At 42.6% G+C, this 72089-nt stretch overlaps 2 protein-coding genes across 2 annotated transcripts; one reads left to right on the forward strand and one right to left on the reverse strand.

Annotated features, from left to right (window-relative positions):
- The first annotated feature begins 21117 nt into the window (after positions 1-21117).
- Positions 21118-59187, forward strand: NOS2 (nitric oxide synthase 2). The gene is made up of 24 exons (XM_032216329.1): positions 21118-21242; positions 24870-25032; positions 26024-26115; positions 26592-26733; positions 28452-28591; positions 29996-30170; positions 30890-30991; positions 32185-32379; positions 34068-34150; positions 34232-34376; positions 37306-37410; positions 37498-37547; positions 38577-38751; positions 40705-40837; positions 41425-41503; positions 43049-43227; positions 44524-44687; positions 46630-46635; positions 46813-47014; positions 49560-49647; positions 51254-51375; positions 52113-52261; positions 56470-56664; positions 58975-59187. The coding sequence occupies exons 1-24, from the start codon at positions 21133-21135 to the stop codon at positions 59101-59103; spliced, it is 3123 nt and encodes a 1040-aa protein (XP_032072220.1). The 5' UTR covers positions 21118-21132; the 3' UTR covers positions 59104-59187.
- A 3606-nt stretch (positions 59188-62793) lies between these two features.
- Positions 62794-71549, reverse strand: LOC116507793 (galectin-5-like). The gene is made up of 7 exons (XM_032216123.1): positions 71520-71549; positions 70192-70236; positions 69552-69596; positions 69017-69061; positions 65944-66032; positions 63977-64139; positions 62794-63079 (listed from the first exon to the last, which is right to left on the reverse strand). Exons 1-7 carry the CDS (start codon positions 71547-71549, stop codon positions 62933-62935), a joined length of 564 nt encoding a protein of 187 aa, XP_032072014.1. The 3' UTR covers positions 62794-62932.
- Positions 71550-72089: the final 540 nt, after the last annotated feature.

A 72089-nucleotide genomic window follows, 5' to 3' on the forward strand; every position in this document is an offset into this window, starting at 1 on the left:
ATCTACCATTGCAGAGTCCACCACACAGGGCCTACAACGTCTGTTTGCAACCCATGGGTTGCCGGACACTGTCATGACCGACAATGGGCCACAATTCACCTCCTTGACCTTCCAGGAATTTCTGGCCAAACAGGGGAGCTGCCATGCACCAACAGCCCCTTACCACCCTGCTTGTAATGGTCGGGCAAAAGGTGCTGTCCGCTCGACCAAGGAGGCATTGGGCAGAATGGACTGAGGAGATTAGCCGGATAAGGTGGCAGTTTAACTTCTCAGTCAGCACTACACTCCATGTCCAACAAAAGCTCCGTGGAGCTAGCAATAGCAGTTAGACTTATATACCACTTCATTGGGCTTTCAGCCCTCTCTAAGCGGTTTACAGAGTCAGCATATTGCCCCCAACAACAATCCGGGTCCTCATTTTATCCACCTCGGAAGGATGGAAGGCTGAGTCAACCCTGAGCCAGTGATGGGTCACCACCGCCGGACCACCCTGGACAAGCTGCACCCCCACTACAACATACAGCAGCCTCACAACCTGAGGGCACCACCCCGCCACTTTGGGGAGGGTGACCTGGTCTACGCCAGGAATTTCTCAGGGGGTCCGAGGTGAGTGCATGCCACTATTTCTGCAGTAACCGGCCCCTGTTCTTACAGGGTCGGACTCCCTGATAGAAGCGAGTGGCAGCGCCATATGGATCAACTGAGGTGCCGCCTTCCACCTGAGGTCTTCTGCCAATCAGCCTTCTCCTACATGGCCGCCATTGCCCAGCAGCCTGACCAGGAACCTCCTCCGTCTGACACGTCACCGTTTTGCCATTTTCCAAATGAGGCCTTCCCCCAGTCAGGCCTCTCCTGCCCGGCCACTGCCTTCTGCCACGTAGCTACTGTTCCACTTACCTGGTTCCACTTACCTACCTCATTCCGCCTCTGAGGGTAGGCCCCGATGACATCACCCGGAGCTCCACTCCCATTGTGGAGGAGCTACCACAGGGACATGTTACCTCGGCGAATGCTCCACCGCAATTGAGGCGTTCTGGGCGGGTCCGGTGCCGCCCCGCCTATTTGAACGATTACGCATGTGCCACTGCCGCGCATGCGTCCTCTCTGGGGGGGGAGAAGTGTTGAGTCCTCGACTTGCGACCATTCCTAAGTCCTCAACTTACAACTGGCCGCAAGTCCTCGACTTATGATTGACAGCCGCCAATAGCTCAGCTGTGCCTGATTGGCTAAGGCACGGCTGGCTAAGCGGGGGCTGTCTGCTTCGTTCCCATTGGTCGCCCTGCTTGACAGCTCCAGTATAAATAGCTGTCAAGCAGGGCAAAGTGCTGAATCTTGTATATAGTTATCTATTGTTGAGTTCTATTAAATAAACGCTGTTCAACTTACCTCAGCCGTCTCACATCTCCTCAATCAGTCCAGAATTCAATAGGGGAAGCCTTGTGTTGGAAGAAAAATCCAGTCCGGTTCCAATCAGGGAGAAAAACGCTGGAAATAAAATGGAGGCTGGCTATAACAAAAGAAGGTCTCTGCTTATTTGATTTCCAGAAACTTCAGTGACGGCAGCAATGTTTCAGGGATGGCTGACAAAATGACCGGGTGAGTGGATGGATTTTTATAGGGTTCTGGGGTTTTGTAATTGAGATGCTCCAGGGGTTTTTCCAATAGTGTGAGCCTTGTGTCTTTTGTGTTCTAAAGGTCATATCCGGTCCTTAGAATTTGGGTGGATGAATGTAAATTTTTAATCCCATCAGCTCCAGCTTTCTGTGGGAGCTGGGGCTGAAGGCGTTTTTTTTTTTTTTAATGAATAGGATAGCCTGGCTTTCTTAATAGGTACAAAATATCCATCTTAGAATATAATAGAATAGAATAGAATAACAGAGTTGGAAGGGACCTTCGAGGTCTTCTAGTCCAACTCTCTGCTTAGACAGGAAACCCTCTACCACTTCACACAAATGGTTGTCCAATATCTTCTTTAAACTTCCAGTGTTGGAGCATTTATAACTTCTGGAGGCAAGTCGTTCCACTGATTAATTGTTCTAATTGTCAGGAAATTTCCACCCATTGCTTCTTGTCCTGCCCTAAAGACTTGAGGCTTCTGCTTGAGGCTATGGCATGAAGACTGGGGCTGCTTTCTGCCTTTATTAGGATTTTTCTACATTCTCCTTTGGGGAAATACAACATTCTGCCTCTTTTAATGTTTCCCAAAACATTTCATTGTAGGGAGGCCCATGGCAACACCTGTGATAGGCCTCCTAGTTCCTCCCCCATCCTCTGCTTAATGACCCACAAGTTTGTTTAACAACTGCATCGGAAACAGCAGGGATAGAGCGTCACAAGCGTGAGGGAGTCACCTGGATGCTTCACTTAACAGCCAGCATGACTTTTAACTGTAATGGAGAGACTCCATTGTGGTCGTGAGTCCAGGACTACCTGTATTTGTTAGTCGCATCTTTGCTCATTTGATGTAGATTCTTTACACTCTAGAAAAACAGCAAGAATCTGCAAGAAGTCAAAATTGCTTGGACTGATCCCAGCTTCCCTCTGTTTTTGCCATTGCAGTGACGATATCTATGGCTTTGGGTATGGAAAAAAAAGCTGGGCTGAGAAAATGTCAACATGTTACTTTTCAATTTTACAGCTCATGGTGGTTTTTCGACAGTATCTGATAGCAAATTGCAGCAGGATAGCTTCCTCTCATACCACTAAATTGCTTTTCAAATATCCAACAAAGGCACACCGTATATACTGAGAAAAAACAGAAAGGAAAGGGACAAAATTTCTGTTCCTTTTTCGTTTGGTTGTCATCATGAGGTCAGCTAGATTTGGTCACCACGATGTAGAAAAGATGTGGAGACTCTAGAAAGAGTGCAGAGAAGAGCAACAAAGATGATTAGGGGACTGGAGACGAAAACATATGAAGAACGGTTGTAGGAACTGGGTATGTCTAGTTTAATGAAAAGAAGGACTAGGGGAGACATGATAGCAGTGTTCCAATATCTCAGGGGTTGCCACAAAGAAGAGGGAGTCAAACTATTCTCCTGTGGGTAGGACAAGAAGCAATGGGTGGCAACTAATCAAGGAGAGAAGCAACTTAGAGTTAAGGAGAAATTTCCCGACAGTGAGAACAATTAATCAGTGGAACAGCTTGCCTCCAGAAGTTGTAAATGCCCCAACACTGGAAGTCTTTAAGAAGATGTTGGATAGCCATTTGTCTGAAACAGTATAGGGTTTCCTGCCTAGGAAGGGGATTGGACTAGAAGACCTCCAAGGTCCCTTCCAACTCTGCTATTGTATTGTATTGCCTTCTGGACCAAATTCACAAACAGAAGTAATACGAGGGGGTGAGGATGGGACAATGAGGATACAGTACTAAACACTATAAAGTTCCAGAGTTTTCTGCAAATTGATTGATTTTTAGTTTGGGGTGGAATTGCATAATACAGAATCTTAACAAGTAAAAGATCAGAAATGGATTTCTGAATAAATCATTGCAATCAGTACAGGGAATCCTCGACTTACGACCATTGCTTTAACAAACAGTTTGTCAGTTGCCTAGGATGACTGGGAAATTCAAGCAATTGACTTGAGGTTGTCTGTTTCTTGTTTTGAAAATCGACTCAATTCCCCTTTCCCCTTTCCTGGCATGTGTTTTCACTTAGTTATTTTTACTTATTTTTTCCACCATGAAGTTGGTTGGGCCAGGTTTTCATTCATTTGTTCATTCATTTTGGGATGGGCAGAAGATGGACTGATTCATTTCTCTCTTCAACCTGATTTCCCAGCAAATTACATAGGTCAGTTGAAAATTTCTGGGCAAGCGTCTTAATTCAGCTGAGAAACTGAAATGAATGGAAAACTTTCCTAGCAGAATCTGGTTTGGGACATCCCCTGATACTTTAGATGTGCCTTCAGTAGCTTTTCTTCTCTAGGAATTATTTATTCCAATTTTTTTGTTGCAGTACAAATATTTTTTTTAAAAAAAATCATCAGCAGGCCTTTATCTCAAGGCTGTCCACTTAGCTGGGTTCTCCAATGCCATTTCTTTTTAAACATTTCAGAGCTGCCCTTTTTCTGCCATCTCAGGATATTCAGAAAATGTGCAGATTATTTGCAGGCAGCCTGTGGCAAACCACCAACATTTTAATTTGAAGAAACAAAAGAAAAATGCTGCCAAATGAATTGGTGAAGTATGGAAGGTGATCAAACGATGAATCCATAAAAACAAGGTTTTTCCTTCAGAAGCCCTACATATTTTCATGGAAGTAATTTCATAAAATTGGAGTTTTAGTCTCAAGCATTTTTCTGGGGTGGGGTGGGGAGGGGTAGCCCTTAAGCCATTTTTCTCCCTCAAATCCTCAATCAATCTCAGTTGCAGAATTGTGAAAATCAGAAGGATCTTTTCTCAACCAGAAATGCAAGCATATAGAAGCCTCAACCTAAGTGTTAATTCGATTTCTTATAAAAAGCAAAAATCACTAGGTATCAGCTAGCAACTTTTCAGACTTCTAATAAAATTTGTTAGTTTGAAAAGGTGCTAGCAGATTCCTTCTAATTTTTGGCTACCAAAACCAAAAACAAATGCCGTTCTCCTTAAAAATTTAAATTTGATTCCAATCCAGATTGTGAGAGGAATTTAAGTAAGTATGTAACTATGGAAATGATTAAATTCAGGTTTAGCAGACATTTGGATTGAATGGACAATCTTCATGAATGGTCCCATTGAATTGAGATGTTATTACATGATCATGATTATGAGATTTAACGAAGACCATTGTCGGATAAGGCTGTAATGACATCAGTTTGTTAACACCCTTGGGTATTGTCCTAAAGGTGCTTTTCAAAAGGCAACTAACTAACTTGGAAAGTTAGTTCTTGAAAATGTTTCGTTTCTCATCCTAAAGGTTTCTTTCAAACTTGAATGAGAAGTGAAACATTTTCAGTGAAAAAATCCCCAAGAAACTCCAATTGCCTCTTGAAAAAAAAGTACCGTATTTTTTGGAGTATAAAACACACCGGAGTATAAGACGCACCAAGGTTTTGAAGAGGCAAATTAGAAGAATAAAATAGGTAGGTAGATAGAAGGAGAGAGAGAGAGAGGGAGAGAGAGAGAGAAATACAGTAGGTAGGTAGGGAGAGAGAGTAATTAGGTAGGTACGTAGGTAGATAGATAAAGCGGGGGAGAGTAAGGTGACCAGATTTTCAGATTGGTAAAGAGGGACACCTTTGACCGGGGCGGGGTGGGTGGGGCTTGATTAAAAAATTTATACGGAGCAACAAAAATTTTCATATAACGCAAAAATAGTATTGTAATTTTTTTTAATTTCAACATAACTACAATTTACAAATATAAATTGTAACTCTTGCCAAACATCAACATTTTGATCACGTGACCATGAGGATGCTGCAATGGTCACTAAGTGTGAAAATGGTCGCTAAGTGTGAAAAATGGTCATCAGTCACTTTTTTCAATGCCATTGTAACTTTGGTCACTATACCACCTTTCTTGCCACAGTTCTTAAGTGAATAACTGCAGCTGGTATTTTGTATTTTGGATAGAATCTTTTTTTAAAATAGTCTAAGACAATTTAAAAAAAGAATCCACACAGAATAAATTGAAGTAAAACATTTCAAAGTATTGTGCATAGAATTTTTAAAAATTGTTTCACTTCAATTTATTTTGGATAGCAAATCCACTGGGCTTTCAACATGAAGCCAGAAAATCGGGACATTTTTAAAACGCCCCAGGACACGGGACAAATTGTTATAAATCGTGACTGTCCCACTGAAATCGGGACGTCTGGTCACCTTAGGGGAGAGAGAGAAATACAGTAGGTAGTTAGGGAGAGAAAGAGAGAGAGTAGGTAGGTAGAGGGAGAGAGAGAGAAAGAGAGAGAAATACAATAGGTAGGGAGGGGGAGAGAGAGTAGGTAGGTAGGTAAATGTTTCCAGGTGTATTTATCCATGTGTTGGAGAAGAAAATTGCTGACAATCTGCAGCACCTAAGACTTTGTTTTTGCTGGCACAGCACTTGATCAATCTAATTCTCATCAATCACTCTAACTAAAGAGCTTTCTGAAAGGAAAGAAAAAAGTCTCTTACAAGCTATGCACGACCATTTTGGTGAAGGGGTGGGGCTTCAGGAGGCAAAAAATACTGTATTCAATGTATAAGATGCACCCAGATTTTCAGCCTCTTTTTTGAGGGAAAAAGGTGTATCTTATACTTCGAAAAATGACTGAGAATCACCATGGAATAAATAGATACTCTCTGGTCTTATTCTTTGTTGAACTCTAGAAAAATGCCAATCTATGCCACCACCACACAGTTTTTTTTTATTACTCTCTAGCTTTGCTTTATCTGAATAAAGTTTTTGGCTATTTATAAAATCATGTTCATAAAATCTACTCGGAACGACCCTCTTCCAGATTTCTAGAACCAGGCACGTACGAAAACAAATCAAAATTTCACTTAAAACACCAAATGATCAGACAGAAAAGAAAAGGCATAGCCACTTTAAAAATAATCCCTGACTATTCTCTGGGAGATTTTCCTCCATATCTGAGATAAGGAGCCAAGGTGGCGCAGTGGTTAAATGCAGCACTGCAGGCTACTGCTAGATCAGCAGTTCAGCGGTTCAAATCCCACCGGCTCAGGGTTGACTCAGCCTTCCATCCTTCCGAGGTGGGTAAAATGAGGACCCGGATTGTTGTTGGGGGCAATATGCTGACTCTCTGTAAACCGCTTAGAGAGGGCTGAAAGCCCTATGAAGCGGTATATAAGTCTACTGCTATTGCTATTGCTATTGCTATAATCAGTGATATACAATTCTATGAAGATGCAATCCACTTGTCTAGCAGTCTCTGGTTGGACTCCCAAGCAGACGGCTGTGATTCTAACATTAATAACTTTTTTCTCCCTTCTTGCTTTTTTTTTAGCCTGCTAATTTGTTGCCTGCCTGAATTTGTATTGCAGCACCTTCATCAGACAGCTTGGATCCTTCCCCAAAAGGAGCCTCTGTGCCAAATCAGCTTGGTTCCTCTTAGGATCAGGAATTGCAGCAGAGGATGGTCCCAAAGCGAAAGGGGGGAAAAATTGAATATGTTCAACAGGCTTGAGCAGCTTGGTTCAAGATCAAATGATTTTATTTTGGTTCGGTCCTTTGAGTCAGTGTTAAGTCCTGGCCACTGCGGGTTTCTTGGCAAGATTCCAGAAGTGCTTTGCTATTGCTGGCATCCCAGGGCTGAAAGAGAGTGACTGGCCCAAAGTCTCCTAGCTGGCTTTGTGTCTGAAGTGGGACTAGAACTTTCTGGCCTGGTGGTTTAACCACTGTACTAAACTCTTCCATTATCCTTCCTCTTCACTCCTACCCCAAAAAGTCCCTGCAGTTTTCTTGGCAAGTGTCCATGGAGATTCTCGGTTATCCAGGTCTTGGTTGTCCCAAAGATTCTTTTTTTTTTCAAGAGGCAACTGGACTTTCTGGTTGTTCTTTGAAGATGTTTCGCTTCACATCCAAGAAGCTTCTTCAGCTCTGAATAAGCTTCTTGGATGCGAAGCAAAATGTCTTCAAAGAAAAACCAGAAAATCCAGTTGCCTCTTGGGGGGAAAAAAAAGCACCTTTGGGATTTTCTTGGCAAGGTTTTTCAGAATTGGTTTGCCATTGACTTTGCTCCTAAGGCAGGAGTAGAATTCATGATCTCCCAGTTTGCCTTAACAACTACGCCAGGTTGGCTCTCCCGAAGTTAGGTTTCCATGTGGAATTAATCTCCTATGCCAAATTGGCTCTCTATTACTTCACATAGTATACAAGAATATGAACCACCATATTTTTCAGAGTATAAGAAACACCCTCCCAAAAAAGAGGGTGAAAATTTGGGTGTGTCTTATACACCAAATGTAGTCCTGCCTCCTCGCCGCCCCCCCACCCCATCCTTTGGCCTCTGCCTCCCAGCAATTTATCTCCTAACAGCAAACAGCCTGTTTCAGTTTCAGCTTCAGCACAGCCTGATTAGCACAAGCAGCTGATTATTGGTTGGATCAGCCAACCGACCATCAGCTGTTTCAGGTTGTAGGGATTGCCATTGCCTATTGCTGCCTCCGTGTGCCCCATTTCCAGCCTCCGTGTGCCCCATTTTCCACCCAGTCCGATCTCCATCGCCCAGAACAGGCGGAAAATGGGGCGCACAGAGGCTGAAAACAGGGCACACGGAGGCAGCAATAGGCTATGGCAATCTGGTTCACCGACAAATGCATGATAGACATATGCGCGATGGACAAAACCGTGACGGACAAATGAGCACCGTCAAAATCGCTAATTGATTTTTGACAATAGCGCAATGACAAATGTGCGACCACAAAATCGCGTCAATTTTAAATGGTGTGTGGTCACATTGAACTAATTCGCTAATCAAACAGTAACAGTAATTTTTTTGACCCTAACCCTAACCCTAACCCTAACCCTAACCCTAACCGTAACAGTAATTTTTTCAATTTTATTGTGCTTGTCATCGCGTTTTTGTCGTCGCGTTTTTGTCGTCCCGATTTTGTCATCGCGATTTTGACGTCGCATTTTAATCGGTGCTATTTTGTCGGCACACATATGTCTATCACGCAATTGTCGGGTCACGTGGCAATCCCTACAGCCTGAAACAGCTGATGGTCGGGAGGCCGATCCAACCGACAATCAGCTGATTGTGCTAATCAGACTGTGCTGAAATTGAAACAGAAGCATGCTGTTTGCTGCAAGAAGGCAAATTGCTGGGATGCAGAGGCAGATTTTTTTTTATTTTTTTTCCTCCCCAAAAGCTAGGTGCGTCTTATACTTCAGAGCGTCTTACACTACAATATGTATATGTATATGTATATGTATATGTATATGTATATGTATATGTATATATATTAGTGTCACAACCCCTGGTAAGCCCCAATTATGGGAGGAAGCTAACCTGTGGCTTGATGGCTAAGACGTTTGCCTAAGATGCAATACAGCACAGGTTCGAATCCCAGTAAGGGTATGGCTAGCTGATGAGAGCCAAGGTGGCGCAGTGGTTAAATGCAGCACTGCAGGCTACTGCTAGATCAGCAGGTCAGCGGTTCAAATCTCACCGGCTCAGGGTTGACTCAGCCTTCCATCCTTCCGAGGTGGGTAAAATGAGGACCCAGATTGTTGGGGGCAATATGCTGACTCTCTGTAAACCGCTTAGAGAGGCCTGAAAGGCCTATGAAGCGGTATATAAGTCCACTGCTATATACATATACATATACATATACATATACATATACATATACATACATACATACATACATACATACATACATACATACATATATATATATATATATGTTGTATTTGTGCTGATAAATAAATAAAGGGAGACTAGTATAGATCTATTTCAAGCTATTTAGCTCTCATCAGCTAGCCATATCCTTACTGGGATTCGAGATATTTATCAGCACAAATACAACACAAATGTGTAACAAAGGCAACAGTAAAAATATTGGGTTTCTGTCGTGATGGTCTCTTGTGACGAGCCGATGGACAGAGAGTGGAAGCGGTTGGCTTCCTCCCATGATTGGGGCATACCAGGGGTTGTGACACTATATACATATACATATACATATACATATACATATACATATACATATACATATACATATACATATACATATACATATACATATACATATACATATACATATACATATACATATACATATACATATACATATACATATACATATACATATACATATATATATATATATATATATATATATATAGTGTAGTATATATATATATAGCAGATATAAAATTGAGAACTTGCAACATTCAATAAAAAGTGAAAGGGGCTGTGTGTCCAAGCCAATAGCTTAAGCAGAGGTTGTTAAATTAGAGTTAAACCAGAAATGGGGTACCATTGCCCCTCTAAATATTAGATTTCATTACTTAACAGCTCCTGACCCAGTTGGCCAAGGATAATTGGAAGCAGAGTCCAATAACCTCTGGAAAGTCACAAATTGTCTAGTCGCATGTCAGATTAACTGGTCACTATGGGATAACCAGACATATCATGGTTTGAGGGGCAGCAATTTTGTGGACAGTGTGGGTGCTCAGTCTTTCAACAAAAGGGCCACACTCTAAAAAGTGAATGAGGCCAGGAGAAAAAAATAAGTAGGGAAAAAAATGCTTCAAACTGAATTAAAAATGTCACTGCAATACAACGATAGTACTGCAATTATATTCAGACATTTATTTTCTTCTTTATGTTATTTTCGGTTAAAAAGTATTTCTTCATCGTTACATCATCACTCCTGTCTGCAGGATCTGATTTGGAGGAAGAGAAAACTCATCAGTCTTGGAAATTCCCTCATTAGCAAGCCCCACAAGATACCGGTGAGTTTTATATATAAAAAAATACATAAACAAACAAACTTAACTATTTTGTGCTGGCTAATATAATAGCAATATAACTGTGTTGTTAAACATCCTGCCCATTTGTGTAGGAAAGCCAAAGATGACTCATCTGCCCACTTAAAATAAGGGACTCCCCACCTACCTTTGCTTGCCTTTAAAGAGGGTATAAAATGCAATTGACTTTGTTTTATGTTCCAATGAGTGGGTGAATATTCAGAGAGAGGAACCTTCTGGCTACAAAGGCCTTGCAAAAGACAGGTTAAAAAAGAAAGAAAGAAAGAAAAAGTTCAAGGTAAGATCGTTTTCTCCTGCCAGCTGTGTGAAAAGGAATGTTGAAATAGTTGCCTCTGTGGGGCAGCAGAGGTTTCTCAAGTTGGATCAGTGTAGTAGATATTTTGGCTGAGAGAAGACATTGGCCAATATTGTCTCCGGCTAACATGCAAGAGAAAGAAGACTGATGCTTGCTTAAGAAACATGCACATTCCTGGCACGGTTTTTGTCTGTCAGGTTTTCTATGGCAACAGTAAACTCCAGAAGGTTCTAGGAACCCAGCCAGGTAGAGACTCCAAAGTGATTTTTAAAAATCTGATCCCGGGCAGCAGCAGGGACTGATTCAAGAGCTCTGAATCTGAAATCTGCAGCAGGGGAATGATGCTGAGGTGTGTGTCCCGTTGAGTTTCTTGGTCTGGTAAGTTCATGGGAAATTGCAACTTTCCTAGGACTTCCCTTGCTCTTGGCACCATCTTCGAATTGATTGGAATTTTGTACAAGTTGAGTGCGGGCAATTTTAATGCATGGGGATGAGGGGAATGTCTTACAAGCTGGTCTAAAGTTGGAGTAAGCTCTTTAAAGAAATGATTGCAATGCCTTTTACAAATTTAGAAATACCGGATTCCTTTCTACGAGTCCCTCAAAAAGCAAACTACTCCACTTTTGTCAAATGCGATGGAACAATGACCATTATCTTGTGATTCATAAATATAGCATGGCATTTAATGTTACCTTTCAAGAGATTTTTTTTTTAATAAACGCATTTTGGATTCAGCCCTGCTCAAATCCATTTACTTCTGGATTAAATTAAAAAAACAACAACCAAAGGATGGTAGATTTTATATATTTGTTTTATTTTATGTATTTCATTTATATACTGCCCATCTTGTTATTTGGGATAAAGGTGGGAGGCTATAGATTTGCGTTATAACTCCACTGGCTGCATTAAAGAAAAGATTGTTCAATATGTTACACTTACAACTGGCAATTGGTGGTATTTAGGATGAGTATTTAATGCATTAAGATGGAAAGTCTCTGCGAAGATCTGTAGCCCTCTCTATTTAGGGAGGTTTATTCACTTATAAATATGAGATTTGGAGTTGCAACTTAAATTTTGTCCATTAGTAGCAAAATGGCTTAAAAATGCTTCCTTGTGCTCTGAATGGGTGTGTGTACATATACATATAAGCTACGAATCCCCTAGAGACAGTTGTGACGTATGGTTTAGAAAGATGGGTGAGTGGTTTTGGAGCAGTGTTTCCCTCTTAGCCCAATCAACCTCACAGGATTGTTGTGGGAAAAATAGGAGGAGGAAGGGAATATTAGCTATATTTGTTACCTTGAGTTATGGTGGGATAAAAATAAATAAAATTAATATAGATACATGGATAAAAGGCAGACAGATAACTTTGCCCATTTAAAATTTATTTAAATATTACCTAATTATCATTCATGTCCATGTTGCATGTTCCCCAGTTTTTCCATGACATTGCAAAATAATGGCGTTTCTTAATTCTTTTTTAATGGAAGGAAGCCAAGAATGAAAGTTTTATCCCATTTGTCAGAGAATGAGAGCCAACTGCTTAAAGGTTAAAAGTATAGTAATGCTCCTTTGAGTTTATTTATCAAATTTGCATGAATTTAGTTAGTGCCATAGATATGTCTGTGTGCTTTTTTTTTTTTTTTTTTTTGCACTTGTACGGAAATAATTTAGCACTGTCTTCTTTAAGGATGGTTTCGGGTCAGCCTATTGCCCTGAGATTATTATTATTATTATTGGTCTCCCAAGCCATCTTAGTGTTCAGAGATCAACCAAGAGTGCAGAGAAAAGCAACAAAGATGATTAGGGGACTGGAGGCTAAAAGATATGAAGAACGGCTGCAGGAACTGGGTATGTCTAGTTCAATGAAAAGAAGGACTGGGGGAGACATGATAGCAGTCTTCCAATATCTCAGGGGTTGCCACAAAGAAGAGGGAGTCAAGCTATTCTCCAAAACACTTGAGGGCAGGACAAGAAACAATGGGTGGAAATTAATCAAGGAGGGAAGCAACTTAGAACTGAGGAGAAATTTCCTGACAGTGAGAACACTTAATCAGTGGAACAGAAGTTGCCTCCAGAGATTGTGGATGCTCCAACCCTGGAAGTTTTTAAGAAGATGTTGGATAACAATTTGTCTGAAGTGGTGTAGGGTTTCCTGCCTAAGCAGAGGGGTTGAACTAGAAGACCTCCAAGGTCCTTTCCAACTCTGTTATTCTATTCTATTCTAACATCACCTCTTTCGTCACCTCTCCCTACTTGTGTTGATCAGGAAGTAATAAGGACAGAATTAACGGAAAGATGCTTCTAATAAAAACAGGAAGGGACTTTTTCTTAATGGGACCTGATTGTGAAAAACATCGGAAGAGGTTCTTGGGTACGTTAAGCACTGTGTAGAATCTTTATTTAACCCCGTTACCTTCCTGGGAATCAACACCAAAGACTCTGGTGTCAAAATAGCCTTGGAGAAGAGCAAAAGGGCTTGCTTATGGGATATATCTGTTTTCTACATACAGGTGTCCTCAACCTATGACCAATTGTTGAGCGACCAAAGTTATGATTTACCTGAAAAAAAGGGAGTTACAGTCTGGAAGTTCCCATAGTGGTTGTGAGTCTTCCCTGAAGTCACGTGATCACACAATTGGGCACTTAGCAACATGGCTGCATTTGTGGTTCCTGCGGTCATGTGATCACGTATGATGGCGGCTTTGCCAAATACTAGAAACCATGAATAGAGAACCATGGGTTTGCTTAATGACTATGCCACTCATTTAATGACAGCAGCATTCATTTTTATGACTGCGGCATTTGCTTAACAAGCTGGTTGTGTTATGGTCATAAGTTGAGGACTACCTGTATTAATCTGAAAAATATGGAAGCATTATATGGTTATTTTGAAGCAACTGCCAAGGGACTTGTATACAGTCTGGGGTGGAATGTAATCGCACAATGGAAGCCTTGCTCTCCTTTTATGCGAAGGCGGCCATCTTGACTTTTTGGCCCCACCCAAACACCCCTGGCCTTCCCTTGCTGTTAAAACAAAAAGAATCTTCTTTCTCTCTTCATGCCTCCCATTTATTTCCTTTGCAGACATGGAATTTTTGATCTTGCTTGGCTAGGATCTGAACGGCACCCAAACCGCCTTGGTCTAGATTATGCAGAGAATGAAGTATCCGTGGGCATTGCTTTGTGTGCCACCATCCAGTCACTCCGAGTTGTGGGAAGAGATGGATCTCAACAATAATCTGGAAAAAGCAACTGAGAATGTCCACAGGTAAGGCTGCTTCCCATTTCTCCTTGGCTCAAATCTGGGCATTTCAGGAGAAAAGACATTCTATCGGCACCTCTGGTCCACAGTCTGAGAGTTGGGGAGGAAATCTATTTGTGTGGGGATGGCATCTTAAGTTTAGGAAAATCTCAGCCATGGTATTGATGGTGAGCCCTGGGTCCAATCCTCTTTCTTAGTACAGCCTACCTCACAGGACCGTCATCTGAACAGAACAGCAAAAGGAAAGCTCAGCTGGGAACGGCTTAAAGGAAAAGTGGGAAAGCATGATAAGTTGTTTTTTTTTAAAAAAACAAAACAAAACCCTTTTTCCTTTGCCCAGCATGGAAACGAAAAGGAAGGGAGACAAGTTCAAAAATCTTTATTATTACATTCTACAGGAAAGCAATGAAATTTACAACTATTTTCTTAACAAGGGCGCATCTGGAATTCTTTGAAGTACCCACCCAGTTAATTCCCCAAAGCCATCCATTCTGTGAATTGCTTTCCCTGTCTTTGTTTTGTTCCTATAACCAACTTGTTCCCCATTGATCCCTGAAGCAGCTTGACGTGATTCTTTGTTCAGCTCAATGGGTGGTACCCTGGCTTGGCACTCCCTCTACCAGTGGTGGGTTTCAAAAATTTTTTGAACCTACTCTGTGGGTGTGGCCTCCTTTGTGGGAGTGGCTTGCCGGGCATGTGACCTGGTGGGAGTGGCTTGCCGGCCATGTGTTCTCTCTCTCTCTCTCTGTCTCTCTCTCTCTCTCCTTCCTTTTGTCTCTCTGTCCCTTTTTCTTTTTTTTCTTTCATCTCTCACTTTTTCTTTATTTTTTTTCTTTTTTTATTTCTTTCTTTCTTTCTTCCTTCCTTTCTTTCTCTTTCTCTTTCTCTCTCTGTGTGAGTGTGTGTGTGTGTGTGTGTGTGTGTGTGTGTGTGTGGTGGGTTTCAAAAATTTGACGAACCCGTTCTACCGAACTGGTGCGAACTGGTAGGAACCCACCTCTGCCCTCTACCCACCACCAGCACCCCAGGAAGCCTCTTAGATTTATCAAAGCAATGGGACCATCACTAGGTCTTTCACACCTGCTTCTCCCCTCTCTGTCTCTGTCTCTCTTTGTGTCTGTGTGTGTGTGTGTGTGTATATCTCTCTCTCTGTCTCTCTCCCCACCCCCCAGTGTTCAAGCAGTTGTCCTGTTGGCTTAATTTTCTCTGGGGTGAGACCTTAGTTTTTCTTTCTGCTGGAACGATATTACAGAAAAATATTTTCATCCCATCACCTTTATTTACAAGCAGTTCTCGACTTACCACCGTGTGTTTAGTAACCGTTTTAAGTTACAATGGCACTGAAAAAAGTGATTTACGATGGGTCCTTGCACTTATGACTGTGGCAGCATCCCCACAGCCGTATCATTAAAATTAGGGCATTTAGCAACTGGTTGCAGAGTCTCAGAATCATAGCAATAGCAATAGGAGTTAGACTTATATACCGCTTCATAGGGCTTTCAGCCCTCTCTAAGCGGTTTACAGAGTCAGCATATTGCCCCCAACAACAATCCGGGTCCTCATTTTACCCACCTCGGAAGGATGGAAGGCTGAGTCAACCCTGAGCCGGTGAGATTTGAACAGCCGAACTGCAGAACTGCAGTCAGCTGAAGTAGCCTGCAGTGCTGCATTTAACCACTGCGCCACCTCGGCTCATATGCAACCTTCTCATCCGAACTTCCAATAAGAAAGGTTAGTAAGGGAAGCTGGATTCACTTTACAATAGGGTGATTCACTTAACAACTATTGTGATTTGCTTAACAACCTTGGCAAAAAAAATATTGTAAAATCAAGTACAACTCACTTAACAACCACCTTGTTTTACAATGGAAATTCTGGTCCCAATTGTGGTCTTAAATGGAGGACTGCCTGTACTAATACACCATCATAGAACTTCTCAGTTTTGCTGCATTATTTAAGGGCATCCATGGAAGGGAGTAGGTCAAAAAAGACAAGATGGTGGCTACACAACCACACAGTCAAAGTGTCACTCTTTTTTGGCAAGTGTGGCATATGAAAAAAAGGCAGGCATTGAACCCACAGCCACAGTCCCTATCTTGACAGTTTTAACTCCTCTATGGTAGATTCTCCTGACAACAGGCATTTATTATCTAATGGGATTTAAGTAATTGCATTACCTTTGAGTAGTGCTTCATGAATGGTCCTTCTTCTCCATAATTCGGATTTAACCCAAAACTGAATTCCCTGGATATTTAGGAATGATTCAATTATATTAATTGAAGTGTAGTTTAATTAAGTGTAGTTTAACCACGTTGATACATTGCTAACCTTTTTTCTTACTCATATGTTGTATATATCACTGCGCAGACAGTGAAAATACCTTTCTGGATTCCTGGGATATTTTATTTTATTATTTAATTTAATTCGTCAAATATGAATTAGATAACACATATAAGTATAAACATGATTATGAATACATGAAATGAATACGAATACAAGGGAAAATTAGGACAGGGACAGTAGGCACACTGGTGCGCTTATGCACGCCCCTTAAAGACCTCTTAGGAATGGGGTGAGGTCAACAGTAGACAGTCTAAGGTTAAAGTTTTGGGGGTTTGGGGAAGAAACGACAGTATCAGGTAGTCCATTCCAGGCATTGACAATTCTGTTACTGAAGTTCGTATTTTCTGCAATCAAGTTTGGAGCAGTTTACCATAAGTTTGTATCTATTGTGAGCTGGTGTGTTGTTGTGGTTGAAGCTGAAGTATTCATTGACAGGTAGGACATTGTAGCAGATAATTTTATATACTACACTTAGGTCAGATCGAAGATGGCGAAGTTCTAAGTTGTCTAAGCCCAAAATTTCTAGTCTGCTGGCCAGTGGTGGGTTTCAAAAAAGTTTGGAACCTCTTCTGTAGGTGTGGCCTGCTTTCCAGGTCCACTGGTGGAACCTCTTCTAACCGGTTCAGTAGATTTGATGAACCAGTTCTACCGAATAGGTGCGAACTGGTAGCAACCCACCTCTGCTGCTGGCATAAAGTATTCTGTTGCGAGCAGAGGAGTGATATCATCCTATCTTATTCACACATTGACATTACAGCTGTTTATTTATAGTTGCTCATCAATGTTTTTTCCTGCTCTGGAAAATCCACTTTTTAATACATTAAGCAGTGATACCAAATATAATTTCTAGTTTTAAAAAAATCCTCAACTATGATGTTTGTTTTCAGGTGGCGTTTCCTCCCACATGTTTTTTTCAGTAGTCATTTGCTTTTTCAACTTTAAGAAAGTATAAAAATAAATCTGGGGACTTATGACTTCAGATCTCCATCTTAGCCAGAAAATTATCTCGGTATCCTTGGATCAGTCTCTTTCAGCCTGCTTTATCGCTTAACTTTCTAGCAAGAATGGCAACAGTGGAGAACACATATGCCACCTTAAGAAAATATGATACAAATGAAAAGGATATAGCATATAATTCACCAATTGGTTTTTATGGAAACACCCCCCACTTCCCTGGGTAATTTATTATACATTATCTACATCTGTTTGGATATTTGGGATGCCATAGAAGGATGGCTTCCAAAGAAGATAACATTACTAGTTGATATCCCTCTTTTTAAAAAAAAAAAAAAAGTTCCATCCAGGTCAGCGCAATCATAAATGTCATCCTTGACTTACGCCCATATCTGGGATTGAACTTCTGTTTCTTAGTGAGGTGGTTGTTAAGTGAGACACGCCCAATTTTATGATCTCTTTTTGGCGCAGTTGTTAAGTAAATCTGGCATCATCTATTGACTTTGCTTGTTGGACAATGACTGGGAAGGATATAGTGATCACGTGACTCAGGACACTGCAACTCTCCTAAATACACACCAGTTGTCACTTGTCAGCATCTTGATCACATAACTGTGGCGATGCTACAACAGTCATAAACTGCCATAACTATGAATGAAGTCAAGGATACCTGTATAGCCATTCTTCTCTAATAGGGTCATCATAAAGGACAGGAAAAACCGACCAGTTTTTGGATGTCTTAGGGCATGATGACTCAGTGGTTAAAGACACACCTTGTCGGTTGGAAAGTCGAGAACCCGGGTTTGAGACCTGAGTGTTGCGCAAGAGCTCCCGTTCTTGCCCCAGCTCCTGCCCACCTAGCAGTTCAAAAGTATGCAAATGCAAGTAGATTAATAGGTACCACTTTGGTGGGAAGGTAACAGCATTCGGTGCACCTTTAGTGTAGGAGTCGTGGGTAGCACAGTGGTTAGAATGCAGTATTGCAGGCTAACTTTGCCCACAGCCAGGAGTTTGATCCTGACTGGCTCAAGGTTGACTCATCCTTTCATCCTTCTGAGGTCAGTAAAATGAGGACCCAAATTGTTGGAAGCAATATGCTGATTTTGCAAACGTCTTAGAGAGGGCTATATGAAGCATTATATAAGTCTATAGCCATGCTGGCTACCTGACCATGGAAAATGTCTTAGGACAACACTGGCTCCCTCAGCCAAGAAACGCAGATGAGCACCACATCCTAAAGTCGGGCACAACAGGACATAGAAGCCTTTACCTTCACCTTTTCTGTGGAAGCATGTGATCATATCCACTTATTTATCATAGACTGAATGCTTTACCATCATGAATTGTTATTTCTCCTTTCTTCTAGTGTGGCAAAGCAGGAAAATGCTCTTGTTAAGAGCCTGAGCAGGAAACCCAATGGCATCACATTGCTTGGGAAGGCAAAAGAGGTGAGTTTGGGGCTCCCTCGATCCAAAGTTAAGACTATGAAATACAGGGGATAAGCAAAGGTGGGGATTAGATGACCTTCCATGGAGCCAGGGATGATTTTGTTTATTTAATTATTCCTTTATTATTACATTTATTTGCCACTCATCTTATGGTTCGAGGTAACTCTGAGCGATGTAGGATGGTCAGCTTCATCTGAAGAGAAGCATAATCCAGTAGCTAGACTATGATGTAATTGGTTTGGCCTTTAGCACGTTTTATTATGAAACTAGCTTGAGTTATAATGGCGAGTGAAGTGACGACTGTAAAATGACAATTGTGAGAGTGTGCCCAAACCTGTATCCACAGAAACATGCATAATGAAGACAGTTACAAATCTAGTTGCTAAATCTGGCTAGTTTTTATTGTTTCCTGTGTAGCATCAACTCCAATTCACTTGGTAGTTTGTGTTCAGAATATTATGCAAAGGCAGACAATGTAGTACAGGGCAGATGGACGGACGAACAGACAAACAGACCCAGAGGTGGGTTGCTGTCAGTTCAGCACGGATTGGCCAAACTGGTGGTAGTGGTGGCGGGAGGCTCCGTCCACCTGCCCGACACTTCTGTGCATGTGCAGAAGCGGCGAGCGCGCCTAAACCAGTAGTAAAAAGATTAGTAACCCACCTCTGAATAGACCTGATTTTTAGAGAAAGACTGCAATCAAATCCAAATTAAATTTAATCAAATGCATTGTTTGGGGGTTTTTTTCTGCTCAGAAACTTCTCCAGAATAATACCATACAAACATCTAGATGCCCAAGGCATTTAAAAATTAAAAATTGGGAGACTGGAACAATCCTTCAAGATGCATTGCACCATGAGGCCAAAGAGGTAAGAGAAATGCTTAGATTTACAGGGTTTTTTTTCCCCTAGCTCTCTAGCAGACCACACACACATGTTGAAGTGGCCATGTCAGACTCTCCTCTATTCAGAGAAAGCTGAAGAAGACTCTTTAAATAACTGAAGGATTGTTATCTGGCATTCCAAGTGGAGACCACAGCAGTTACGCTTAAAATTACAGGAAGGCGTATCCCCATCAAAATTAGGAAAAAACTGTACTAATGAAAGAAGTTGGCAGGGAAACAATTTGCCCAGGAAGATAGAGGCCTTCCTTTCACTTTTCTTGCTTCAGCAATTTGAGCAGGCATCTCTCAAGAATCCATCTGGATTCCTGTTCAAAACACAAGTTGGATTGCTACCACTTCACTTTCACTATCTGTAGGTTCTATCTAATGATTTTTTTAAACATTTATTAATTGCAAAAAATAAAGAAAGAAGAATACACAAAATACATAAATAAATACATAAAAGAAAAACGCTAAAAACTAAACAGAGGTATAGATTCACATACATACAAACTGTACATACATACACAGCTGTACAGCAAACATTTCAGTGAAAGGAAGCCCTCATTTGTTATAGTCATATATTAATTGATAAATTGTGTGAGATCAAATTGTTTTCAACTTCTAGCAACCACATAGGTAGAGCTCCTCCAGGATTATCTATCTCTAACTTGGTCCTTCAGGTTTCCCAGTGGTTCATCATCCATCTTGCTGCTGGTTGTCCTCTTCTCATTCCTTCCACCAGCAATTTTGTCCTCTTCTCATTCCTTCCATCAGCAAAAAAACCAGAGCCTTTTCCTGGGAGCTGGGTTTCTATACAATGTGCTTGAAGTAGGATAATTTGAGCCTGGTCATTTGTACCTCAAGTGAAAACTCAGGATTGATTTGCTCAATGATCCATTGGTTTGTTTTCTTGGTTGGTCATATTATTCTCAGGAGTACAATCATCCATAATTAATCCATATTGATCTGAGATCCTGAGCAAAATTTTTCCATACTGCACTTTTCGGTTCAAAAGTTTTATTTCTTTTAAAACAAACATTTCATCATTCCTCAATCAGTAAAACATCGAAGTACAATTTTTTGTATGTCAAGATAGTTCTAGTTTCTAGCCTAATGTATACCCCTCCCTCCCTCCACCCCACCAACCTCCCTCCTCCTCCCCCCCCCAACTTCCCAGAACCTGTACACGGTATAGATTTTTAATAAACACAGTCTAAAATCTATTGAGAAAAAGAAATAAAGAAATTAATGACATTCTACATTGACCTTAGCTTCTTCTTGCTGAACTAACTTTAAACAATTTAAATCATTTCTGATCTTAAGCATAGGCCATACTGCACTTTTCATCGTAAGGGCAATGTTTCATTGAAGTGGGTATTAAACCACCCCAAAGGTTAAACTCTGTACCTATGCCTATTTCTGATTCTGGAAATGTTTGCTAATCCATCCCTTTTGCCTGTACATATTTTCCCCCAGGTTCTTAACTGTCAGAACAAAGTTTGCCAGGGATCTCTTATGAATCCGAAAGGGTTAATCCGAGGTCCCCGAGAGGAACCGATCCCCAGAGACAAATTACTACTCCAAGCAACTGAGTTTATCCATCTTTTCTACAACACACTTCAAAAGTGAGTCAGGTTTTTCTGTTTTGTTTTGCTTATTTTGAGCTTCTATCCTGTGATTCACTTCCTTTCGGCAATTTTGGAAGACCTTTTTAAAGACTCAGGCTGTGATTGGCATAATAGTGTTGCTCTAATTATAGAGCAATAAACTGTCTTTGTGTTGTCTTAAGTTTGTAAGTGAAACAAAAAGGAAAGAGCAGGTTATCAGGGAAGGCATCTCTCAGAACGGAGAAAAGAACTGAAGCAAAATTAGAGAACATTTACATTTGAACTCTGCTTCCACACATCCAAGCCAGAGCTGGGATTCAGCAGGTTCTGACCAGTTCTGGAGAACCGGTAGCGGAAATTTTGAGAAGTTCGGAGAACTGGCAAATACTCCCATCTATTCTCTGCCTCCCAAGTCCCAGCTGATCAGGAGGAAATGGGGATTTTGCAGTAACCTTCCCCTGCCACGCCCACCAAGCCACATCCAGCCAGCTATGTCACGCTTACCAAGCCATGCCCACAGAACTGGTATTAAAAAAAATTGAATCTCACCATTGATCCAAGCTGCTTTACATACAATCCTGCAACCAACATCAAAAACATTTTTGTGGGGTTATGTGAGAGGACTAATGGTAGTCTTGATGTTCTGACATTTTTTGTCTAGATAATGCAAATTATATAATGATGCAGTGATGCACACGGCATTCTTATATCAGACATTTGTGGCAGGTGCAGAGACCCACATCTGCATTCTCAGCACTTAGAGCCGAGGTGGCGCAGTGGTTAGGGTACAGTACTGCAGGCCACTTCAGCTGACTGCTATCTGCAGTTCGGCGGTTCAAATCTCACCGGCTCAAGGTTGACTCAGCCTTCCATCCTTCCGAGGTGGGTGAAATGAGGACCCAGACTGTGGGGGCGATATGCTGACTCTGTAAACCGCTTAGAGAGGGCTGAAAGCCCTATGAAGCGGTATATAAGTCTAACTGCTATTGCTATTGCTACTTGCATCCTTGGCAAGTCAGATAAAGGGACAACTTCATAGATAGGTAGCTCTACAATCTGCTCTCCTTAAGCCCTTCTTTCGTGCAGAGGCAGTCTGGAACAGTCTCACTTTGAAAGGAAGAAACCTGTCATGTTCAGAAAGCTTTGCCTCTCGGGGCTAGAGATGAAGGGTGAAGAACACACAAAAAACAATTGCCTTGGGAGGCCTGACCTTATTATCTCCAAATAGCTCCTGACAAGAGATTAGAAATATAATTGCTGAAAAACCACAATTTCTGTACTCTAGGAGAAATCAGAAGAGGGGGAGAGAGATGAAGATAAGCTAATAGGATTTGGCAGGACAGATGGAGGCCTCGGCAGGCCATTTGTGGCCTGCAGGACTGAAATTTGTTTGGGTAATTATTCATTTAGAATCTAAGCCGTGCACTGCTGGATCAGACTCCTGGCCCATTTCATTCAGCAGTCTGTTGTCACAGTGGGCAACCAACTGGCCAAGGAAACCCATCATCTCCCAGCAGATGGCCTCCTGAGATAGTCTCATGACCGTCAAGGCTAAGAACCAATAGCAATAGTAATAGCAGTTAGACTTATATACCGCTTCATAGGGCTTTCAGCCCTCTCTAAGCCGTTTACAGAGTCAGCATATTGCCCCCAACAACAATCCGGGTCCTCATTTTGCCCACCTCGGAAGGATGGAAGGCTGAGTCAACCCTGAGCCGGTGAGATTTGAACAGACGAACTGCTGAACTGCAGTCAGCTGAAGTAGCCTGCAGTGCTGCATTTAACCACTGCGCCACCTCGGCTCCAATGGCTGCTTTCTTTACTGTATATCGCACTATGTGCAATATAACAAAAGTCTGTATTATTTAGTATCTTGCAAAATCTAGGAAGAGCTTCCACTTGAGACCATACTGTAGAGCGCTAACAATTTTCATGCCTGCTGCATTCATATATCCAGCTTGCTTAGCTTTGGCTTAGTTCTGTGTGTGAACATTGCCATCTTGGTTCGTTCTATATACCACGGCAGGGGTGGTTCCTGCCAGTTCTAACCTCTTCTATAGAAGAGGTTCCACAAATCTACAGTGCCGTTTAGAACCGGTTTCAGCTCCCTCCCCCCACCCTCTGCACATCATCAAGATGAAGAGCGAGAGGAGGAGTTCTGGGAGTTGAAGTCCACAAGTCTTAAAGCTGTCAAGTTTGAACACCCCTGGGGTGCAAGGGTCTTGTAACTTGACAGATTTAAGACTTGCGTGCTTCAAATGCCAGAGTTTCTGAGCCAACATTTTGGTTGCTAAGCAAAAGCGTTGTTAAGTGAGTTTCACCACATTTTACAAGTTGGCCATGCCCACCCAGTCACATGACTGCTAAGCCACTCCCACACAGTCACCTGGCCAGCAAGCCACTCCCACAAAGCAGGCCACACCTACAGAAGAGGTTCTAAAAAAAATTGAAACCCACCACTGTACCAAGGTAAATGAAAGCAATGCCTTTACAGGTTTTATGTATCTGCTAAGATGAGATTCATCTTTCTTTAGTGTTTGTTGACTTCGGTCACTTTAAGTCATGTGGACCAATTCCCAGAATTCCCCAGCAAGGTAGCCTGGGTTGAAGTATATGAGGTTGGAAAACTAATCAAGGCATTTTTGTGCCTGTTTATGACTGGCAAAAGAATTTATATTGTTTTATTAGTTTCTTAGTATAATTTGATTGCTTATTAGTAACCTATGACTATCACTAAGGGTTCTATCTTATGATTCTTGATGAGTGTATTCTATTTTATTTTTCTTTATGTACACTGAGATCATATGCACCAAAGACAAATTCCTTGTGTGTCCAATCACACTTGGCCAATAAAGAATCCAATTCTATTCTAAAAGAATATTTAACCATGTAACTGGAGAAGAAAAATGGGGTTGAAGTTTCCTAAATATGCCTGTGCTTTTTTATGCGCTGAGGGCAATGGTGGAACAGTGATATAAACCAGGCAGGATTACTTGTTATAAATGGTTCTCTCCTTGCATTGATTATGTGACATCCAGTTGTTTTTGAGTCCTAACAATTACATAGATAAATTCCCCTTTCCAATCCTGGTTTGATGGGTTATGGCTTAGGCACAGAATATGAAGGCAACTTCTTTACTATTTATTCTTATTAGTAAACCATGGTTTATGGCTTTGCAGTTTGATAAACTACTGTGCTGATTATAGCTGATTAAACAAACCATGGTGTATTAAATGGTGGAAGCAAGTCATTAGGTGAAGGATTCTTTCTACTATCTTGAAAGCTGTATTTTTAATGTTTGGAGGCAGGGTTTTCAGACTACTTCTAATCTTACAAGCAAACCACGATATTATTGGCGCTGCAAGACAAAAAAAAATCTTATTATTATGACTCCTGCAGCAATGTGTCAAGGTAATGAGGAATTTTTACAGGCTCTCTTCTCCTCCTAGGAGCACCATCAATTCAGGATCACTCGACAGCCATAGGAAAGAATGATGGTTTTCAACATTCACTTGTTTCTTCTGTGCATCTCTTTGAGGGGGAAATCCCTGCATCATTTTGGAAATCTCTCTGAATTGTGTTACTTACCATTATTGCTTACTGTCCTGTTCCCCACTGATGCCATTTCCTTTATTTCCTTTGCAGGGCAGAAACGGAAGAGCACACAACACGGCTGGAAGCAGTGGCTCAAGAGATAGAGAGAACAGGAACTTATCAACTCACCAAAGAAGAGCTTATCTTTGCCACAAAACAAGCCTGGAGAAATGCTCCTCGGTGCATCGGGAGAATCCAGTGGTCCAATTTACAGGTGATCCGTTTGTTTTGGCTCTTACCAGATTCTACTGAAAAAGCCAAGGGTTCAGCTCATCCTATTCCATAGTGATACCTCCGCAAAAATGATAAGACAAAGAATGGAACTCTGGCCCAGCATTCTAGGACCCCTGCTGCCCCCGCGCCAGGGATGGGTTCCTGCCAGATCTAACCTCTTCTACAGAAGAGGTTCCACAAATCTACCGTGCCATTTAGAACCGGTTCCAGCTCCCTCCCCCCATCCATCTGCACATCATCAAGATGAAGAGCGAGAGGAGGAATTCTGGGAATTGAAGTGTGCAAGTCTTAAAGCTGTCAAGTTTGAACACCCCTGGGGTTTTTTTTTCTAAAGGGTTAGGGGTACAAGGGTCTTGTAACTTGACAGATTTAAGACTTGCGTGCTTCAAATGCCAGAGTTTCTGAGCCAACATTTTGGTTGCTAAGCAAGAGCGTTGTTAAGTGAGGTTCACCACATTTTGTAAGTTGACCACACCCACCACAGTCACATGACTGCCAAGCCACTCCCACTCAGTAACATGGCTGACAAGCCACTCCCACCGGTCACATAGCCAGCAAGCCACACCTACAGAAGAGGTTTTAAAATTTTTGAAACCCACCACTGCCCCGCGCATGCGCATGCTCCCGCCCCCATGGCCCGTTTTGAAGCCTCCTAAAACCAAAACCAAAACTGGGGCGGTTGGGGGGGGCGCACCGCACACCCCATGCTCCCTGGGCATGTGCATGCGACCCAAAGATGATGGATCTTCTCTTCATCGAAGTTGGAGCTACGTGATCTATAAGTGTCCTTTCTGTGAGGTTATTATCTACAAAACATGCTAAACTAACTAGTTTCTAAGATTCAAGTACGGGTTACCTAAGAGTTATTTAAGATTGCAAAAGTTATATTTCTGGGATTGGATTGGAAAGCAAACTTGGAAGCATGTAGTACTAATATTTTATTTTCTCATTTGCCGATTAATGTCTTTTAGGTGTTCGATGCTCGCAGTTGCACTAATGCTAAAGAAATGTTTGAACATCTTTGTCGCCATTTGGAGTATGCTACGAATGGAGGGAACATAAGGTATGAGCCATTATGTTTGTGTGTGTGTGTGTGTGTGTGTGTATTGCATTTGTGCTGATAAATAAATAAAGGGAGACAAGTATAGATCTATTTCAAGCTATTTAGCTCTCATCAGCTAGCCATACCCTTACTGGGAATCAAACCTGGGCTGTATTACATATCAGGCAGTTATATTAGCCACTAAGCCACTGGCTCTCTTCCTTTATCAGCTAGGCCAGGGAAATAGGTATGTACAAATGTAACATAGGCAACAGTAAAAATAATGGCTTTCTATCATGATGGTCTCTTGTGATGAGCCGATAGACAGAGAAAGGAAGCAGTATGCTTCCTCCCATATTTGGGCATACCAGGGGTTGTGACACTAAATACATACATACATACATACATACATACATACATACATACATACATACATTTCATCTGGATCTATAGAGTCACTGAGTAAGCTGTCATTCCCTCCCACTCTCTTGAAACAGGTCCACCATCACTGTCTTCCCCCACAGGACTGATGGAAAGCACGATTTCCGAATATGGAACAATCAACTCATCCAGTATGCTGGCTACCAGATGCCAGATGGATCCACTGTGGGAGATCCAGCCAATGTGGAGTTTACACAAGTATGTACAAAATAAATATCGAGAGTAGCGCCTTTTTATTACTATTATTAATTTATTAAATTTATATATTATTGATTGATTGATTTGTTTCCCGCCTTTATTATTTTTATAACTAACTCAAGGTGTTGAACATACCCAACACAATTTTCTCCTCCGATTCCTCCCCCACAATAACAACCCTAAGGGGTGGGTTGGGCTGAGAGAAAGTGACTAGCCCGAGGTGGCGCAGTGGTTAAATGCAGCACTGCAGGCTACTTCAGCTGACTGCAGTTCTGCAGTTCGGCTGTTCAAATCTCACCGGCTCAGGGTTGACTCAGCCTTCCATCCTTCCAAGGTGGGTAAAATGAGAACCCGGATTGTTGTTGGGGGCAATATGCTGACTCTGTAAACCGCTTAGAGAGGGCTGAAAGCCCTATGAAGCAGTATATAAGTCTAACTGCTATTGCTATTGCTAAAATAACCCAACTAGCTTTTCAGCTAAGATGGGAGTTTGAAGTCACAATCTCCTGCTTTCTACTCTGATGCTGTAACCACTAGACCAAACTGGCTCTATGCCTTCCATCTCCCTGGCAGCTTACAACACCATAAAAGTGCAATATAAAACAATGAGAGCATTAAAACATGAAAAACATTCACTGTTAAGGCATTAAATGTTAACAAGAGATTAAATAAAAGGGATGAATAAATGACTGGGATGGAGGTAGGATCTTCTCCTAATCTACTAACCAGCTCCAAAGTGGAACATCCCCATCGAGACCCCAGGGCAGTTGGCAGAACCAGGTTTTAAAGTTCCTTCGGAAGAGCAAGATGGTAGAGGCTGATCTTACCTTAAAGGGCATGATCAGAGATGGTATTCAGCCAGTTCTCTCCAGTTCAGGCGAACTGGTAGCGGCTCCGCCTACCTGCCCCGACATAATGTGCAAGCACTAGCATGCGCAGAATGCGGTGCATATGCGCAGATGAGGTGCATGTTTGCAAACTGGTAGGGAAGGTAAGTGAATCTCACCCCTGGGCATGATGTCCCAAAGGGCAGGAGCCACAGCAAAAAAGGCTCTACTCCTAAAACCCCACCAGCTTAAACTCCTAATATACCTCTTCTGCAATCCCATTGGGTGGGATTCTCAGTTAATGTGGATCCATGCCATAAAAGTCTTTGAAGACGATAACAACACACCTTGAATTGGACCTAAAATCAAACCCGCAACCCGTGCAGTTCCCACAGCAGTGGTGGTGTTACCTGGGCCACACAGGGATGCCTAAAGCTGTATGTGCCGCTACATTCTGCCTCCCTTATAGAATGCATTGCAATCAGAGGTAGGATTCAGCCGGTTTGGACCGGTTCGGCCGAACCTGTAGCGGAAATCGTGTGTGGGCCCGCCCCAGCTCTATGCGGTCCTATTTAGGCATGACTTTGAGGCCTGGCGCATGTGCAGAAGGTATGCACGCCAGCAAAGCGCATGCGAAGAAGGCCAGAAGGGGCGCCTGTGAAGCGAGCGAGCGCTCATGGGGCAAACCAGTAGTAACAAAATGTGAAACCCGCCGCTGATTGCAATAGTCCAAACATGGGATGATCAGGGCATTCCACCTTTTACCGAAACTGCATCCAGTTCCAGAACCCATAAGTCCTGTTCTTTGGGCGTTCAAGGATTCGAATACTTTGTCTCCTCTTAAGAAAGAAAGAAAAAAGAATCACCACCTTTCTCTTTCCCTTCTCTCAGCTCTGCCTCCAGCTTGGCTGGAGAGCCAAATATGGCTGCTTTGATGTGCTTCCACTGGTCCTGCAAGCCAATGGTCAAGACCCAGAATTATTTGAATTGCCGCCAGAGCTCATCCTGGAGGTGTCGATGGAGCATCCCACGTAAGCATCTTGGCTTCAGATGACAGGAGCCCAGACGTGTTTGTGACGGGTCAGCTGGGGGCACTCTATCAAAGCAAGATTGTGTGCGGAGACCTTGGGGCAGGTCGGCTTGGCTCTTGTTTGGTTAAAGGTGTCCTTGGAGATAACAGGCAAGCAAAATTGAGCCGAAAGTAATGAAACAGCAAGAATGTTTAGTCCCGAAGCTTTCCAGCTTTTCCTCATCTTGTGTTTAATCAAAATGAGCTTTTTCTCTCACTCTCTTAATGATTCAATAGGGGAAAACTTTCAGCAGATGCTAAGACTGCTGTTACAAAACAGAGTCCAAATATAGATAGCAAGGGCCCTTGTAGTCCAAATTTCCATTTATTTGGGTTTTTCCCCATCCAGCAAAGGAACTTAATGAGAAGTGGCTGGTGAAGTGCAGTGTGAATTTACAATGAAAGAACCAATAGGCTATCCAGTCAAAATAATAGATAATGGATGGCTTGTTAATACAACTCCTTGACAAGACAAGACAAGACCGAGTGGCTACTGATGTTCCCTCCCAAAGATTGGCCAAGTTTTCCATCTCTCAGGCTGGGGGGTGAAATTATACACCCCTCAGAGAGGGTCCGCAATTTGGGAGTCCTCCTGGATCCCCAGCTGACTTTAGAACACCATTTGTCGGCTGTGACCAGGGGGACCTTGGCCCAGGTTCGCCTGGTGCACCAATTGCGACCCTACCTTGATCGGGAGGCCCTTCAGACAGTCACTCATGCCCTTGTGACCTCAAGACTGGATTACTTAACGCGCTCTACATGGGGCTGCCCTTGAAGAGTGTTCGAAGACTTCAGCTGGTCCAGAACGCAGCCGCGCGAGCAATTGTGGGTGCACCCAGGTACACCCACATCACACCTATCCTCCGTGAGCTGCACTGGTTACCCATTAGTCTCCGGACCCCCTTCAAGGTGCTGGTCGTTACCTATAAAGCCCTACATGGCATCGGACCTGGGTACTTGAGAGACCGCCTCCTGCCGATTACCTCCCATAGACCGATTAGATCTCACAGGTTAGGTCTTCTCCATCTGCCAGCCAATGTCGGCTGGTGACTCCCTGGGGGAGAGCCTTCTCTGTCGCAGCTCCAGCCCTCTGGAACGACCTCCCCGTGGAGATCCGGACCCTTACTACCCTCCCAGCCTTCCGCAAAGCCATTAAGTCCTGGCTGCTCCACCAGGCCGGGGGGCTTTCGAAATATCCAGCCCCACGGAAACTGTGACTGTTGTGGATTTTAAAGTATTGTTTTGTTTATTTATCCCCTCCCTTGTTTATTGTAAGCCGCCTGGAGTCCTTCAGGAGTGGGCGGCATACAAGACAAATAAAACTAAACTAAATTAAACTAAACTAAACTTGTGATCCTTTCTGCAGATATGAATGGTTTAAAGACCTGGACTTGAAGTGGTATGCCGTTCCAGCTGTGTCTAATATGCTCCTTGAAGTTGGTGGGTTGGAATTTACAGCCTGTCCTTTTAATGGCTGGTACATGGGGACTGAGATTGGCGTACGGGACTTCTGCGACGTCCGGCGCTACAATATTCTTCAGGTAACCCTTTGTGAAGGTTGGTTGGGTGGTTAAAGTGTGTTTCAGGTGGCCAGAGGGATCTGCAGAGGGTAGGTGCAGACCAGTGGTGGGTTTTAAATTTTTTTAGAACCTCTTCTGTAGGTGTGGCCTGCTTTGGGGGAGTGGCTTGCCGGCCATGTGACTGGGTGGGAGTGGCTTGCCAGCCATGTGATCAGGTGGGATTGGCTTGCCGGCCATGTGACCAGGTGGGAGTGGCTTGCTGGCCATGTGACCGGGTGGGAGTGGCTTGCCGGCCATGTGACCGGATGGGCGTGGCCAACTTGTAAAATGTGGTGAAACTCACTTAACAACGCTCTTGCTTAGCAACCAAAATGATGGCTCAGAAACTGGCATTTGAAGCACACAAGTCTTAAAGCTGTGAAGTTACAAGACCCTTGCACCCCTAACCCTTTAGAAAAAAAACCCCAGGGGTGTTCAAACTTAACAGCTTTAAGACTTGTGGACTTCAACTCCCAGAATTCCTCCCCTCGCTCTTCATCTTGATGATGTGCGGATGGGCGGGGGCAGGGATCTAGAACCGGTTCTAAACAGTAGATTTGTGGAACCTCTTCTATAGAAGAGGTTAGAACTGGCAGGAACCCACCCCTGGTGCAGACAATAAAGGCTGTATCTGTATGCCATTTTCAATGAAGCTAGAATATGACACACGGTTTGTCCCCCATTTTGTCTGCTTGATCCAGGAAGTGGGGAGAAGGATGGGCCTGGAAACAAACAAACTCTCTTCCCTGTGGAAAGACAAAGCTGTTATAGAGGTGAACGTTGCTGTGCTCCATAGTTTTCAGGTGAGTGGAAAAAGAAGAAGCAAAAGGTCGCTCTTCTCTATTTCTAGCCACTTCCTTTGCAGCGAGAAGGTCTGAAGTTCCCCCCCCCCTCCCCAAAGAAGAAAAGGCTTTGTTGGAAATCTTTGCAAACAACTAACCCAATCAGGGGTGGGATTCTACCTGTTCGGACTGGTTCGGGCCAACCGGTAACTCTGACAATCAGCTGGGACTGAACTGGTTTGCTCCACCCACCCTTGCATTTTACTGACCTAAATATTCTCAGCTGAGTTGCACGGCAGAACAGATTGCCGCAGCTCAGCTATTTTCCTCCCCACCAATAATGCGACAGGTAAGTTTTCTTAAAACTATGCATGTGCGCGAAACTCGCGATCACCGAACCAGTTGTTAATCTGGTAGGATCCCACCACTGAACCCAACCATTGATTGGATTAGTTGTTTCTAAATTGTTCTGTTGCTAAGCAGCAGGAGTGTCAAACTCAAGACCCGGGGGATGGATCCGTCCCGCAGGGTGCTTAGATCTGGCCTGCGAGGCTGCCCTAGAAACAGCAAAGGACCCCCCCTCGAGCTCCATTTTCATTGGCAGATAGTGGCAGGAGGCCGTCGCAGCTGAAAACAGAGCTCGGGAGCCTGTTTTCACTGGCAGAGCACTCCAGCCACCACAGATGTCTCTGACACAAGTGACATCAAGCTGGCCATGCCTACCCTGGCCACGCCCACTCTGGCCCACCCCGAGGTCAAACACAATCCTGATGCGGCCCTCAATGAAATTGACAGCTCTGCTAAGCAGCATAGTTGTTAAATGGATTTTTGCCCCATTTCATGACCTATCCTGCCCCTGTGAATTGCTGCAGTGAAGTTACTGAGACAGTCGTTAAGTGAATCAGACTTCCCCATTGAGCCAGCTTGTCAGAAGGTCACGAACAATAACCCCATGATCCAAGGATATTGCAACTGTTGTAAGTACAGTTGCCAAGGATATGACAAATTTGGACCACAGGATACTGCAATGGGTGTAAGTGTGAAAAACAGTTGTAAATCGCTTTTTTTCCCCAGTGCCGTTGTAAACTTCAAACGGTCACTAAACAAATGGTTGTAATTCAAGGACTGCCTATAAGGCCATGTACCCGAAAGTCTTCTTAACAAATGTGTACACTGGCGCCAAGTAAGTTTTACATGTCTGTGATTCTTTCTAGAAACAAAGCGTCACTATCATGGACCACCATTCTGCTGCCGAATCCTTCATGAAGTACATGCAGAATGAATACCGGATTCGTGGGGGGTGTCCGGCTGATTGGGTTTGGCTGGTTCCCCCCATCTCGGGTAGCATTACCCCCCTCTTCCATCAGGAGATGTTGAATTACATTATTTCACCCTTTTATTATTATCAGGTGAGCTCAGTTCAATTCAGTTGGTTGCCCGGTTCACATTAGCATCTTTCAATTCAAAATCGGCAATGTTTTTTTTCCCCCCATGAAACATTGGAAAACTGGGTTTTGTAATTATTTTATTTTTAACTAGTGCTGATAACCCGGCGTTGCCTGAGTATTTATTTATAGGGGGGAAATGTCCGGACCAAACGTAATTTCTAATGTTGGATCTTCCCCGTTACCAGAGGGAGGTCCTTGTGGAGTACTGTGAAGCCTTTACCATGGCAACTCCACTGTGCTGCACAGTAGAAGCCATTTTAAGGCACAACAGGCTGTATCATAACAGAACAACACCACCCCCCTCCCAAGGGGTGTTAGGAGTGTCTTACCCCCACAGTATTTGTTTCCAGAGAGTAAGTCATCTGTGTACAGAGTTTGGTTGAAATTGCTCGAGGCATTTCACACACAGAGATGTATGTATGTATGTATGTATGTATGTATGTATGTATGTATGTATGTATGTATGTATGTATTAGATTTCTAGTTTATAAGTAACTCAAGATGACTAACCTACCTAGCATTCCTCCCTCAACAGCCCCATGAGATAGGTTGGGCTGAGAGAGAGTAACTTGCCCAAGTTACCCAGCTGACTTTCATGCCTAAAAGGGGATTAGAACTCACAGTCTCCAGGTGATTGGCTAAAGTTATCCAGCCAGCTTTCATGCCTAAGATGGAACGGGAACTCACAGTCTCCTGGTTTCAAGGCCAGAACCTTAACAACCACAAATTGGCTTCCATTACATTGGAACCAATATATTAGGGATATATAGAATGGATGGATGGATGGATGGATGGATGGATGGATGGATGGATGGAGTATTTTCCCCAGGTTCTAAGCATAATTCCCATGAAAATTGAGTCCAGACTACCAGTTCACCTCTGCCACCAGCTAATTCAAACTTAATCCATTCTTCCTTCCTTCTTTTACCCTTATCCCACATTTCATCTAGTTCTAAGCAGAAATTTAGAAAAGGTAATTTTGGGGAGCAAGGAATATCTTAGAACATTATTAAGGGAGCAATTGTTTGTGATCAACACAAAATATAAATATATTATAACTAGGCTTGGCAATGATAAGAGGTATGGTGATGGTGGCACAGTAGTTAGACTGCAATATTGCAGGCTACTTCTGCTGACTGCCAACTGCCTACAGTTCAGCAGTTTGATCCTGACCGGCTCAAGATTAACTCAGCCTTCCATCCTTCCGAGATGGATAAAATGAGGACCCAGATTGTAGGGGGCAATATGCTGGCTCTGTAAACCACTTAGAGAAGGCTACAAAGCACTGTATATAAGTCTAAGTGCTATTGCTATTTGTCACAGAGCAGTATTCAAGTGTATCCCTATGTGAAGCTTCCTTGATTCCTAAAAGATTTCAGAATGACCCAATGGTGGACCAGGATCCAGAGGAAGAAATACAATTCACCAATGCTCCAAGTTCAATTTAGCCAGTGTAGAAATCCAATTGTTTTCCACAACAAAGGGAATAAGGGATAGAAGCAGAATGAGGAAAGAGCCAGTGAAGGAAACATTTGGGGGAGAAGTCATAGGTCTGTGGAATCAGCGATAGCTTTATAAGCAAAATTGGGTAACTGGCTTAAATCATGGTAATCTGACATTGAAACGTCCAACTTCTCCTATCCTTCAAGGTGGATGCCTGGAAAACACACATCTGGAAAGACGAGAAACACAAGCCAAAGAAAAGAAAGATCAGATTCTGCATATGGGCCAAGTACGTTTCCAGGATAAGTTACGATACCCGTCTGAAAATCGACTCTTGGATCTGGGTCAAAGAAAACGTTTTTCTTTGCAGGGCTGTGTTGTTTGCGTCCTCGTTGATGCGAAGAGCCATGGCTGTCAGGATCAAAGCAACGGTGCTCTATGCAACAGAAATGGGGAAATCAGAGACTCTCGCTCGAAAGCTGGGGGATATATTCAATTGTGCCTTCAGTACCAAGGTAAGATGCAGTGGTGGGATCCTGCTGGTTTAATTGCGTGCTCTGCACATGTGCTCAGTTTAACAAAACTGAGAAGAAAGGGGGGAAGGAAGGAGGGAAGGAGGAAGGGATGCAAGGAGGGAAGGAAGGAGGGAAGGAAGGAGAGAAGGAGAGAAGGAAGGAGGGAAGGAAGGAGAGAAGGAGAGAAGAAAGGAGGGAAGGAAGGAGGGAATTAGGAGAGAAGGAAGGGGGGGAGGAAGGAGGAAAGGAAGGGGGAAAGGAAGGAGAGGAGGAGAGAAGAAAGGGAAGGAAGGAGGGAAGGAGGAGGGAAGGAGAGAAGGAGAGAAGAAAGGGGAGGGAAGGGGGAAGGAGGGAGGGAAGGAAGGAGGGAAGGAAGGAGAGTAGGAGAGAAGAAAGGAGGGAAGGAAGGAGGGAAGGAAGGAAGAAGAAGTAGGAATGTTGTAAGATAAGATGGAGTTATGGGATGGTAAGAAAGCAATTTCAAGTATATTGTCAACTGTAGGGGAAAAATGTTATAAATACATATTATTAATAACAGTTATGAGATCATATAATTGTGAATGTATATATGAAATTAATAATATTTAAAAAAAACAAATTTACAATGGAACTGAAAAATGAAAAAAAAAACACAAAACTTATCTCCTACGTTACTACTGGGGAGTAACACACCTGAGGCACGGCAATCCGCTCTGCCGCTCGAATCAGCTGGGAGGATATAGATAAGTAGGCGGGGCCACCTGATCATCGGAGCAATCCGGTTCACTCCCCAGCTGATTGTCAGAGCTACCGGTTCACCCGAACTGGTCCGAACCGGCTGTATCCCACCCCTGATAAGATGCCTGTGATGGACCGTGACAATATTGTTTTACGTGTGAAGAACAGCAATACGGGTAGTCCTTGAATGACGACTACAATTGAGCCCCAAATTTCTGTTACTAAGCGAGAAGTGAGAAGTGAAGTGAATTTTGCCCCATTTTATGACCTTTCTCACCACAATTGTTAAAAGAATCACTGCAGTTGTTAAGTGAGTAACATGATTGCTAAGCGAATCTGGCTTCCCCATTGACTGCTTGTCAGAAGGTCATAAAAATATGACCCCAGGGCATTGCAATGGTCATCAATACAAGCCAGTTGCCGAGCATCCTAATTTTGATCATTGGACCATGGGGATGCTGCAATAGAAAGTTGTTAAGTGTAAAAAATGATTGTAAGTCACTTTTTTTCAGTGCTGCTGTAACTTTGAATGGTCACCAATGAACTATTGTAAATTGAGGACTATCTGTATTATTACGGATACTTAGAAGATAGCAATAGCAGACTTAAACTAAACGCTTTACAGTGTTTTTACAGCCCTCTCTAAGCGGTTTACAGAGTCAGCCTATTGCCCCCAACAGTTTGGCTCCTCATTTTACCGACCTCGGAAGGATGGAAGGCTGAGTCAACCTTGAGCTGGTCAAGATTAAACTCCTGGTAGTCAGCAGAGTTAGCCTGTAATAGCAATAGCACTTGGACTTATATACCACTTCACAGTGCTTTTACAGCTCTCTCTAAGCGGTTTACAGAGTCAGCCTATTGCCCTCAACAATCTGGGTCCTCATTTGACCGACCTCAGAAGGATGGAAGCAGTGGTGGGTTTCAAAAATTTTTCGAACCTACTCTGTGGGTGTGGCCTCCTTTGTGGGAGTGGCTTGCCGGCCATGTGACCTGGTGGGAGTAGCTTGCTGGCCATGTGTTTTCTTTCTTTCTTTCTTTCTTTCTTTCTTTCTTTCTTTCTTTCTCTCTCTCCCCCTCTCTCTCTCTTTCCTTCCTTTTGTGTCTCTGTCCCTTTTCCCTTTTTTTTCTTTCATCTCTCTCTCACTTTCTTTCTTTTTTTCTTTTTTTCTTTCTTCCTTTCTTCCTTTCTTTCTCTTTCTCTTTCTCTTTCTCTCTCTGTGTGAGTCTGTCTGTCTCTCTCTCTTTCTCTCTCTGTGTGTGTGTGTGTGTGTGTGTGTGTGTGTGTGTGTGTGTGAGTGAGTGGTGGGTTTCAAAAATTTTTGGAACCTCTTCTGTAGGTGTGGCCTACTTTCCGGGTCCACTGGTGGAACCTTTTCTAACCGATTTGGTAGATTTGACGAACCGGTTCTACCGAATTGGTGCGAACTGGTAGGAACCCACCTCTGGATGGAAGGTTGAGTCTACCTTGAGCCTGGTGAGATTCGAGCTGCCAAATTGCAGTCAGCCGGCAGTCAGCCGCAGTAGCCTACAGTACTGCACTCTAACCACTGCACCACTGCGGCTCTCTGTGCAGTGTCCCTGCCTCCCACTTATATAAAGCAGAGACAGGGTTGATGACGTAAACATGGTAGCTTTCAGGGAAGCTGGTCTTCCACAATGTATTGTGTCCGTACTAAAGCTTGGCTACGTTCTTAAGTAACCTGTGACCCCTGGAGTTCACTTAGCAACTGACTATATGTTTGTTCAGGGATGCGGTGGCTCAGTGGCCAAGACGCTTGCCTTGTTGATCATAAAGGTCAGCAGTTTGGCGGTTCGAATCCCTAGCACCGCGTAACAGAGTGAGCTCACGTTACTTGTCCCAGCTTCTGCCAACCTAGCAGTTTGAAAGCATATAAAAAATGCAAGTAGAAAAATAGGAACCACCTTTGGTGGGAAGGTAACAGTGTTCCATGCGCCATCTTTGCCATTTAGTCATGCCGGCCACATGACCACGGAGAGTTCTTCGGACAGCACTGGCTCTTCTGCTTTGAAACGGAGATGAGCACCGCCTTCTAGAGTCGGGAACGACTAGAACATATATGCAAGGGGAACCTTTTCCTTTACCCACACGTTTTTCGGGTTCTGAAGAAGGGTGGACAATGAATATTTTTTTGTTTTGCCTCACAATTTTTTATCTTCTCCAGTTCCTGATAACATTTCTTTCTCCTTTTAGGTTACTTGTATGGTGGATTACAACCTAAGAGACCTTGAGAAGGAAACTCTACTTCTGGTGGTCACCAGCACTTTTGGAAATGGCGATGCACCAAGCAATGGCAAAGTAATACTTTTAATGTCTGCTATATATGATTTTCCACAATAAATCAGACTATCCATGCAATATAACAGTATTTCTTTTTTATTATAGACTCTGCAGAATGCCCTCTTATCAATGAAACAACTGAGTAACAAATTCCGGTAATTACTTCCAGAATTTTGCTTATCCTAGTAACCATTTTTTATTCTTTATTGAATCTTTTAAGTGCTCTTATTTTAAGATGAACTGCTACTCATTTATTTCATCTACTATAATATAACCTAAACTAGTTTGCCCCAATCTGGAATTCTCTGTATAAATTGATTATAACTTCAATGGTTTCAGTGGGGATCAATGGCTCATAATTTGTTGGGAATAGGACTACGTTTTAAGATTATCTGCTGGGAGATCAGTGGATTTCCTTGTACAGTTGGTTGTTCTCTATGAGAAGAGATTGCTCAATTAAATGGACCAGGGATCCAATCCAGCAGTACGCTGATTATGTCCTTTTTTAAAAATTAATTTTCTATTTATTACATTTCTTAGTGTTTAATAAACATCATGTTGTCTGGATATTTAAATTGCTTAACAATACAAATTCCTTTCTTACTTTCCGCCCTTTTCCCCCCAGCCATTGACAAAATAAGTTCCGTGTTTGATAATATTCCGTGTCTTCTTTCCGTTTGATTTCCAGTGTAAATCTATCCATTTCTACACAATCTAATATCTTCCCAGTGGTGGGCAGCAACTGTATTCTCAGTTCTATCAAGCAGCAGGCTTGTGAACATTTCAATAGGTTGTTAAGAGAGGTACTTCAACAGGGACAATCTCAGAAGGAAAAATCCCTGTTTTAACATGAGGTCTCCTTCAACACACATACATTGTTCATTTATTATATATATATAAAATGATAACGGATAAGAGCCTGTGGCCTAATGGCTAAGAAGTTTGCCTAGGATGTAATATAGCCCAGGTTCAAATCCCAGTAAGGGTATGGCTAGCTGATGAGAGCTAAATAGCTTGAAATAGATCTATACTAGTCTCCCTTTATTTATTTATCAGCACAAATATATATATATATATATATATATATATATATATATATATATATATATATATATATATATATATATATATATATATATATATATTCAAAACCCAGCATTAAGGCAGCTTTTCTCTTGAAACAGGTATGCTGTCTTCGGCTTGGGTTCAAGCATGTATCCAGAATTCTGTGCCTTTGCCCATCTTGTGCACCAAAAACTTGCCCAGTTGGGGGCATTTCCAGTCAGCCCAATGGGTGAAGGAGATGAACTCAACGGGCAAGAAGAAGCTTTTCGGAACTGGGCCATTCTTACATTTCAGGTAACTATAATAACCTTTACGGCCAAGGAGTTTCCGAGTTTCCAATGTCTCTGCAGCGGATACCAGAATCCAGTGATTTAGCTCAGTGTCTTTCAAACTTGGCAACTTTTAAGATGTGTGGACTTCAACTTCAAAAAAAGATGTTGAGACACTAAGAAAGAATGCAAAGAAGAACAGCAAAGATGATTAGGGGACTGGATGGCTAAAGCATGTAAAGAACAGTTGCAGGAACTAGATGTCTAGTTTAATGCAAAGAAGGACTAGGGGAGACATGATAGCAATGTTCGAATATCTCAGGGGCTGCAACAAAGAAGAGGGAGTCAAACTATTCTCCAAGGCACCTGAGGGTAGAACAAGAAGCAATGGGTGGAAACTAATCAAGGAAGGAAGCAACTTAGAACTAAGGAGGAATTTCCTGACAGTTAGAACAATTAACCAGTGGAACAACTTGCCTCCAGAAGTTGTGAATGCTCCAACACTGGACGTTTTTAAAAAGATGTTGGTTAACCATTTGTCTGAAGTGGTGTAGGGTTTCCTGTCTAAGCAGGGGGTCAGACTGGAAGACCTCCAAGGTCCCTCGCAACTCTGTTATTCTATTCTGTTCTATTCTATTCTCAGAATTTCACAGGCAGAATCAGGAATTCTGGGAATTGAAGCCCACACATCTAAAAGTTGCCAAATTTGAAATACATTGCTTTAGCTGATTTCCCTGGGAGAAATGAGAGGTTTGAGGTTTGGCCCAGCCCAGAAACATTATTTATCCTGAGGGAGAGAGCCTATAAAGAGGGAATCTAAATGAGATAAATGCAGTACAGCAAAAATAAATGTATTTGACTTTTATAGAAAGGTACCCCTAGTCTCTGTAACTAACTTACAGATAGTTCTCATTTTGCAACCACAATTGGGACTGGCAGCTCCAGTTAAGCAAGGAGATTGCTAAGTGAAACCACAACTGCACTTAGGGTCTTCTTCAATTTTCCTTGGCTTTACAAGCTGCAAAGTTTGTACAAAGATTGGTCTTAAAATTACTTTTTCATCAGCTTCCTAAACACAGCAGTCATTTAACAAAAATGGCTCAGTGGCTAAGACGCTGAGCTTATCGATCAGAAAGGTCGGCAGTTCTGCAGTTCGAATCCCTAGCGCTGCGTAAGGGAGTAAGCTCCCATTACTTGTCCCAGCTTCTGCCAACCTAGCAGTTTGAAAGGATATAAAATGCAAGTCGAAAAAATAGGAACCACCTTTGGTGGGAAGGTAACAGCATTCCGTGCACCTTCGGTGTTTAGTCATGCTGTCCACATGGCTACGGAGTCATATTTGGACAGCGCTGGCTCTTCGGCTTTGAAACGGAGATGAGCACCGCCGCCCTAGAGTTGAGAACGACTAGCAGACATGTTAGGGAATCTTTACCTTTATCCTACTTGTATATGTTCACCAATTGCTGTTTCACTTCCTGTTTCTTCTTGTAGAATGCCTGTGTAGAGTCTGCATTGACACCCCAATGCTGATTAGCTAGGCTATTGAATTAACTGGCTCTTTTCTTGGCTGTTTCCCTCTCATTTCCAACAGTGTCCCCTAGTTTTCCATTAAATTGTTCTAAGGCACAATGGGGCTAATCTTCTAATCCAGCTTTGCTTTCCAAAGAAGCAAATCATGTCACTTCCATGCATAATGGATGTTAATTACATTGAAAACTCTTTCCTTCTCCATGCACATATTAGTCTTGGCCTCCCCAGAAGGGAGAAAGCTTTATTGTTTTGTGTAATCTTGGCAGTTGCCATGCTTGTGAATTGAAACCATCTTTTTAAACAAGCCACTTGACTGAAATTAATTTCATTTGCCTTCAACCCCCCCTAATTGGAAGGTTCAAGATGACTAACCCAAAGGCTTTCGATGATTACATTATAGAGTCCTCGATAACTTTAATCTATTCTTTTTCTATCTATATTTGAGAAGACTGCCTGTGAAATGTTTGATATCCGTGGAAAGCACAAGATCCTGTTGCCAAAAGAATATACATGTAAGGAAACCTGGAACCCCAAGGATTTTAGGATTGTATATGATTCTCGGCCATTGGAGTTAGAGAAAGGTATGTTCTCCTCTGATCCTTAATTGTCTTTATTTTTAATTGAATGATACTATCACCACTTTGATCCTTTTTAATCAGTATTTTTCAACATTGGTGATTTTAAGATGTATGGATTTTATGCTGGCTGAGGAATTCTGAGAGCCCATATTTCTTAAAGCTGCCAAGGTTGGAAAACAGTGGGTTGAGATGGCCAGCCAGTTCCAGGCCCCGATGCAGTCCCACTGGAACAAGGCCCTCTGGCTCTTCACCACCAGCAGCACTTCCCTCCAGTTTTCGCCCAAAGTCCTGCACCAGGAGGGCAAAGCAGACCCCGAGTCAGAATTTCTGCCCCCCAAAAGATTCCAAAGGGGGAGACTCTCTGCAGCAACACAAATGTTCATTGCACGTATCAGTCCCTGGGGGCGTAGTTTGAGGACCCCTGATTTAGTGCAATATAAAAGATGCAAATAATTGTTCTGCGGACCACCAAAATTTTCTCACGGACCACCAGTTGGTGACCGCTGGTTTTGAGGTCTTATCTGGAATGGTCCCATTTTTTTTTAACTGTGGCAAAAGAGAGTTTGTTTCTTTGTTTGTTTTCTCTGTAGCACTTGGTGATATTCATGGGAAAAATGTACTTCCATTGACCCTCAAATTTCGGCAGAATCTTCAAAGTTCACAGTCCAGGTATTCTTTCCTGCTTGCCATACTCCGTTTTGTTGCTGTTGTTTGAACCCATTAAACTTCTAACTGCACATAAAATATGCATTCAAATTTGCAGAGAAAGATTTTATTTTTAAATTTGGGCCAACTTTGTGGTTATATTAGCTATTGTGTACTTAGATATGAGGGATGCGGTGGCTCAGTGACTAAGATGCTGAGCTTGTTGATCAGAAGGATCGGTAGTTCAGCGCTTTGAATCCCCAGTGCCGCGTAACAGGGTAAGCTCCTGTTACTTGTCCCAGCTTCTGCCAACCTAGCAGTTCGAAAGCATGTAAAAAATGCAAGTAGAAAAATAGGGACCACTTTTGGTGTGAAGGTAACAGCGTTCCATGCGCCTTCAGCCTTTAGTCATGCTGGCCACATGACCATGGAGACAACTTCGGACAGCGCTGGCTCTTCAGCTTTGAAACGGAGATGAGCATTGCTCCCTAGAGCTGGAAACAACTAGCACACATGTCCGGGGGAACCTTTACCTTTTATTTAGATATGCATTTTGACCGGAACTGCCTAAACTTTTCCAAGTGATTATATATACAAACATACAGTTATATTTCAATAAAAGAATTACATAGTACCGATAAATGGTTGAATATAATTGTTCCAAAATAAAATAACGTTTAAAGTCACTGAATTGTAGCTCAATGTAAGGAAGAGAGACACTTCTTTTTAAGGGCCAAAAGCTACGTTCAGTCTTTAAAAGATCTACCAACCTGTACATGGCAATAGCTAGCTAGCTAGATAGCTAGATAGCTAGATAGATAGCTAGCTAGCTAGCTAGCTAGATAGATAGATAGATAGATAGATAGATAGATAGATAGATAGATAGATAGATAGATAGATAGATAGATAGATAGGGATGGATGGATGGATGGATAGAGATAGATAGATAGATAGATAGATGATAGATGATAGATAGATAGATAGATAGATAGATAGATAGATAGATAGATAGATAGATAGATAGATAGATAGATAGATAGATATTCCCTTTTCTTGCTGGAAAAGGTATTAACATTTTTTAATCCCTTGGTGTTAGTCAATTGTATCTTTAAATGTATACAAGTTTAAAATCCTTGTCTAAAGAGATTCTCAATCATCCAGGTCATGGTTGTCCCAAAGGTGCTTTTTCCTAAAGGTAGCTGGACTTTCTTGGTTATTTTCCTTTGAAAAAATGTTTCACTTTTCATCCAAGAACTGAAGAAGCTTCTTGGCTGAGACATGAATTGTTTTTCAAAGGAAAAATGCAAGAAAAAAACCAAGGCAATCCAGTCCTTGCTGTCTATCTCGTTAGCTTATGGTTTATGTGGCTTATGGCTCTAGAACCCTTCCCTCAACTAAAAATATAATGACATGTATTGAAGTTCAAAAGTCTTCCCATAAATGGTGCCAAAGAATCACACCGTAATGCTTCCTGCATGAAGTTTGAGAAGTATCCTGTCTGTGGTTTTAAACAAGGAAATCCTGTGACGGTTGACTTAAAATGGGTTTGTGTTTCCCTTTCCTTTTCAGCCGTGTTACCATGCTAATTAAACTTTCCTGTGAAACCAATCAGGAAATCAACTATCTCCCAGGAGATCATCTTGGGATCTTCCCTGCAAACCGAGAAGCTTTGGTTGATGGGATCATCTCCCATGTTGCAGATGCTCCTCCATTCAACGAAACCTTTAGACTGGAAACATGCCGCGATTGTAAGTTAGGAGTCCTCTTTCCATCCTTTTTTTTTTTTTTTTTTTTGCTGTGGGATAGGATAGAAGAGCCGAGGTGGCGCAGTGGTTAAATGCAGCACTGCAGGCTACTCAGCTGACTGCAGTTCCGCAGTTCGGCTGTTCAAATCTCCCTATGAAGCGGTATATAAGTCTAACTGCTATTGCTTATTGCTATTGCTACATGGTGGCTCAGTGGCTAAGACGCTGAGCTTGTCAATCAGAAGGTTGGCAGTTTCCACAATTCGAATGCCTAGTGCCTCTTAACGGAGTGAGCTCCTGTTACTTGTCCCAGCTTCTACCAACCTAGCAGTTTGAAAGCACATAAAAATGCAAGTAGAAAAATAGAGAACACCTTTGGTGGGAAGGTAACAGCGTTCCGTGTGCCTTCAGCATTTAGTCATGCCGGCCGCATGACCACGGAGACGTCTTTGGACAATGCTGGCTCTTCGGCTTTGAAACGGAGATGAGAACCGCCCCCTAGAGTAGGGAACGATTAGCACATATGTGCGAGGGAAACCTTTACTTTTTCTTACAACCTTTCTTACCACAGTAATGCAAGTAGAAAAATAGGGACCCCTTTGGTGGGAAGGTAACAGCCTTCCGGCGTTGAGTCATGCCGGCCACATGACCATGGAGACATCTTCTGGCAGCGCTGGCTCTTCGGCTTTGAAACGGAGATGAGCACCTCCTCCTAGAGTCAGGAACGACTAGCACATATGTGCGAGGGGAACCTTTATCTTTACCTATGAGCGGATATCTTTACAAGAAAGGGGCAATGAATTTGGAGTGAACAAGAGAAAGAAAAGGATACCTGAGTTATCTTGGCATTCAGCTCTTTTCCAGTTGAGCAAGAGTAGGCAGCATTTTAGCCTTTCACCTCCCAAAGGGACCTCATGGTGAAGGGATGGCCTTATCAGAAAAGGCATATGTGGGGAATTTAGGGCTTCCTGTGTTCCATTTGGGGTGTGGCATTTTTGTCAACTAATTTTTCCCTGGGTGTGTTGAGTCAATTGAAAGTTTAAAGCTCCTGTTTTACTACTTTCACACTCCAAAATGGGGAAACCATTCATTCTAACTTGGACAGCATGATTTAAAGACTCTGGGGATGAGGTATCCCCTGCAGGGATTCAATTAACACTTCGGGTCAACGGGAAAGGCCGTGTTGGAAGGCAACTGGTCAGACGTATTTATTTTTTGACTTAGATGAAGTCTCTCCCCAGCTGATTTCCTCTGTTTAATCTCAGAATATATTCTCACCCATTTCCTCTTTCATTCCAGGTGGCTACTGGACTCCTTACAAAAAGTTTCCAGCATGTTCACTGTCCCAAGCTTTGATGCATTTCCTTGATGTCACCTCTCCTCCTTCCCAGCAGTTGCTAAGATCATTTTCCCAGCTGGCAGAAGATAAAAGTGAGAAGGAAAGGCTGAATCTCTTGTGTCATGTGAGTTCGAGACCAGTTACGGGCAGGGAGAGAAACTTTTGCTTATAGAGCATGTCTTGTTTCATCTGCTAGCAGGTGGCCAACCACGGGTGATCGCCAAAAGTTAGGCAAGATTGGACTTAGTTCTAACGCCAGTTTATAATGACATGGTAAGACCACACTTGGAATACTGCATCCAGTTTTGGTCATCACAATATGAAAAATACTGTATTTTTCGGTGTTTAAGACGCACCTCCCCCCCCCCCAAAGAGCGTGAAAATGTTAGTGTGTCGTATAGATTGAATACAGCAATTTTGGCCTCCCAAAGCCCCGCACCTGCTCCCCATTTTTGCAAAAATCAGGTCATTTTTCACAGAAACAGATGTTTTTCTCATCCTCCAGCCCCCAGAAGCACTCTGCAGGCTTCAGCAGGGATAGGGGAAGGAGAAAACACCCCAGTTTTTGTGAAAAACAGCCCATTTCCCACCCATTTTTAGCAAAAACAGGGACATTTTTGCCTTCCCCAGCTCTACTGAAACCTGCAGAGTGCTCCTGGGGGGCGGGGAGAACAAAAACATTTTTTCTTACTTACCTCTTCAAAATCGTGGTGCATCTTATACACTGGTGCGTCTTATAGTCCAAAATATGGTATATTGAGACTCTAGAAAGAATGCAGAGAAGAGCAACAAAGATGATTAGGGAGCTGGAGGCTAAAACATACACAGGACAGTTGCAGAAATTGGGAATATATGGTTTAATGAAAAGAAGGATTAGGGGGTGACATGATAGCTGTGTTCCAATATTTGAGAGGCTGCCACAAAGAAGAGAGATCGGCCTATTTTTCAAAGCACCTAAAGGCCGAACAAGAAGCAATGGATGGAAACCAATCAAGGAGAGAAGCAACCTAGAACTGAGAAGAAATTTCCTGACAGTCAGAACAATTGATCAGCGGAACAACTTGCCTCCAGAAGTTGTGAATGCTCCAATACTGGAAATGTTTAAAAAGAGATTGGACAACTGTTTGTCTGAAATGGTATATGGTTTCCTGCCTGAGCAGGAGGTTGGTTGAGAAGACTTTCAAGGTTCCTTCCAACTCCGTTATTCTGTTAGTGCTTGGATGGGAGACCATCAGGAGATTTCATGGCTGTAGACCATGGTTCCACCACAAAACCGCGTTCGACTAAAGGGCGCTCGACGAAACCGCATAGCTGACATCATCACAGCGCGAGAACAGCACGGAGATAAAAGCACGCTGTAAACGCTAAACCTAAAATTAACCCCTAAACCTAACCCCTCTAAACCTAATCCTAAACCTAACCCTAAACCTAACCCTTAACCTAACCCTAAACCTAAACCTAAACCTAACCCTTAACCTAACGCTAAACCTAATCCTAAACCTAACCCTAACCCTAAACCTAACCCTTAACCTAACCCTAACCCTAACCCTAACCCTAACCCTTAACCTAACCCTAAACCTAACCCTAAACCTAACCCTAAACCTAACCCTAAAGCTAACCCTAAACCTAACCCTTACCTTAACTTGAATCGTCTTGCTTTCAAAGCGCTATTTAAAGCGCCCTTCTTTCTCTGCGCTCGCTGTTGTCGCCCTGTTGATGACGTCAGCGACACGGTTTCGTCAAGCGTGCTTTAGTCGAGCGCGGTTTTGTCGTGCCACGGTAGACGATACTGGGAAGTTGAAAACATTCCAATAGCAGATCACGTTTATCCTGCTACTAAAAAAAGCTACATCAATAAATACTTGTATGGTAATCCGGAGTCACGCTCAATTTAACAGGCTGTTTAATATAGCTACAATAGTCAATCTCAGTGAACTGATGTGGGATGAGTATCGTAATAACTTTGTTTAGGATTTCCATCTCTGGCTTTGAGTCAAACTTATGCCTATTGTAGATTATTTCTAAGCTCTTTTCCTGTTTTATAGCAATAGCACAGTGCTTTACAGCCCTCTGTAAGCAGTTTGCACAATCAGCACAACAATCTTGTGTTATCTTTTGGAATTTTATAAGGTACCATTGTTTCTACAACAAGCTGCACCCCCATTTTGGAGGAGATATAAACATAAATCCATAAATAGCCCCAGGAGGCTGACCATCTGTTTGTTTGTTTTTCACCGTAGAATTTGGAGGAATACAACAAGTGGAAATTTTACAACAGCCCCAATCTCTTGGAAGTCCTGGAGGAATTCCCATCCATCAGGCTCTCAACATCCTTCTTGCTCTCTCAGCTGCCTTTACTCAAGCCCAGATATTACTCCATCAGTTCTTCGCAGGATTGGGACCCCCAGGAATTGCATTTGACTGTGGCTGTGGTGACCTACAGACCTAGAAGTAAGCAGGCTTTCTGTTCTGAAACTTCATTTGGCCCTGTGTTTGCAGTGATTCTCCATCAAATGTGAGAGCCGGTTTGGTCTAGGGCAGGGGTCCTCAAACTATGGCCTGGGGGCCGGATATAGCCCACCGAAGCCATTAATCCACCCCGCGAGGGGCCACAAGGGTTCCCCACCCACATCGCCCCACCTACCGGTTCAGGCGCGCTCCCGTGCTTGCTCCCCTCTGCACGAAACGCTTCTACGCATGCTCAGAATAATCCAGGGGGTGGGCGGGGTATCCCGCCGCCGCTACTATCGGTTTGGCTGATCTGGTCCAAACCAACAGCAACCCACTTCTGCCCCTCCCCCCCCAAAAAAAACCTTCTGGAGGCTGAGGAGGCCAAAAATGGGATGCGCGGAGACCTCAGGAGGCCAGAAATGTGTCTGTTTTGGGGCAGCAGAGTTGGACCCATTTTTGGCCTCCCCAGCCTCCAGAGGGAGAGAGGGCAGGAGAGAGGGAGGCCACACCCCTTCACTAACCTGCTTTCTACCCCCAGGAGCATAACAAATTAAAGTTTCATTTGTGTATATTGTTTAATGGACTGTTAAATTGGCCACACCCACCCAGTCACACGACCATCTGGCCACACCCAGCAAGTCACACGACCACCTGGCCACACCCAGCCAGCCACATGGCCACCTGGCCACACCCAGCCAGTCACATGACCACCTAGCCACACCCTGCCAGCCAGTCCGGCCTCCCAACAGTCTGAGGGAGTGTGAATTGGCCTTCTGTTTAAAAAATTTGAGGACCCCTGGTCTAGTGGTTAACGCACCAGACTAGGAACTAGGAGACTGTGAGTTCTAGTCCCATCTTAGGCATGAAAACCGGCTCGGTGACATTGGGCCAGTCATTCTTTCTCCACCCAGTCCACCTCATAGGGTTGTTGTTGTGGAGAGTTGTTTAAAAATAATAAAAGCAGAACAAAAAACAATTTAAAATGTGCTTTTGAATAGCTCAACAGATACTAACACTCCAAGATTATATCCTCTTTCCAGCTGTGCTAGGAATCATCCTTTCTTGGAGATGATAAAAAGTTCCCACAACAGTAAATACAGATAGTCCTCGATTTACGACCACAATTAAGCCCCACATTTTTGTTGCTAAGTGAGACAGTTGTTAAGCCGAGGTGGCGCAGTGGTTAGAGTGCAGCACTGCAGGCTACTTCAGCTGACTGCAGTTCTGCAGTTCGGCTGTTCAAATCTCACCGGCTCAAGGTTGACTCAGCCTTCCATCCTTCCGAGGTGGGTAAAATGAGGACCCGGATTGTTGTTGGGGGCAATATGCTGACTCTGTAAACCGCTTAGAGAGGGCTGAAAGCCCTATGAAGCGGTATATAAGTCTAACTGCTATTGCTATTGCTATAACTGCTAAGTGAATTTCCCCCCATTTTACAACCTTTCTTGTCCCAGCTGTTAAGTGAATCACTGCAAATGTTAAAGTAGTAATATGGTTGTTAAGTGAATTTTCCTTGTTGAGTTTGTTTGTAAGAAGGTTGAAAAAGGTGAAGGCAAGGCAAAAAGCAATGAATGGAAAGCTAATCAAGGAGAGAAGCAACTGAGAACTAAGGAGAAATTTCCTGACAGTTAGAATCATTAACCAGTGGAACAACTTGCCTCCAGAAGTTGTGAATGCTCCAACACTGGAAGATTTTAAGAAGAGATTGGACAATCCTTTGTCTGAAATGGGATAGGGTTTCCTGCTTGAGCAGGGGGTTGGACTAGAAGACCTCCAAGGTCTCTTCCAACTCTGTTATTCTATTCTATTCTATTGCTACTCTAAGGTGATCACATGATCCTGGGAGACTCCAATCATCATAAATATGAGTCAATTGCCAAGTGTCTGAATTTTAATCATGTGACCATGAGGATGCTGCAATGGTTGTAAGTGTGAAAAACGGTCATAAGTTACTTTTTCAGTGCTGTTGTAATTTTGTATGGTCTGTAAATGAACTGTTGTAAATCGAGGACTGTTGTAAGTCGAGGACTACCTGTAACAACTGAATTCTAAGGAGTCTTCTCCAACAGCAAAGTTCAAAAACATTAATTCTCTTCCTAGCCTCTGAGTGGGGCCTATTAAAATCACCATACTGCAAAGTCTGTTCCAGGGGTAGGTTTCTTGCCCCATTCCAACCGGTTCGGTTGGAACGGGGCCGGCGGCGTCCTCGTGCATGTGCGCAGTGCACGCATGTGTACTAGCATCTGTGCGATGCTCCAGCTGTTCCTGGAGGATCGCGCAGGCACTGTATGCGTCCTGCGCATGCGTGGAAGCGCAGAACTAGTCAAAACCGGGTAAGCAACGCGGCCGGGCGGGTGGGCCCTTCGCCGTTCCCGGAAGTTACTTACTTCCGGGTTCGCCGACCAACCGGTTCGCAGGGACTGCCGCGAACCGGTTGAAACCCACCCCTGGTCTGTTCACTTCTCTTGTGATTTCATCTAAACTTCCTCAAAATACTTCACCAAAACATTGTGTGTATCTTCTTTTGCTCACCCTTTCTTCTCAGATGGGAAAGGTCCAGTGCACCAGGGCGTTTGCAGTGCTTGGTTGAACACAATGGCCCCGAAAAAGACAATTCCCTGTTTTATTCGCAGGTAAGATTGCAGCTGAAAAATAACTTGCAACAAAAACTTTTGTTCTCAATATCCAAATGGTATCCTCTGAAATAGAGGTTGATTCTGTTAGGAATGTACAGCATGTGGACTAATTTCTGTGCTATTCAAAGACCTGTAAATAGAAATTAACAAAAACAAGAGAATGGGCTCCATGTTAGTCTTTTCTTCAAGGGAGAGCGAAAAGAAAAATAAAAACAGACCAATTAGACCTAAACATTTCCAATTGGCATACGTAGAATCTATCTCAATGTACAGGTAGTCTTTCCTTATGAACTGCCCATTTAGCACCCATTTGAAGTTACAATGGTGTAAAAAAAAAAACAACTTTGTCGCCAAACCTTGCGTTTACGACTGTCACATTATATCATGGCCACATGATTGCCATTTGCAAGCTTTCTAAGTGGCTTGTGACAAACAGAGTTAACAGAGAACACAGAAGGAAAATCGCAAATCAGTCACATATGGCGCTTTGCGGAAAGTGTTATAAGTCCGTTTGTGTGATTTTCTGCTTAGCGACCACAATGCTTAGCAATGGACTTGCCAACCCCAATTGTGATCGCTAAGGGAGGACTACCTATATCTATTTGAAATCTAAAGGAATTAAAGACCCATGATCGGTGGCAAAATAATCTGAGAAGTGTATTCATGAAAGAAGAGGGATTTGCACTTCCTGCTTCTCTAGGAGTAAGATCAGAAGTGGTATTCAGCAGGTTCTGACCAGTTCTGGAGAACCAGTAGCAGAAATGTTGAGTAGTTGGGAGAACCGGCAAATACCACTTCTGACTGGCCCCACCCCCATCAGGAGGGAATGGAGATTTTACAGTATCCTTCCCCTGGAGTGGAGAGGGAATGGAGATTTTACAGTATCCTTCCCCTGGAGTGGGGAGGGAATGGAGATTTTACAGTATCCTTCCCCTGGAGTGGGGAGGGAATGGAGATTTTACAGTATCCTTCCCCTGAAGTGGGGCGGGAATGGAGATTTTACAGTATCCTTCCCCTGGAGTGGGGAGGGAATGGAGATTTTACAGTATCCTTCCCCTGGAGTGAAGAGGGAAAGGAGATTTTGCAGTATCCTTCCCCTGGAGTGGGGAGGGAATGTAGATTTTACAGTATCCTTCCCCTGAAGTGGGGCGGGAATGGAGATTTTACAGTATCCTTCCCCTGGAGCGGGGAGGGAATGTAGATTTTACAGTATCCTTCCCCTGAAGTGGGGCGGGAATGGAGATTTTACAGTATCCTTCCCCTGGAGCGGGGCGGGAATGGAGATTTTACAGTATCCTTCCCCTGAAGTGGGGCGGGAATGGAGATTTTACAGTATCCTTCCCCTGGAGTGAAGAGGGAAAGGAGATTTTGCAGTATCCTTCCTCTGGAGTGGGGCGGGAATGGAGATTTTACAGTATCCTTCCCCTGGAGTGGGGAGGGAATGGAGATTTTACAGTATCCTTCCCCTGGAGTGGGGAGGGAATGGAGATTTTACAGTATCCTTCCCCTGCCATGCCCACCAAGCCACACCCACAGAACCGGTAGTAAAAAAAATTGAATCCCATCACTGAGTAAGATATTTGTTTGTCTCATTGTTATCTAGTGCTGATGGATTCCAACTTCCAAAAGATCCAAGAAAACCGTGCATCCTGATTGGTCCTGGTACAGGAATTGCTCCTTTTAGAAGCTTCTGGCAACAACGACACTTTGACTTAGAAAAGAAAGGTGAAGAGGGCTTTGCTACTTTCTGGTTGGGCCAATCCACGTGCCACTGAAATGGGAAGTGTTTAGGGGTTAGCATTATCTAACAATTAGCACTAGCAATAGCTCTTAAACTTATATAATACTTCATAGTGCTTTACACCCCGCTCTAGGCAGTTTACAAAGTCAGCATCTTGCCCACCAACAGTCTGGGTCCTCGTTTTACTGACCTCAGAAGGATGGAAGGCTGAGTCAACCTTGAGCCCCTCAGGATCGACAATCGGCAGAGTTAGCCTGCAATACCGCATTCTAACTACTGTGCCACTACAGCTCTAATTAGAAATTAGATGTTCCAATTTCTTATTTGGGGTCATGGAATACAAGCCTTACACTTTTGGAACATCTGCTTAATCCGGTGAAGTAGACCTCACAAAAAGAACCTCTTTAAGATAGGTCTAAAGGTCAATCCCAAGCTAGTCTGAGGCAGCCTTTGATGCTTCCTTCATGAGACCCATGCTCACCTGTCCCATTCAGTGCTGCAGTTGAGTCATTAAATTGTGGTTTTGCAACATGGCGTTGTTCCTCTTTAGATGACACTGTGAGTTGCTTCTCTTCTTTCGAAATGTGATAATATTGTGGCGTTTAGGGGCCCTCCTGTTCGTTCTGATGACTTGGATACTGAAACCTTCTCCATATTTAGACTCAAACAGTGCCTTGAGCTACCTAAGAAGCCCAACTCATTTTGCCCTTCTGGTTTTTAGGGATCCAAGGGAGGGGTCTGATCCTGCTGTTCGGCTGCCGGCACTCAAGCCTGGACCACCTCTATCGAGAGGAAATGGAGGAGATGCATCGGAAAGGGATTCTCCAAGAGGTCTACACAGCTTACTCCAGAGAGCCCGGGAGTCCCAAAGTAAGCCTCCGTTGCATCTTGCTTTGATCCTTTTCTCAGGGCAGGGCACTAAATTGTATCCAGAAAGTCCTGGGTTCAAGCTCTGGTCCCACTGATTAAAAAGAGTGGGAACACAAAGACAGTAAGGAAGCAGGATGGCCAAAAGCAGTACAATACAGGTATAATATGGGTAGTCCTTGACTTACAACCAGAGGTGGTATTCAGCAGGTTCTGACCAGTTCTGGAGAACCGGTAGCAGAAATTTTGAGTAGTTCGGAGAAACAGTAAATACCACCTCTGGCTGGCCCCACCCCCCCATCTATTCTCTGCCTCCTGAGTCCCAGCTGATCGGGAGGGAATGGGGATTTTGCAGTATCCTTCCCCTGCCACGCCCACCAAGCCACGCCCACCAAGCCACGCCCACAGAGCCGGTAGTAAAAAAAAATTGAGTCCCACTACTGCTTACAACAGTTCATTTTGCGACCATTCATTACAATGGCACGAATTGGTGGAATTATTTTAGTATGCAGGTAGTCCTCAACTTACAACAGTTCATTTAATGACTGCTCAAAGTTACAACATCACTGAAAAAAGTGACATGGCCATTTTTCACTCTTTCAACCACTGCAGCATCCCATGGTCAGGTGCTCAAATTTCATACACTTGTCAATGGACTCATATTTATTTATTTATTATATAAAGTTTTTATTTTTAAACAAACATAGATAAACGAGACACATAACATAAAAACATCTTCCATTATGTACAGTGTGTCGATTGGTTACAAGGTTTTTGTGCGTCCTTTCCATAGTCACCAGCTTAAACTTTATCTAAAGTCACATATCATCAATCAAATAGATTTGTATACATTAATATTATAGTACTTCATTTGTTTGATTATCACTATTGTTTCTTCATTTTAAATGAGGTATTCTAAATATGGGTTCATTTATATTATAATAATTCATTACATCATCATCAACACGTCCAATAATAAAGTATTTTTATATCCTATTTTAAATCATTCTATTATTTTGGTGTTGGTAACATTCTCTAATAATTTTCAATTCCATGGGTTTTTTAAAATCTGACCACTAATATAATAAATCCTATGTCCTATAAATTTGTTTATCTTCTTGTTCTCTTGATTTCATATATCAACTCATTTCAGCACATTCCATTGCTCATATCATCAATCTAATATATATGTATGCAATTATTATGATTATTAAACATTCATTGAGTGTAGCTATTATTACATCCTTTTTATGTGAAGCATAGTACATTTAAAGTGAATTTATATTACGGCATTTCGTTACATCATCCTGGACTCATCCAATGGTGTTACATTTTTGTATTCTATTCTATATAGAATTGTTTATCTTTTATAAAAAGACTTTTCCACAACATCTCCATAGTCCTCACTTACAGCTTATATAAAATTCCATATTATCAATCTAGTATATATAAATGCATTATTATCATTGTTAATCATTTATTTGACTATAACTATTATTACTTTGTCTTATACATAATACTCAAAGTTTAACTAAGTTTAGCTTAATTTTATTGTGACATTTCATTTCATCATCCTGTATCCTTCCAGCAGTAGTGCCATCCAATATTTCTTGCCATTTGTAGAATCTGTATTCTGTTTTCTTGATAAGACTTATGTAGACTTCTCTTGACAGCTTGTTGTTCATTGCATATTTTGTGAAGACTCGAAACCCTCCATCTGTTCCTTCCATCAGCTTGCCTTTGATTATCACTGGTGCTTCTACCAAAGTTACTCTCATTGTTTCTGCTAAATTTTCTCCCCTTTCTTCATCTATTTTTTGAAGCATGAGATAGCGTTCCAGTTCGTCTACCTCTCCTTTCAGTATTCCACACATATCATTTCCCTCCACTCTTGGTTTGCTGTCAGTGTCAACATTTTTCTTATCACTTTGTTCATATTTTTCTGCAATTTTTTGAACTCTATCTTCAAATTTCATCATTGTTTTGTCAGTATTCTCAACTCTTCCCTCCATTCTTTCTATTCTTTGTTCTATAATCTCAAGACTCTTTTCAATTCTTTCGGTGCTTATTAGGACTTTTTGAATTTCTAGCATAATTCTTTGCAATGTAACTTCCTTTTCTTCTTCATGTTGCACAATTTTTCCCAGTTGTAAACACTGCCACTGAGACATTCAAGACGTTTTGCTAGGTTTCAAATAAATTCAATGTAATCTTTCAAGTCAAGGCTTTCTCTTTATTCCAAAAGAACACCTGTATAAACAAGATGTGTTTTCTCTCTGTCCCTTTTGGTAAACAAAGCCAATAGCCTTGAGATATCAGATGTAACCAAGCCTCCAGCCTCTAGATGGCAGTGTTACTTCTTTTTCTTCTGCTTTTACCTCTCTCTTTAAGCTCCGAGTTTAAGAAGAGAAAAAAAAAGCTTAAAATACTTAAAAGTTACGCCGAGCATTGAGAGGAAAGAGATTCTTAATCCACAAATACAGATAATGGGGAAAAATAGAAGAAGAAGGAAAAAAGAGACCAGTCCAATTTAAAAGTAAGACATTTGTAAAAATCCCATCCATAAAAAAGAAACGAAATTAAAGAAAAAAGATAACACAATAGTTTTAATTCAGGCTAATTCGTCACTTACTCTCTTCTATCTTCAATTTTAATTTTGGTCAAAGTCTTTTTGGGTGTTCTCTTCTCTAATAGTAAAATTTATCTCACCAATTTCGATATACTCTCTCTCCTGCTCTGCTTCCATTCAGGGGGCTGTCCCAACCTTCTGCAGCTTCATTGGCTGCTTCTCTTGTAGCCAGGGGAAAAAAGCTTTTCCTGGATCAATCAGGGGCTTTGAGATGCTCCTAAGATCAGCAGGACGTGCCCTTCTCTATCACCGTCTCTACAGTATGGTTTAGGTCCAAAAAGGACTATCCATCAGCAGAGATATCAACAGCAATCCTGGAGCCCCAAGATTGCATGTCATAGTGTCATAGCGACGTCAGCCCCGCCCCTCCTACGGACTCATATTTATGACAGTTGCAGTGTCCCAGGGTTATGTGACCACCTTTTGCGACCTTCTGACAAGCAAAGATCAGCAGGGAATCCAGATTCACTTAACAACTGTGTCATTAACTTAACAGCTGCAGAGATTCACTAAAGAACTGTGGCAAGAAAGGTCGTGAAATAGGACAAAACTCACTTAACAAATGATTCGCTTAGCAACAGAAATGTTGGGCTCAATTTTGGTCATAAGGTGAGGACTACTTGCACGTGATATTTATCTTCTCTACCTAACTAAGTAATCTCCTCGGCACAAGTGTGCAAGGCAGCAAATCTTCCACTTGCTTGCAGTGATGAATTTACCTAGTTGGGTCATAAAAATTCTACAAGCAAACAACCAACTTCCAAGAGCACCAAGAACTTCACAGTCCAACTCTGAGCTATAGATAGTCTCTTCTAATGGGTATTGTTACGGGTATTGTGCTCTAAAATAATTATTTGTCCCAGCTGTGGCATAGATTATGCAACTACTGGGCGATAGACACCCTCGTGCCTTCAAAATGTTTTGAAGCCACTTCAATTTTCTCCTTCCCTTCTTCCTTATTTTCAAAGTGTTAAATTTGTCAATCTTTTAAAAAAAGAATTATTCACTTTTAATTTGCTCTGCTCTAAAAAGCTTTGTAGCCAAAACATCCCGTTCCATGTCTCCAACAGATAAATGAATTTCATAATCCTGGCCACGAGCCTCCCTGGGGTGGCCTAATGGGAACTGTAACCCAGAAACCTCTGGCAAGCACTAGACCAGGGGTGTCAAACTCTTTTTCATTGAGGGCCTCATCAGGGTTGTGTTTGACCTTAGGGGGTGGCCAGGGTGGGGGTGGCCAGCTCGATGTCACTTGTGTCGGGGGCGCCAGTGTTGGCTCGAGCTTTCTGCCAGCAAAAACAGGCTCTCGAGCTCCGTTTTCAGCTGCACTGACCTCCTGCAATCCTCTGCCAGCAAAAACAGAGCTTCAGTGGGCTGCCCGTGGCCCTCCCGAACTCTGTTTTTGCTAGCGGAGGCACCACGGGCCGGTCCTTTGCTGTTTCCAGGGTGGCCCCGTGGGCCAAATCTGACCCCTGGGCCTTGAGTTTGACACTCCTGCACTAGACTAATGATCCCGTTTATTAAGTGATTAAATATTGCAGCTCTCGTAGAAAAAAATCTGAATGCTATGCAAATCGTTCAGGTTTATGTGCAGGACCTCCTTCGGAATGAATTGGAAGCAGAGGTGTACAGACTTCTCCATGAAGAAGAGGGACACCTGTATGTCTGCGGGGACATCCGCATGGCCAGCGAAGTGGCTAAGACCTTAAAGGAGATGTTTGCAAAGAAACTGAGTTTGACCGAAGAGGAAGCAGAGGACTACTGTTTTCAGCTGAAGGTATGATGAGCCGTTTCCATTTGGTTGGCTGCCAAACTCAATCCTAAACCTAGTCCGCTTTGTAAACATGGTCTATGGAACGGGTGAAAGTTCTCAATTCATATTTTGTCATCTGGGGTCAATACAGGCTTCTGGCATTCCTCAACAAAAGGGGGCTGAATTGATTATTTGGTTGAATGGCTTTAGGAATGATCTTCTAAGTGGGCAAGGAAATGTCTTTGAGGGACACAAATACTGTGGGAAGTCTTAAGAAGTTGGCAATCCTTGATTTTTAGATAGGCTTTCCAAGCCCAGACCCTAAAAATATGATGGATTCTAATTTCCATTATCTCCCAAATTGTAGTCCAGCACATTGCAGTAGAGAGTGGCATGGGGGCTCAGCAGTTAAAAAGCTGGACTTGTCAGCTGGAAGCCGGTAGCCCAGGTTCGAGACCTGAGCACTACACAATGGTCTGAACTCCCATTCCTTGCTCCAGCTCCTACCAACCTATCAGTTCAAAAGTGTGTGAATGCAAGTAGATAAATACTTCCCACTTTGGTGGGAAGTTAACAGCGCTCTGTAACATCATGCCAGTCACATGACCATGGAAATGTCTTTGGGCAGCACTGGCTCAATGGTGTTGAAACAGAGATGAGACCTGCCCCCTATAATTGGCAATGACTAGCAGAATCAAATCTGCAGGGACTTCTTTACCTTACCTTTACACTGGATTAGAGAAGATTACTTTAAAGGTGAGCTTAATTCCCATTTCAGAATTGACTAGTTCGATCTTCTCCTCTCCTGTGGCTTTCGACTACATTATGAGTATCTTTATTTCTGCAAGGTTCCAGGGACAGACCACAAAGTTTAATCTAAGTGCAAATTATACTATGACCGTTAACTTTTTGGCTACTTTTCTTGTCAGCTATTTAATTCTTTACAAGTATAATGACCCCCGCATTTTTCTGCTCTTGTTCATTCAACTTTGTAGCATTGATTTCAATTTTTAATGGACTGATGATCCGGATGGATTAAGAATATCAGGATGGAAATGTTTAAAAAGAGATGCAGGAGTTCTGCATGTTTCTACATGTGTTTGTGGTGTTCGCTGTGATGGTTGCCATTATTATAGTTTGCTGCACAACCAGTCACATGTTTAGACTGGATTGGGAATTTTTATCCCGCTACTGAGTCCTTCCGAGATCCTGGGATAGTCAGATGTTGCTGTTTGATAGTGTTAAAGGTATCATTGCAGGATGCAATCTGTTCCAGATAAAGTTGTCTTTTGCAATTGACTAGTGTTGGTTTTGTCAATGCTGCCCAAATACAGAAGAGGGGCAGAAGTCTTGGACCCCAGATCTCAAAATGAGCAGGAGGGATCCAATAAGGCTGTTAACTAATTCAGAAGTGATGATTGGCTCTGCCAGTATGGGCCCCATTCTGAAACCAATAGCAATAGCTCTTAGACTTATATACTGCTTCATAGTGCTTTACAGTCCTCTCTAAGTGGTTTATAAAGTCAGCATGTTGCCCCCAACAATCTTTTTACCGACCTCGGAAGGATGGAAGGCTGAGTCAACCTTGAGCCTGGTGACATTCGATCTCCCAAACTGCTGGCAGTCGGTGATCAGCAGAAGTAGCCTGCAGTACTGCACTCTAACCCCTGTGGCTCAGCCAAGCTGGCTAAGATAACCTTGGAGCTGGTAGTGAGGACTTATTAGATGGCAATCCTGGACATCTCAATTTATTTATTGAATAAGTTGAATAACATATTTATAGAATATTTTTCCCAATTTAACTTCTCTTCTTTAAAGAGCCGAGGTGGCGCAGTGGTTAAATGCAGCACTGCAGGCTACTTCAGCTAACTGCAGTTCTGCAGTTCGGCGGTTCAAATCTCACCGGCTCAGGGTTGACTCAGCCTTCCATCCTTCCAAGGTGGGTAAAATGAGGACCCGGATTGTTGTTGGGGGCAATATGCTGACTCTGTAAACCGCTTAGAGAGAGCTGAAAGCCTTATGAAGCGGTATATAAGTCTAACTGCTATTGCTATTGCTATTAACTGAGTTTGCATTGGAGGACTGCCCACAGCGAATGATCAGAATGAAAGGCAGGTAGCTATAATCCAAGCCTTACCCCTTTTTACATGCTTGTAACGATAGGATATGGCTTGGATCAGGGCAGATTTTAAGACCCTCCCTATCAATGCTGCTGGTTTGAACAATTTGTCTTTTAACGCAGTCCTTTCATCCAGGCCTCTGTTTAAATTTCCACGGGAATTAATACTAAAACAATCCCACCAATTCTTAGCTTTCCTTGTTTTGTTTTTACAGAGGCAGAAACGATACAAAGAGGACATTTTTGGAGCAACGTTTCCAAAAGAGAACCAAAGAACCATGGAAGAAGTTAAAACTGAAAGAACCATAAAAGTTTTAGAAGCTCAAGCCCAGCTAAAACTTTAACCGTAACTTCCTACCCAGGGGCCTTCTTTAGCCTCAACAGGGGTCCCCAAATGTTGCTTTTACAGCAGCATCTGCCAATGTGGACCAGATCAGCAGAATTTGCACCACAAAACCAAATCGTTTGGGTTTTGGATAAAACACTACATACTGTAGTATTTTATTTAATTATATTTAATTCTTTTAGACATGTCTATTTTATTGGAACTTTTGTAGCAATCAGTCTTTATTATATTATTATTATTTAAATTCCATTCTTGGACAAAGGGGGCAGCTTTTGTGGGCTGTTTTCACCCTGCTTTTATACGTTCAGAAGAGAAAAGGCAAACCTCATTTAATACCAAAAACTGGAACTGCTTATACGTGCTTGCATAGGGGCATCTGGGGAGAGGATATTAAAAAATCAAGACTACAACAGTAAGCACATTATTGCATGCACACATCATGCATAAAAATGTGTGATTTTTATTAATTCTATCAAGAATTAATTATGCCATTGCAGTTGCCATCTTGACTTTTCTGACTTCCTCTGTGGATGTTCCTGGCCTTCCATAATATGTGCCTAAGGGATTGTTTTTGGAGGTCATGTTTTCCAGGCTCATAATATTACAAGGAAAGGAGGGTGATTTCTGGACCTTCTTCTTCCCAGGGCCGAGAGAGGGACTGGCTGAAGGGTCACCCAGCAGATTTGTCCCTAAGATAGGGCTAGAACTCAAGAGTTGTTAGCCAGTGCCTTAACCTTCACACCAAGCTGGCTCTCAACACCACAATCCGATTTCACATTCCAATGGCATCAACTCATCCCTTATACGTTGCTACAGTATTTGCTGAAAATGAGTCTACTCTTTTGAGAACTTCAATGATGGCATTACAGCCACCTATCAAACAAAGGACCAGCATTTGTTGAGACAGAATTGGTATTGATCATCCTAACCTCTGTCCCAAAGGGTGGGCTATGGATTGTCCCACCTTGAATGCTCTTCAAGAGCCTGTCTCGCCCTTCTGAAGGAGCCGGTCTCGATCAGCACAGGGCAAATAAAATGAGACCATCTATTGACTTGAATATGGTTGTTGTTGTTTTTTTGTCTCACACCTTGGGCGATTGGGAAGGATCAATGTGAGGGAAAGAACTGTGCAACGGGACTTGAATAAAACCATTGGTGAGTTCCTCATTGGCACTATTCGTTTTTCTTCTTGATTGTGTAAACTTTAAAGAAATGACTGTCCATCGTAGATTAGCAGAATTCCCCAACCATTCTCTGTAGTGTTCTCAATACTCTGCATCTGGTGACGGAGCTAGAATGCTGAAAAGCATTAAACTCCCCATGTTTAATTGATTCATATTTGGATACATTTAGAGTTTCTTTTGACAAGATGGGTATCACCTCACATCTTGGGCTGTTTTTCATGGACTAGCTTTTTCCATCGGAGCAATTCACAAAGTTGTTGGGCTGCAGTTCTTCGCTGTCGCTTGACCATCTCCATCCATCCACCCATCCAACCATCATCCATCCATCCATCTATCCATCCAAATCTGTTATAGCTGCCCAATAGAGTCTTTGTAGAATAGTGAATGACCTTCCTGAATCAGATTGTGGCTCTCCCAATCCCACAAGGAACATTCTAGTTGCTTTCCCCAGAAGCTATTGTTGCAGCAGATTGAGGTTTGTAATCTACTTACGAAAGACCAGGACTTGAGACCACGAAGGTGAGAGAAAAAGGTTTATTGGATGCATTGAGTTCAGCGTGTTCACACACCAAAATCTGAACTGCCTGGGCTCTGCCCAGGATGCTACTTTTATGCCGTGTTCCCCACTGTGCATTCTCAAGGCGTTTCCATACACGAGACAAGCATGACATTTCAAAAAGGGGAAGTTCATTTGGAATGTCTTAAGCTGTCAGCAGTTTTTACCTCTGTTCTATCTCTCACCCATGTCTGGCTTCCTGTGCCCCTCCTTTACAGAGTCTTGCCACACTGTTCAGCCCTATTTTTAATACTTATGAGGAAGTTGGCGAGAAAGTTCACTCCAGCTAAAAGTCAACTTTGGGACTCCAGGGCACTAGAATGAAAAGCCAAGCTAATATGAATTTATAAGGTCCATTCTATTAAGACCACCTAACCTTGCCAGCCACTGGTGGGTTTACCTGTGCACCCCCTCCTACATCACTATCATGAATAGCGCATGGAGGTGACTAGTCTAAGCTGCTGGTCTCACATGGGGAGGCCACGTGGTGAAGAAGACACTTTCTGAAAGTGTGTGATTTGGAAGCAAAGGAACAAATGGCCCAGCAATGGCCATTCTCTGCTCATGTGTCCCTGTAATGAGGAGTGAGAAGTCATCTTCCTCCTCTTCAAAACTGTCTCTACTCTAAGGTAGAGCAGGAGGAGCATCTGCTCTGAGATGATAACACTTGGATTCCTCTGCAAAGGCCACTGACATCCTTGACTGATGTTTAAAGCTTTCTTTTTTTCTCCCCAACTACTTTCTTTATAAGTCATGTCTTTTTAGATTATAAATTCAAAGACAGAGACAATTATTTTGTAAGATGTTTTTCAGCAAGCAAAGTGCTTTTTAAATACTCTCACATCGCCCAAATAAATTGGGCACTATCTGTCAGGAATATTGTTGCCATTTGTCCCATTGAAATTCTTTTCCCACTTACTTAAACTCTCGAGTCCAAAGAATCAAAAAGGAAGGATACAATCCTGAAATTTCCATGGTGTCTAATTCGTAATAAGAATATCAATTTTTACCACACTTGAGTCAGCAAACAAAACTAGATATGAACAAAACTAGTTTATTCAAACAATTAGAGTGGAAGGGAAAAAAACAACTATGGTTCTTAAAAACTGAAAAGAGCATTTGTTCAAACTTTAGGCAGTAAAGCTACTCATGAATTGCACATCTATCCAGTGGTGAGATTCAAATAATTGAACAACTGGTTCTGTACCCTAATGACCGGCTGAGCAGGCGTGGCTGGGTGGGTGGGCATGTGACTGGGTGGGCGTGGCCAACTCAACGTCACTTATGTTGAGGAGTCCCTCACCCAGCCAGGTCTCATCCTTCCCCTCCCAGCCACTCCTTGTCACACCTGACCTCACCTCGCCTTATGACCACAATTGAGCCCAAAATTTATGTTGCTAAGTGATAAATTTATTAAGTGATTTTTTTGCGCCATTTGTTAAGTGAATCACTGCAGTTGTTAAGTTAGTAACATGGCTGTTAAGTGAATCTGGCTTCCCCATTAACTTGGCTTGTCAGAAGGTTGCAAAAGGAGATTGTACGACTCTGGGAGATTACCACCATCCTGACCGTGAGGATGCTGCAACGGTCGTAAGTGTGAAAAATGGTCGTGTCACTTTTTTTCAGTGCCATTGTAACTTTGAATGGTCACTAAATGAACTGTTGCAAGTCAAGGATTATCTGCAACACAAAAAGCTTCTTTGCTTGCAAAAAGCTGCCCTAAATGCCAATCATTAGATTAGAAATGTGGGGGGGGGGGGATACAGACTGAAGACAGTCACAGCCATCATGGAAATCTAAACCATTCTGCCTGAATATTTTCCTTTTCATCGGGAATACCTCCAACCCAGAGTTACAGATCAGGCAGGGTGCCAGAGCACCTTGAGGAATTAAAATAGTTAAAATGCAATGATAACTATCAGCAGCCAACTCTTGCTCATAAAGCAAAACCCTCTAGCAGAGAGGTCATTTAAGCTCTCCAGAAAATGGGTGGGCAAACTTGGGCTACAAAATGCCAAGCTAAAGAGACAAATTAAGAAAATATCCCACCACTGCATCTATCCAAAAATGGACTTCTATTGGCGGCTTTAAATCTGGATGTCGGTCAATGTTATGTCACCGTCCACTTCGAGCACATTTATGAAAAACAGGTTACATATGCGATGGTTGTAGTCAAACTGATGACATCCGTTCACAGTTACCTTGAAGCAGTGTGCTTCACACTGAATACAGATCTACAAAAAGAAAATGCACATTTGTGATCACTTTAATAGGACCCAATAATATAACCCAGATCTTTACATTTTTATTTTGTTTATTAGCATCACAAACTGCCCATTTCCCAGACAGCAAAGCAGCAAAGATGTTTCACAGAAGCACCTGCAAAATCTGAATGATGAGTATCCAGAACAACTAAAAGTAACTTTGATACAGATTTTAACTCAGTTCTGTGACTTTAACCTAGTACATGGATTGGTACTGCACCCCAAATTTGGATTTATCTTAGAATCATATTTCAATTTTAAAAATTTAAATCAGAATAAATGTTTAGTACAGTAGTAAGGATGAAATGGATACATTGTACTATATTATTTATACATCATATTATTAGTAAGTGTAATATATTATTTTATTTGGCGATTTATGTTGTGCTAACCATGGTTCTGATATTTATTACTAGTTCAGGTTTAACGGTGATTTTAGTTAGTGACTGAACCGTGAAACAGTGATTTGCTTTACGGCCACTGTAAAAATGGTTCTAAAATCAGGTCTGATAACAGGATGACTTGACTACAACTGCGCCAACTTATGACCAAAAATCCAGTCCTAATTTTCATTGTAAGCAGTGCAGGTTTTAAAGGAGGGTTATTGTATGGGCTAACCAAGGATCCTGAAATCTATGCATTAGGCTAGTCCAGTGGTTCCCAAATTTGGCAACTTTAAGACTTGTGGACTTCAACTCCCAGAGTTCTCCAGCCAGAAGAGCTAGCTGGAGAATTCTCGGAGTTGAAGTCCATAAGTCTTAAAGTTGCCAAGTTTGGGAACCACTGGGCTAGCCTGATAAATGCAAATTTAAGTCAGTTCACACGATCTTCTGGCCTGGGTGGAGCAACTAGACTGCTTTGACTTACGGTAAAGGGTTGGCCACGCCTCAGAGGCATTCCACAGGGCAGGTGTCGCTCCTCTGGGCCCCAGCACAGGTTGAGGTAAGAGTTTCGAACAATCGCGTTCTGATCAAACCGTGGGTTGAGGTGGAAAGCAATATCGAGCCCTGTTTTCAGATTGATGTGGAACCTACATAAAAAGACCCAAATGTTGCGCTGCACCATTAGCAGGAAACTATCCACATCCAGAATCTACACAATGAACACTCCAACTTCTGAAGATATTATATTGCTGATTTAAAACCCATTATATTTCCCAAAGGAAATTCCTCCTTTTGCCTAATAGATTCTCTTTTTTTAGGACTTAATGAAGAGATCTCCACTTCTGGAAAAAAAGGGTCATTTGATAAAGATAGATGAGAGAGAGAGAAAGAAAGAGAGAGAGAAAAAGAGATGATAGATGATATAGATATGATAAATGAGAGAGATAGATGATAGATAAATATAGATAGATAGATAGATAGATAGATAGATAGATAGATAGATAGATAGATAGATAGATAGATGATAGATAGATAGATAGATAGATAGATAGATAGATGATAGATAGATAGATAGATAGATAGATGATAGATAGATAGATAGATAGATAGATAGATAGATAGATAGATAGATAGATAGATAGATAGATAGATAGATATAGACAGACAGATGATAGAAATAAAGCATAGATAGAGATACTGTATATGATACAGAGATAACCAGTGGTGGGATTCAAATAATTTAACAACCGGTTCTCTCCCCTAATGGACAGCTGGGTAGGCGTGGCTTGGTGGTCATGTGACTGGGTGGGCATGGCCAACTCAATGTCACTCGATGGGCACTTCACCTTAGCTGTTACAATGTAACGAGGGTTAACCGGAGAGGCAGTTTCTGTAAGCAGGGCAATAAAGATGAGGCTAGAAACAACACCAGAATGTTTCCTTCCTGCCTTCCTTACAGGATTAGCCCTGTAAACTGGGGAAAAAACAAAATGAGATTTCTTCCAACAACCGGTCCTCTGAACTGCTTAGAAAGTTAACAACCGGTTCTCTCGAATAGGTGCGGACCGGTTGAATCCCACCACTGGAGATAACCTACCTTATCATGCATGGAGGGTGACCAACAATAAGTCTTTATTTGAACTTAAGTTCATTTTATCACATTCAGTACATTTGGAATGGGTGTATGCATGCCTGAGTGTGTGTTTTTCCCACTCATTTTATTTCATAGGGCAAGGAAACAGATCCGAACAACGAGCGTAGATGACGGAACATTGAGGAAGTATTGGCAGGTCACTCTAGGTACACTGATGTTCGTTTGTGGTATCCCTTTTATCATCTGTTGAGGGAGCCTCACTTTATTTCCCCCCCCCAAACATGTTTATTTACTGTATTTTTCAGAATATAAGACGCACCTTTTTCCCTCAAAAGAGTGGCTGAAAAACTGGGTGCGTCTTATACACTGAATACAGCATATTTTGCCTCCCAAACCCCACCCCCTTCACCAAAATGGCCATGCATAGCCTTTAGGAGGGCAGAAATGAGCGAAAAACAGGCCATTGTTTGCTCATTTTTGCCCCCCAGCCACCAGGAGCACTCTGCAAGGCTCCTAAAGGCTATGCATGTCCTTTTTTTAAAAAAACGATGGGCCCATTTTCCCGAAAAATGGGCCGTTTTTGGGAAGTCTGCAGAATGCAAAAACTTGTATTTTTAATTTGCCTCTTCAAAATCCTTGTGCGTCTTATACTGCAATGCGTCTTATACTCCAAAAAATACGGTACTTTTTATGGCAAAAGATAAAATACAAAACACAGAAACACACTTGCTTTTTCCAAAGGAAACTGACTGTTTTTAACTGTGCAGCCCAGAATCATTCATTTGAAAGGAATTCTGAATAAATGAATCAGGAATAAAATTGTGTAGAAGGAAGTTTTACCATCAATATTTCTTTACCTGTGAGCACAAGGGGACACAGTGCCTGAGACTTTTATTAATTTGGATGGGACAAAGCCCCCCCAGATGATAGCGTGGTAAGGGAGAGGCTGTGGAGAGAACACACACAGACACAAACAATATTAAAATTAATCTGAATTTTCCCACGTTTTGCACCTTCAAGTTATCAGACAGAATTTAGCAAATTGGTGAATACAGGGTTTCAGTGGAGTGAAAAAATCAAAATGTCTGAAGCCACCACATAATCAAATCCAGGCTCTTTTTAATATGGATGCTCATTCACATAAAAAGAGGACAGAGCTTCTATTGCCATGTTGACTGTTTTGACCTCCTCCTGCGGACATCTTCCAGCTAAGTGTAGCCTTTTCCCCTGAGAAAGCACCAATGGTCCTTCCTGGCCATAGTTGTAAATGTCCACTGTTGGCCTTAGCCTCTGGCTGAATGTGATTGTCAGGGCTGCAATCATTTGCTTCAGTTTCACTTTCGCTATCAGTCTGGGGGAGGGGGAGTCAAAAGAGATGGATTTGAATGCTTGGGGGAAAGCGAAACTAATGAAGCCAACTACTCATCCTACCATCCAGAGATACCAACTCAAGGTCAACATTCTAGGAATGAAATGCAATGACTCACCAACCTGCCAGCTGTTGAAGTGACTGCTCCCAAAGCAATTTATTCAAATATATTTGGACAATATGGGACCAAGGAAGGAGAGGAACTGGATGGGGAAAGTTAACCAGGGAATTCTGGCATGGGAACGTTAGTTCTGGTTTTTGCTAGACTGTAATCCACTTGGCTCTTAGTAAAAGTATACCTTTCACTACAAACGGAGTCAAGGGTCTTTCTTCACTAAAGGACCAAATCGGGCAGGTCTGACAGCGATGGCCTGATTCCCATAATGTGCAAATATGGTGACTGAGTTCTCATGCTGAGCCAAAATTCCTACCCATGCTCCATTGTGCCCATTTTAGAGGATTCCTACCTGAGTAGTATCAGATCCCTAAATGTGTGGGACTTGGGACTTTCATAATCCCATGTTAGCCTAGGGGTGAAATCCTTCCTAATTGATGGCCCAGAAAAAAATGACAAGTGCAAATATTGCTAATATGATAAAATACTTACATACATTTGTGGCTGAAAGCAATGTGCAATGGGACAGGGAATTAGCTATGAAGAAAAAAAGAATAGCAGTTAGGATTTTTCATGACAAGATTTTTTTAAAAAAATCCAAACATACACATAAGCCAAAAGTTTATCAAAGACCTTGGGAATCCAACAATTCCTTAAAGCAGGACTGATAGTAATTCCTACCCAGTAAGATACATTTTTAACCCTGGTTTCTCCTTTTCCTGTGAGAGTTAACTGCTTTGCTATGCCAGCTACAAATCACCTGCCATTTTAGTTACCCATAATGTTTTCTTTTTTAATTAAAAGTTTTAAAAAAGGTTTTACAAATATATACCTCCCATCCTACCCTGAACCCAACTCCCCACCACCAAACCTCCTCCCCCAACCTCCCAGAGCAAATACAGGGTATAAACATTAAAATACCGGGTATAAATATTAATCCCATAATGTCTTCTGACAATCTAGGACAGTGATGGCTAACCTTTTTTGGATCGCATGCCAAAAGCGGGGGGAGCGCAGGAAGGGTGTGCACAGGCATGCGCCACACCCATAATGCTATGCATGCAACCCGCGCATGCATGCACGCACAATAACTGGCGCAAGCCCCCTTTTGGTGCGTTTTTTTGCCCTCCCTGGACTCCAGAGGCTTTTAAGGATCCTGGGGACGGCAAAAACAGCCTCCTCCGCCACACTCCGGAGGGCGAAAAATGGCTCTATGGACAACCTGGAAGTTTGGGAATGGTGACTTTCGGTTTGTCCGTATGGCTGTTTTTTGCCCTCTGGAGCCTTCAGGGAAGCCTCCTGAAGGCTCCGGAGGGCAAAAAACAACCCTACGAGCAAACTGGAAGCCCATTCCTCAATTTCCGGTGTGCCCATAGGGGCGGTTTTTTCACACTCTGGAGGCTTCAAGGAAGCCTCCGTAGGGTGAAAAACGGCCTTAAAGGAAGACCAAAGTCAGCTGGCTACCGTGCACATGCGTGCTGGAGCTGACAGGACAACGCCTCGCGTGCCCTAACAAATGGCTCCGTGTGCCATAGGTTCACCATCACAAACCTAGAAAATTTCAATAACAGCTCACATTAGATACTCCAGTTTGGCAACCTCACAGCCTGGATGCAGGGACCAGCTCCAGCATGAGTAAAAATTTCCCAACCAAGAGCTCTCAACAGCTGTTGTCCCCGTATTTCTCAATCTTCCCCACCCTGAGATACCTCGTGTGCATGCTGATATTCTTAGGAAAGTATCCCTACTTGCAAACAGCTATTTCCAGTGGGGAAAACAGGACAAAGCAAGTGGGTAAAAACAGTTTCCTCTGCTATATTTCCAGTTTGAATTAAACCATGGCAGGGTCCCTATAGAAGAGCTCTTCTAAGGATTATAAATTAAGAGAAAAGCAACTAATTTTCCTAATTTACTTACACCACACTGGTATATCTATAGGCTATTATTGTTCTTTAAACATGTATTGACCTCCATCTAGTGGCCAAAGAGAAAATCTTTCATTGTTTAGAAAGTTGGTTTTAGTGATGTTTTGGCACTACAGAATGCCCATCCTCCCTCATTCGGGGTGGGGGGAGAGCACTGATGTGGCCCTCAATGAAATTGAGTTTGACACCCCTGACCTACCACAGTCTCCGAAGTAGTTCAGGCTAAATACGTTTAAGCTAACAAGATTGTTTCTATTTTTTTATTTGTTTGCTTGTTAGATTTATATCTAAGGTGACCAGATGTCCCGATTTTGGCGGAACAGTTTATAACAATTTGTCCCGTGTCCTGGGGCGTTTTTAAAAAGTCCCGATTTTCGGGCTTCATGTTGAAAGCCCAGTGGAAATCAAGAGGGGGTCTAGTGCCATGCAATCAAAGTCGTGTCTCTGTTGAAATGCGTGATGTCTGTGACACACTTGAGGGATTGTTGCCATTTTTTAAAGTAAAAGACTGTATGTCATACCTGTGAGGATGTTGGGAAAACTGGTTTGGAACGATCTGGATTGGCCTGAAAAAAAAAAAAACAGAAATCAAAGGAAATTGCGTGAGCAAATATCGGAACGAAGAGCTACTTCTACATCAGTGTTTCTCAACCGCAACAATTTAAAGATATGTTACCTTCAACCCCCAGAATTTCTCAGCCACCTTAAAACTGTCCTTAGACCAGGGGTGTCAAACTCAAGGACTGGGGGCCGGATCAGACCCGAGGGGTGCTTAGATCTGGCCTGCGGGGCTGCCCTGGAAACAGCAATGGACTGGCCCATGGTGCCTCTGCCAGGAAAAACAGAGCCTGGGCGGGCTGTGGCGGCCCTCCCAAGCTCCGTTTTCTCTGGCAGAGGGTTGCTGGAGGCTGTCGCAGCTGAAAATGGAGTTCGGGAGACCATTTTTCTCTGGTTAGAGTGCTCGAGCCAAAGTTGTGTCTCTAGGTCTGAAGTGCACTAGGTCTGTGACACACATGAGGGATTGTTGCCATTTAAGTAAAGGACTGTATGTTATACCTGTGAGGATGTTGGGAAAACTGGTTTGGAACTAACTGGATCAGTCTGAAAAAAAAAACAGAAATCAAAGGAAATTGTATGAGCAAGTATCAGAACGAAGAGCTGATTTTTTCTCGGAGTATAAGATGCACCTTTTTCCCTCAAAAAAGAGGATGAAAATCTGGGTGAATCTTATACACTGAATACAGCATTTTTTTGCCTCCTGAAACCCCGCCCCCTTTGCAAAAATGGCCATGCATGGCCTTTAGGAGGCCTTCAGTGAGCTCCTGGGTGCTGGGGAGGGCAAAATTGAGCAAAAAACAGACCATTTTTTGCTCGTTTTTACCCCCCTCCTCAGCCCCCAGGAGCACTCTATAAGCCTCCTAAAGGCTTTGTGTGCCCTTTTTTTTGACAAAAACAGGCCCGTTTTCACAAAAAACAGACCATTTTTGGGAGGTCTGCAGAGTGCAAAAACTTTTTTTTTAATTTGCCTCTTCAAAATCTTGCTGTGTCCTACACTCCAAAAAATATGGTACTTCTACGTCAGTCAAGATGGCGTCTAGTGCCATGCAATCAAAGTTGTGTCTCTGTCGAAGTGCATGATGTCTGTGACACACATGGATTGTTGCCATTTTTTAAAGTAAAAGACTGCATGTCATACCTGTGAAGGTGTTGGGAAAACTGGTTTGGATTTAACTGGATCGGTCTGGAAAAAAAAAAACAGAAATCAAAGGAAATGGTATGAGCAAATATCAGAACGAAGAGCTACTTCTACGTCAGTGTTTCTCAACCCCAACTATTTTAAGATATGTGGCCTTCAACCCCCAGAATTCCTCAGCCAGTGAAATATAAAATTTATCTTCCCATACCATAAAAAGGCATGCCACCCTAGTTGAAGATCATGCCCTCCTAATGTTAATAATCTTACATGTCTCAAGCTAATCCATTCTATTAGATACCAGAATCAGTTACAATGGTTTTCACCAAGGTCCTCTGTTCCGTTGGGAACAGAGATTCAACCTGATTGGTCGAAGGATCTGCCAGCTCCTATAAAAGTGTGGTCACCTCAAGGCTGCTGCTGTGTTGCAACATTTTCAGGGGAGGGCTTATTTTGGGGGGAGGGCTTATTTTAGTGCATGCGCTCAAAAGCTTGATTGGACTTATTATCTGGGGAGGTCTTATTTTCAGGGAAACAGGGTAGTTGTAAACTTGGAATAAGAAATTATTTTTCTAACTCTATTTTGATGTCATATCTGGATTTTTTTAATCTAATGTTTCTGTGCTTTTATTTTGATTAGGAGTAAGAATTTTTTTATTACATATTTATATCTGTACTGCAGAAATTTCCAAATGAATCTCTCTATTTTGTCACTTTCCCCCCTTTTTGATCCCCTTTCCCTCAATTTTTCTTTTTTTAAATTTTGTATTTCAATATTTTATCTCTCTTTAAAACTTAATAAAGTCAATTTTTTAAAAATTAAATATGACATTAAAAAAAACCTCCTGCTTGTCCAGAGGTTGGATCAGAAGACCGCCAAGGCCCCTTCCAACTGTGTTATTCTGTTAAATAATAGGTGAACCACGTAACCTGACCTTGGCTCAATCACAGTTATGTCTATCTTGGAAACACGCCAGGAGAACAACTTCCCACTAGATACTGAATTATAGGATGCCTGGCATCATAAAGTGAAATGGATAGGTGGGAATCCTAGAGCCGAGGTGGCGCAGTGGTTAAATACAGCACTGCAGGCTACTTCAGCTGACTGCAGTTCGGCTGTTCAAATCTCACCGGCTCAGGGTTGACTCAGCCTTCCATCCTTCTGAGGTGGGTAAAATGAGGACCCGGATTGTTGTTGGGGGCAATATGCTGACTCTGTAAACCGCTTAGAGAGCACTGAAAGCCCTATGAAGCGGTATATAAGTCTAACTGCTATTGCTATTGCTATAATCCCCTTCCGTCCCTTCCCTTCTTAAGCAAACCCAACTTACCATTTTCACATCAAATGGTTGTGAGGCCATATTCTGCAGCTGGCAGTGGACTCTGAGAAAGAAAAGGAAATTCCAGCAAGTTTGCCAAGTTTGGTGATAGGACTTTTTCCTCCAACCGTAAGGGAATGAGATCCTTGCCAATGCAGCATCGCACTTAAATAGAGCAGAGCAGAGCCATGAAGGGGCAGGTTAAAGAAAGAGGCGGAGCCTTCCTGGAGATGGAGGGGGCAGAGGGAGGAGATAAGTTGTGAGGAGGGATCAGTGCTATTCCCTAAAAGCCCACAGTGGCTTGAATGTGAGGGGATGGGATGCTGGTCAGGCGATCTGCTTGGCCCCATTCCTACAACCTCTCAATTTTCCACCCACTCTCTGGTTTTTCCCTATCACCAGTCGCAGAGGTGGGTTGGAGGGAGGTGATGGGTCAACTTAAGGAAGAATAGCAACATGCCAGTGGGGTCTTATCCATGATTGGTGTCATGGGACCAGAATTGAAATATTGAGAGGTTCAAACCACATTAGACGAACTTTGCAGCTAATTGCTTTCCAAAATTCAGCCTATTTTGGGGAGGG

This window comes from Thamnophis elegans, chromosome 4, assembly GCF_009769535.1.
Source record: "Thamnophis elegans isolate rThaEle1 chromosome 4, rThaEle1.pri, whole genome shotgun sequence".
Lineage (NCBI taxonomy): Eukaryota > Metazoa > Chordata > Lepidosauria > Squamata > Colubridae > Thamnophis > Thamnophis elegans.

Bases quoted from the DNA above. Each gene is read 5' to 3' on its own strand.
- LOC116507793 (XM_032216123.1), bottom strand. From the start codon at position 71,549: ATGGCCTCACAACCATTTGATGTGAAAATG. The intron at 64,140-65,943 runs GTAAAGAAATAT...CTTTTTATGTAG, and splicing joins GTGTCCCCTTGTGCTCACAG to GTTCCACATCAATCTGAAAA. The intron at 63,080-63,976 runs GTAAGTCAAAGC...TTCTTTTTGTAG, and splicing joins GGCGTGGCCAACCCTTTACC to ATCTGTATTCAGTGTGAAGC.
- NOS2 (XM_032216329.1), top strand. From the start codon at position 21,133: ATGAATCCGAAAGGGTTAATCCGAGGTCCCCGAGAGGAACCGATCCCC. The intron at 21,243-24,869 runs GTGAGTCAGGTT...TTTCCTTTGCAG, and splicing joins TTCTACAACACACTTCAAAA to GGCAGAAACGGAAGAGCACA. The intron at 37,548-38,576 runs GTAATTACTTCC...CTCTTGAAACAG, and splicing joins CAACTGAGTAACAAATTCCG to GTATGCTGTCTTCGGCTTGG.